The sequence below is a fragment of the Euphorbia lathyris genome, chromosome 9 (genome assembly GCF_963576675.1).
Source record: "Euphorbia lathyris chromosome 9, ddEupLath1.1, whole genome shotgun sequence".
Lineage (NCBI taxonomy): Eukaryota > Viridiplantae > Streptophyta > Magnoliopsida > Malpighiales > Euphorbiaceae > Euphorbia > Euphorbia lathyris.
In genome coordinates, this window is record NC_088918.1 from 18642225 (window position 1) to 18714313 (window position 72089).

A 72089-nucleotide genomic window follows, 5' to 3' on the forward strand; every position below is an offset into this window, starting at 1 on the left:
GACTCTTCTTTTATTCATATCACCATAAATTATGTTTTAGAAAAAAAATTATATCACAGTAATTATAGTCAAACATCTATTTTACTCCCATGATTTCCTTAATTTTTTTTAATGTTAAATGGTTATATAACCTTTAAATTTTTTTATATCAAGAAATGAATTTCAGAGGTAAGGATATAAACGGGGTGGGAAATCCCGTTTCCATCGGGCATCTTCTCGAGGGACGAAGAATCTCCAATTAGAATCTCCTTGAGGTGGGATGGGGATAGCTTTCTCCCCCACAAGCAGGGATAGAGATAGGTATCCCCACTCCGTGGGGTTCTCCGTACCCGTCACGGGGGTTCCCTGATTAATTTCCAATTTAACGTTTATTTTTTATTTTTTTTTAAATATAAAATTCGTGATTTTTTTAGACTTATTAGATTATGTCAATTTTATTCTTTCTTTTCGTCACTTAACTTAGATTTAATCTTATTATTTATTGTTATACTATGTCAAATGCTAAGAAGATTGAGAAAAAAATAGAAAAAAAAAGTTATAATATATTTAAAAAACAGAATGAACTGAAGATCCCCGCAGGAATAAGGACAAAATTTTGCCGGTTTAGATTTTGAGGACGGGGACGGAGAATCTCCAATAGGTCGGGGAGCGGAGAATGAAATATCCGCCCCGCCCCAAAATCTAAACGGGCAAAATTTTGTTCGATAGGTCGGGGAGCGGGGAATGAAATATCCGTCCCATCCCGTACCTAGCCATAATATTAGTAGCGTTATAATTTGTTTATTTCGTAGCATACTTTGCGTCGTCGTGATTTTTGAAATTGATTTCTAATGTTTAAACTTCTAATTTTGATTAGGTTGAAACCCTAGAAGATCAAAATGAGGAGATTATGCATTCCAAAATGCAGATTAGTAAAAATATTAGGTGTTCTTCAAATCATATTAGGAGGTCTTGTAATTCTTATAAGTTTAGCAAGCCTTTACAAGTTCTACAAGGCTGGATTTTTCCTACACCATGAAGAAATCTGTCACCAATTTTATGACCAAAACAATGCCTACCAACTGTTCGACGTAAATTCCCTGACGACCCGGATCGCCCAAGTCCTCGATCAGATGGAGAAATTGCAGGAAAAACTAGAACACAATGTCCAAGAACTCGAGAAACACAGCCCAAATTTAGATAAGAGCAACATTTCAAGATTAGAATACAAAAATTACTTAGAAAATCAAGTAATTCGGCCTCTCGATGCGGCAACGCTTTCGCTCCGCCAGATTCGGTTGCCGAAGATCGCGAATTCGAGCATCCAAGAGGTGCCTTTGATTAACACATTCATCATAGAAGAAGTTCGGAAGTACTTAACCCCGAAAGAGAATAGAGTCGGGAAGACGAACATCTATGGCACCGGAAAGGTACATAGTACGATAGGTCACGCTTGTGTTTTGATGAGGAAAGAGCTTGAACAATACATGGAGTATGACATTGGATCTTATTGTGATGATAATTGGCATTTGGCTCAGAAACTTATGATAGGCGGATGCGATCCGTTGCCTCGAAGACGTTGCTTAACCAGGGCTTCCAAGACGTATCAGAAGCCCTACCCGATTAATGAGTCGTTGTGGAAGTTGCCTGATGATAGGAACGTGAGATGGAGTAATTATCAGTGCAGGAATTTCGAGTGCTTATCGAGTAAAAACCCGAAACGCGGGTACTCAAAATGCACGGGCTGTTTCGAGATGGAGAAGGAAAAACGGAGATGGGTTAATAATAGTAATAGTAGTAGTAATAGTAGTAGTGATAGTTCCGTTCTTCCTGTTGATTTTATGATCAATGATGTTCTAGCAATCAAGCCGGGGGAGATTAGGATCGGCTTAGATTTCGGTGTGGGGACGGGGAGTTTTGCCGCGAGAATGAGGGAAAGGAATGTTACTATTGTTTCAACCGCGCTAAACCTCGGAGCGCCGTTTAATGAGATGATTGCGCTGAGGGGTCTAGTTCCTTTATACATGACATTGAATCAACGGCTACCGTTCTTCGATAACACGTTGGATTTGATTCACACGACGGGGTTTATGGACGGGTGGATTGATCTGCTACTGATGGATTTCATTTTGTTCGACTGGGATCGGGTACTTCGTCCGGGCGGATTGTTATGGATCGATCGATTCTTTTGTAGTAAGAAGGATTTGGATGATTACTTGTATATGTTTCTTCAGTTTAGGTATAAGAAACATAAGTGGGTTTTGTCTCCGAAGTCAAAAGATGAAGTCTTTCTTTCTGCATTGTTGGAGAAACCTCCAAGAGCTATCTGATATACTAAGTTATTTTGGACGGGTCGTGTTAAACAGATTGTCTTTATAAATCGTGTTGTTGTATTAGAATTGACAGTCGTAAGTTAGTTTATTATCTTATGTTGTTAATATGTATTCTTGGAATCAATTTGTTGTTCTAATAACACTGAAATAAAAAGAGAATTTCATTTCAATGTAACAATTTTTGGTGTTTCGTGTGACATTTATAAGCATTGTCAAGATTATATATATATTGCTATCTTGTGACAATTTTAAGTAGTTGAATTAAGTATATAATAGATATATCTTTTTTTTTTTATCATCTGACTATCATGTCATATATAGAAGTCAATCATTTTTAACGAGACTATTATGTCACTATTCCGTGATTTTATCTGTTTAAAATAGCTGAAATGACTTTATTGAGATAAAAAAAGAAAATTTAATTACTTTATTGAAACAAAATAAAGTTTGGTAACCATTTCGAAACTAACTCTAAACTTTAGTGACCATCAATGTAATTAGCCTATTATACTTAGTGTTGAGTACAGTATGTGAAAATTGAGAGCATCCGAGAGACTTTTAATAGACTTATTAAAAATAATATAAATAATTGACTCTTAATAATTTATATAATATTTTGAATATATTAATTTATATTAGAGCAAATTACATGTATAATCAGTTTTGGAATTTTTATTATGTTTTTGTCCTGAGTTATGAGCTAGGTAGGAAAAAGAATAAAATTATTTAAAGTAATTAATAAGACAACTATTTTATATGTTTTTTTTTATCTTGAGTTCGAGTCTTAACATACACAGAAATGTTTAATTATCTAAAAAGTACCTAACAAACCTCGAACCGAAAAACAACTAAATATTCATCAAAAAAAAAAAATACAACAACTAAATAAATAAAATAAAATAAAAGAAGATGTTTTTTTTATCGAAAATAAAAGGAGATACTGATTATTTAAGTTAATTTATCGAAACCTTAATGGGCCAAGTAGTATAATCCAAGGGCTTCATGTTGGACACTGACAAGCCCAAATTAATAAAACCCTTACGTGCTTGTTGTGCTGTATCCATGTTAGCAAATGTTTTGTTATTATTTTTAAGGGTCAAATACATGAATTTAAGTATAAAATTACAATTAAATAATATCACCAAAATTAATTCTTAATATATCATTATTTTCTATATATTATGATTTTACATTATAATTTAAAAATTCTAGACTCCAATTCATAAATCAGAAAACCTAGAAAATATATTCTAGACTTCTAATTTATAAATTCTAATCCTTAAAATATATTAAAAGTGCCGATTTTACTAGTTTGATATAATCTAAAATTATGATTTGATATAGTTATAAATAGTTTTTGAAAGATGAATTTCTGTGTAATTTTCCCTTTTTTTTTAATTCACCTAAATATTAGAAAACAATATTTTTATTTCTAAAATGCTAAACATGCGAATTATTTGGGAAATATCAAAAAATTGAAAGAAAATTTCCTAAAATAGAATCCCGTATTTTTTGCTGTAAAAAAATCAACGAAAACTTGATAATTAATATGCACGGCATTCGTTTCTATATCAGATTTTAAACTACATATAAACTTTAGATTAAAACGCCACATTTGATATCTCCATGAAAATTCAGATCTCACTACTATAAAAATGATACGGAATAACTGATCTTTCAATTTCAATTTCAAATACAGCATTAAACAGAATTTGAAAAAAAAAAAAAATCCAAATCGAAAAACTAAGAAATTGAAAGATCGAAAAAATAGAACATCACTCAGTTGAATCTAACTCTCACTGTGTGAAGTGATTTTCATGTTCTTCATTGTTCAGTACTTCCAATCTCAAATTAAGATCTACTCGATTTGGTTTTTATGTTTTTCACGTTCTTCATATTCTTATATACATCATATTGTATTATCTTATAGTTAATGTTAACTTGGGAGCTTTCGATATTTGAGGATTAAGCTAATTTTATTGACTTGTTATGAATTACTCATATTGTATTGTCTTCTAAACTTATTTAAAATAATTTTATACATTTCAATTTCTCCAAATTTAATATTGTTCTGGCTGATGATGAATTTATAGAGTTAATCATAAAGTAAGTTCAGAAACTATCAACACACTTTTTAAGTTTAGGGACAATCAACTTTTTTGAGGAAGAGGTTCATTTTTCAATAAGAAAATATTAAAATATTAAAATATTAAAATACAATTAAATATTAAAATATTCTATTATTCAATGTGAGAATATTTATAAAATAATTATTTGTTGGACCGTAGTGATAATTTTTAGAATTGCTTAACATTGTAGTATTTTTTTTCATCAAAAGTGATATGAATATGAGAGAAAATAAAATATTGTATTTTAGAATAATATATTAAGTTTTGACAACCTTTAAGATTGCTTACGTTGAAGACACGCTAATGTATTAAGTTATGATATATTTTTTTATTATGACAACTTTTAAGATTGCTTGCCATGCGTCATTCAGGCAGGACCGACTCTGCATTTAGTCAATAGAGGTTGCCACCTAGGCCCCCAAAAAATAAGGACTATATAATAATTTTTTCTTAACATATTATTAATATTTTATAAAGTAATTATAAAAAATTAAAAAGACAATGAATATAAATTTTAATTAGTAATTTTATGTTTAAAAGGGCAAAAACAATTTCTAGATAATAATATTTTTATGTTTATAAATAATTTTCTTTTTTTTTCCAAATTTTAAAGTTATAAGATATTTTTTACGTTATATTTTTCTTTATGAAAAAAAGCTTATATCATTTCATTAGATGAAAAAAGTACAACTATAGAAAGAAACAGTAAAGATTAAAACCACACAAACACAGACTAAAGCCAATACAAAATCCACAAAGAGAATAAAAAAACTACAAAAACAAAAAAAAACAGCCACAAAATATACATTTTTTTTTGTCAAATTTAAACTATATAAATATATGTACAGTTTTAAATTTTATTTATGGATAAGGAGCCAATAATTTATTTCTCGTCTAGAGTCTCAAACGATCATAAGCCGGATAGGAGTGTAAACAAGTCTTGGTAGTTCGCAAACTATTCGAGCTCGGCTTGATGAAAGCTCGATTAAAGTTCGACTCGATAGAGCTCGGCTCGAGCACTAACGAGCTAAGTTCGAGCTTTCTCAGGTTCGGTTTCGAAAGCTCGCGAGCAGACTCGATTATTTTTAATTACTATATGTATTTCATATATATATATATATATATATATATATATATATATATATATATATATATATATATTTAATATATATTTCTTTAGTTTATTATTAGTTTTTATCATATTCACAACTCAAATAAGATTTAACCCATAAAAAATTGACATAAAAAAGCTTAGACATTTAAGTCTTTAGCTAGACAATTGCAATTAGGTTTTGATAAATAACAAAATACATTACAAACTTTAAAAAACATTTCATTGTTTGAAAATTTTCGCCGAGTTTGTGTTTTCCGACCATAAGTACCATCTACTATTCTAGAATCTCGACAATAACATGATTGATTTTCTTTATACATATTTTTAACTCAAATTGAGTATGTTATAAGACTTTTTTATTTTCTACACTACTTATTATATGTATGTATGATGAATTTGGTTAAAGCTCGTTAGAAGCTCGATAAAAGATAGGCTCGGTCAAAGCTCAGTCAAATTCTTTCAAAACTCGCTCGGTCAAAGCTCGGTTTGAGAGAGCTCGGCTCGCGATATTAACGAGCCAATACCGAGCCTACCTAGGGTTTGGCTCGGTTCGGCTCGTTTACACTCCTTGTAGTTTGGTGAACTAACTTTTTTTTTACCTATTTTTTTTTTCTTTTTCTTCTCACCATAAAATTTATGTTGCAATTAGTTTGGTTTTGGTTGAAAGCAATTTTCACGTTGTCAAAGAATGCTTATGATTAATTTAATGCTAGAAAACAGATGCTCTAAATGGAAAGTGTGATTTGTTGGGTTAAATAAGGGTAAATTAAACTCATGGCTACTAACTTTACCCATTTAATGGAAAACCACTTAATTTTAAAATGTAACATAAAAGTCATTCAACTTTACACTTTCTAACATTATTGCACTAAACTCCAATCAACGTCTCAAAATGACTATTAATGACCTTAGAATAAAAAAATTCAATAATTAATGATATTTTAAACAATTTTAATTCTTTCGTTTTGATGTCATTTAGACGTTGTTTTATGGGAGAGAAAATGAATTTTTAAAGAGAGAAAACTTCAGAAACTGTGATTTTGAAAAACAAAAAATGTGATTTCATGGTAAATGTCGTTCAGAACAACTTTAATTCTTGAACATTTTCATTTTAAGACGATTAAAGTTTGGTGGTCATAATATTATAAAGTGTAAAATTAAGTGACTTTTATATTAGGTCTAATACATCACCAGCTCCCTGAACTTGCTTATTTCGTATTAATAGCTCCCTAAACTTGTCCATAAAAGTATATTAGCTCTCTAAACTTCTTATTCCGTAACAACTAAATACAAAAACTTATTAAACTTAAATTCTAAAAATACTTCTTCATCTATTTGAGAGGTAGTTTTTTCTCTTCTCCTACCTTTCAACCTATTATAAAAGTTAGTATTGCAGGTTTGAGAGATTGAATAGATGAGATTCGGGAGTTAGTATTATAGTTTTTGTATTTAGTTGTTACGGAATAAGCAAGTTTAAGAAGCTCGTGAAACACTTGCAAAGTTCAAGGAGTTAATCTATTTTTATGGACATATTTAGGGAGCTGATAATACGAAATAAACAAATTTAGGTAGCCAGTGAGATACTAACAAAGTTCAAAAAGTCAAACTATTTTATGGATAAATTCAGGAAGCTCGTGATGTATTAAGCCTTTATATTACATTTTGAAAAATAAGTAAAGTTGAGTTGCCTTACCCCTTAAATTTAAAAAAAAAACAAGGAATCTTATGGCCAAGTAAAATAGGAATGTCTTTTAATAAAGTCCTAAAAAGACTTCCAACTATGTAGGGTTTTCTTTTTTATTGCCATATATTTTGGGAAACCTAATTATAAAATTCCAAACCCTAAAAGAATAAGATTCTTACTAAAAGAAGCTTTTATATATTAATATATTTTATTTTAAGGGTAGCACAAACCACAAATTATTAATTAAACAAAACCCTAATCAACAATATTATATTTTAAAACAATCTCAATTAGAAAAATAATTAATATTTCTTTGACAAGACTCATATGTTTTAATATCAATTTCTGCAAATTCTTTGTCTAAGGATTTCAAATATATGTTTTTTTATTCTTCAAATTAAAAAAAAAAAAAGAAAAACTTATTACATCTGTATAAAGTCAAACTTATTACAAAAAAAATTCTTTCTTTATATTTTTTAAATTATTGACTGTGTAAAATGTGAAGGTTTTTTTCAACTTAAAAAATATATATCTTTTTTCCTTTTTTTTTTTTTTTAATTGAGATTGGCACATGGGATAGAAAAACTTGACGGACATCCCAACTAGGTTGACACCCCCGCCCTAGCCCTCTAAACGTAGATCCTAATTTATTAAAATGGGAAATAAAAGAGTTACAAAGTAAGCTAAAAAAAAGCAGAACTAGGAGAAGTGGAAGACAGTCCTTCCGATCAAATTACACAGGTAAGCTGCAGTACAGAAGGTGGGAATAGTGTCCCACCACAATGTTTGCTGAGATACCGCCAATATTACTAACCAGGACTGTCTGATAAACCAAGGATCCATATTATCCAAATGCCATTTACAATGGTCGAGGCCTAAAATGGTGTGTCAGAAGTGGGGTTCGAACCCACGCCCTCGCAAGAGGACCAGAACTTGAGTCTGGCGCCTTAGACCACTCGACCATCCTGACTTTTTTATCATATCTTTTTTCCTTAATTAATGTCTTACATAGATAAAGATTTTTCTTTGTTACGTACAAATCCTCTTCCATTTACAGATATATAATTATATACAATTATTTGCAGAGAGACTTTCAAATTGCCATTTTATATTATTGAAATCGAATATTTCATGACCTTTTTTTACTTTTTCCAGAAAATTTAAAATTTGAAACTGCAATAAATTTTGAGTCATAATGGTTAATTTTATATAAAAATTAGAAAATTTCTTTTACAAGTTTTTATATTAAGAAAAAAATAATAGTTAATATTGTATAATTATTTTCAAAAATTAATATTATATAATTGTTCTTAAAAATTAATATTTATATATATATTAATAAAATAATAAATTATTTTAATTGTAATATTATATATTTGTTAGTTTTTTTTTTATTTTTGTTGCATTGGATCACTTAAATGGCAATGCAACAATTATAATTTTGTTGCTTTCTCGGTTTTACCTTATTTTTTGTAACAATTTAAACAAATTGTTGGATTAACTTGCTTAAAAGCAACATGACAAGCAACAATTAATATTTTTGTTGCATAATTTTTTTATAATTTTGCTAATTTGAAGATTATTGCAACAAAAATGCAACATTATTAAAATACAACAAAATAAACTCATTTAATGCATCAATTTTCAAGCAACAAATTCACATTTGGTTGCATTAGGGGGTTTTATGGTATAGTGATTATGGATAATGGTTGAATTTCTCTAAAATTATTAGGGTGGATACGGACGACAATGTGTATGAGTTTCGTGGGCACTTAGTACTATCTGATTCTAATTAGATTATTTGAATCTTGTATAAAAAGGTTTGAGACAGAAATGCGATTTAAAAAAAAAAAAATACTTGTGACGGGTTTGGGATGGAAATGGAAAGACCCCATGGGTACATGCCACCAGCTACCCAACATGTATTTACTAATTTTTTTTTTTACTCTTTTCATGGTTAATGAACTCATATTAACAGTAGTGAAACTCTTAACCTGTTGGTTGAGAGCTTACCTATGATCCTAGAGGTTATGGGTTCGAATCACATGGGGTGGGGTGGGTTGAGGGTTTTCCTTTCTCTTTAATGTAATCTTCATTTGTTTAATATAAGTGCATTACGCACAACTTTTGAAAAAAAATGAAATCATATTAAAAAATAAGGAAATAAATGTAGAATTTCAATATAAAATATTTGATGATTTGTATTTGTTGTTAATTTGTATATTATGTTATTTAGAACTTTAAATATTTTAATTTAAAAAAAATGTGAAAGATTTTGTTAAATTTGTGGAATATTAAGTTTATGTATGTTTTGTTAATTTTTAACTTTTTTCTATTATTTAATATATTTAAATGGGTAAATGTATATATATGTGGGTACCTCGGTATTATATGAGATTGTAATGAGATTAGGATTGTGTATCCATTAGGATAATGAAACAGGATGTATAGTTCAATATATAAAAGGGTACATACGAAAATGACATTATTTCTGAGTACCCTACTTATTGTCATCCCTAAAGATGTATCGTTTTACTTTTATCGTTCAAAATAACCTAATTTTATGCATAATAGAAAAATTAGATTAATTATTATTTAGCTCAATTATTATTTTACTACTCATTACCATCCCTAATTATAATGCATTAATATTTTTGGTAAGATTTTTTTTTTTTTAGAGCAGGTAAGATTGTTAATAATGGTATTTAATACTTCATCTATTTCAAAATAGATCACGTTTCAAAAGGATGCACAAAAATTAAGAAATGTAATTAATTGGTTTAAGACTTTTTCACATTTATATTAATGGTATCTATTATCAAAATTTTAAGGCCAACTAAAATTGATTTGAGTGGTTAAGGGCCTCAAATCGCTTAAGTTAGATCTCGAGACAAGTCGTCGCGTACCCAGAAAGCTTTAATTGCGAGGAGATCCACCTAAAGGGGCTCTGACGAGCCTCGAAGCAAAAAATTGGACAAACTATAAAAAAAACATTCTTTGAGTATAATACATATTAATTAAAGATATACTTGTTAAAAACCATTGATTAAATCATACCACCATATATTATGAAAAAAAATTTATCTAGAAAATGATGCGGGGCATCTTTCCCTAGGATCGAGTCCGGACGAGGGAAGTTGGAGGAAGACCCAAGCATGAGCAACAAGCGAGTAAAGAGGCCAAAACAATACAACACAGCAGCTCAGACACGCTTCGCGTGTATTTGGACACGCTCCGCGTGTACTTGAGATTGATCCGGAGAAAGTCCAGAAGGTCACTTACGCAGGACTTGGATGGGGCACGCTCCGCGTGGAAGAAAACACTCTCCACGTGTAAAAAGGAATGATCCGGAGAAGAGTCAGCAGCCAAAGTACGTCCCGCGTACTTTTGGGCACGTCCCGCGTAGAATGAGTACTGATCCAGAGAAGAGCTCATCAGCCAAAGTACGTCCCGCGTACTTTTGGGCACGTCCCGCGTACTTTCACTTTTCAGGAACTTGCTCCTTACTCCAGCTCCTCCTTAATTACAATCCTGCCACTCCTTATTCACAACCCATGCCACTCCCTAATTACCATCCATGCCACCCCTTTACTATCAACCCATTTTACCCTTATTTTATTATTTTAATTAATTATGTTCTTTACCCTTTTGTGTAATTTGTCTTAGGGTTTTAGATGATATAAATTCATCTCTTTCTATTGTAATAGTAAACTTTTTATCAATCAAAAATTATATCTTCTTCAAGAAGCTTTTGTTAAGGTTTTCACCTTCAACAATGGGGATTTCATATTCCTATGGATTTAGTCCATGAAGTTGGGATTCACTCCTTCTAGTTTAGCTAGAGAATTGGTATTCTTTGTTAGTTTACGATTAAAACTAACACGTCACGATTTCAGATAAAACCGATCTGTATCAGTTGGTATCAGAGCCGATTGTTTTCCTTGAACGGAGACTTCTTTCGACAATGATTCAACCGAGTTATTCACAAGCCTTAAAGGAACGTCTTGAAGCCGAGACAATGGAGATGAGGCTCCAATATGTTGAGATGATAAGAAAGACAAGAGAGAACTTGGAGCAAAAAGAGATGGAAAGGCTCCAAAGGGGAACCCAAAATAGCCGGAGACGACAACGTCGAGCCCAACGGAAAAGAGATGGAGAAACCACTATTTCACCTCCTAAAGATTCATCCCAAATCTGTCCCATTTTACACAAGGAGGAGGTAAATCCAAAGCTTTCAAATCTTGATGTGGAAGTTGTGGGTATGCCTATTATTAGTGATGATTTGGTTGGTTGTGATGTTGAAGTAGATTTAAGTTCTCATTGTGGATTTATTGTTAATGAAATTGTTGATGAGAATTTAAATGCATGTGTGAATGAGGAGGAGTGGGGATTGAGAGGTGGAAGTTTTGAGGAAACCCATGTTGAGAAGGGTACTCCCCAAGTGTTTGATGAAATGCCCCTTAGGCATAGCCACATATGTATGCTTAAGGACATTAAGGATATTTGTCTTGAAGAGGGGGAGAAGGAGTTTGGGCTTATTAATCTCTTTAAGGGGAAAGATGAAATTAGTTTATGTGTGGAGATTGATGGCTATGGTGATGGGAGAGATGTTGGTGGTTCTACCATATTGGGTTGTAGTATGTCTTTTGAGTCGGACGGCTTGGCACGTGAATTAGTCGGTTCGAATTGTGAAGAGGAGTGTGAGGAAACGAGAGGTCGTGGGAAAAGACGGATCGTGGATGAAGATGGAAATGAATTTGAATATAACCATGAAGAAGAGGAGTTAGAAGAGGAGATTGATGAAGAGGAGAACCAATCCGAGAGTGAGCTAGAAAGAAATGGGGAACATGATCATTGTGGAGGCGAATTCGAGGATGCGGTTGAAGAGAGAGAGCACGCTTCCGTAGATGAGATATGTAAGGATGGTGAACTTTGTCATAGTGCATATGAGTTTGATTATGATGAAGATGGTAGAGTTTACCATGGGGAGGATGAACGTCGAGGCATTGAGTGGAACCAATATGGGGCCGCTTATGAGGAAGACGAAGATAGAGTCTACTATGATGAGAGTGAGCGTCGGTGTGTTGAGCGGGATCGACACGGGGCTCCGTATGAAGATGATGAGTGTAGATTCTATTGTGATGACGAGTTGGAGGATGTTGACCGGTCCTATAACGAAGATATTTATGAGCATGATGGAGGTAGGGTCCATTATGATGATGAGTCGAGAACCGTAGAGTGGAGCCAAAGCAAAAAAGCTTATGATGATGAAGATCGGTTCCAAGACGACTATAGGTCGGGAAATGTAGAGTGGGGCCGAAACGAAGATGCTTGTGAGTATGATGAAGGTCGGTCCCGAGATGACTATGAGACGAGAAATGTTGGGTGGAACCGAAATGAAGATGCTTATGACGGTGAAGGAAATCGGTTCCAAGATGAGGATGAGGCGAGAAGTGTTGAGTATGAAGACACCTATGAAGTTGATGATGATGGCAATGGGCACAATGTGTATTTGGTGACTAGGGTGCCAATGCCTAGTGAAGAGGAGCCTAGCCAACGTCATCGATTATTTAGAACTCGATGCTTAGTTCTTGGGAAGAAGTGTGAGATGGTGATCGATGGAGGAAGCCAAGTGAATATCATTAGTCGGTCCGCCATGAGCAAGTTTGGGTTGGTTCCCGAGCCACATCCTAGACCTTACCGCCTTGGTTGGGTCAACGAGGTGGAAAAACTTCAAGTTACTCATTGGTGTAAAGTTCCTTTCACTATTGGAGTTTATGGGGATGAAGCTATGTGTGATGTTGTGGAGATGGGTGCTTGTGATGTGCTACTTGGTAGGCCATGGCAATTTGATTGTGATGCCTCACATGCGGGAAGAAGCAACACCTACACCATACGCAACGATAGAATCCGATATGTCCTTACACCTTTGAAGAGTTCTCCAAGTAAGAAAACGGAGACCACTTTGGAAGATTGTCCAACTCGGGAGTTGAATATGAATGGGTGCATTGGTGGAACGGGTGAGACATTTAGTCATCTTGATTTGGGTTCCATGGTTGAGATAGCTAGCCGCTCTCCTAGTGAAGTCAAACCCAAAGAGGAGAATGAGGTTGAGAAGGGGGGTAGCGAAGTTGGAAGTGAGGACGTTGAGCCGATGTCCGAGGGTGACAAGCACGTGTCTTCCAACGAGCCACCTAAAGGGCTTCTTAAAGGGTTTCCACCTTTGAGAAGGCTACCACGAGACATAGCATGGGATCCGGGAGATAGTGCACCTGGTACTACATATGGTGAATTGAGATTTAGAGGGGAGGATGAAGGTTGCTCCATGATGTCTATTGATAGCACCGGGACACCTAGCACATGCCACATGCAAAAGAATCAAGTCCCTTACGTGGTAAAATCTGAACTTATTCTTTTGTACCTTGTTGAGATATTTGTGTTGGAGTCTTGGATGTGTATGTTGAGGGAGAACCTTCCCTATGATGAGCCCATTGTTGGTCCCTTATAACGTAACAAGTTAGTTCCAAGGGGGGGATAGGAACTATTTTAAAATTTAAGTACGTTAAGGCTGACTTCTTTTTCTTTGAAAAGGATTACACAGCGCGCTGAGTCAATAAGACACTAGCTTAGTCAACTGGTGACTAAGTCAGCTTCTTTCTTTGAGTCAGGAGATAGCACTTGAGTCTATTCCTGAACTCAGATACTCAATGCACACAACTCAACGTGACCTCTTTACTTGGTCAGTTTTGTTTAAGCAAGCAATATATATATGAAGGAGTTTAAGGTTAGAAAGATGTTACTCAGCAGATTTATCCAGGTTCGGCCTCCAAGCCTACGTCCTGTCCCCGGAACACGTTCCGAGATTTCGAATTCTCTACTGAGCTCTTTAACGGTAGAGCATCAAACCTTTTACAACTTAGAAGCTGAGTATAACAAGAGTACCTTCCTCTATACATCTACTCACTCCTAATCTCTCGCTGAGTACTATAACCGAGTACTCAGCCTCTCCTTTCTAATCTCTAGAAATGATAAAGATTTGTCCTAAACAACAATTGCTAAGACACTTTAGATGATTGTATAATCACTCTAGACTTTTACACAAATGATATAGAATTTGGTGTAAGAATTTGCTTTGCTTTTCTTCACAGAACTTGAGTAGAATTTTGGTCAGCGTAATGGCTTGATAATGTTCTGTATAGAATGAAGCAACTGAAGGGCTCTATTTATAGAGACATCTGAGACATCGGTCATTTCGAATTTCGAAATAACCGTTGGAGGGAAACGGCTTCCTGTCATTGTCACTCAATTTTGCTCAGAGCTCTTGGCCAATCAGATTTGAGTATCTTCTGTCCTCGGTCAGTGTTGAGCAGCTTTTAGTCAGCTCGGCAGAATGTCTCTCCATTTACGGTAAGGTCAACTAGACAACGTTCTGTGTCTTCTGAACTTTACCCAAAGTGGAAACACTTTGTCTGGAAGTTGTTCTTGCTCAGCTGCTGTCTTGTACTCTTTGTCGATTCAACTCAGCGGCTTCACTCCGAAGTTGTTCAACGAAGGTCTTCTAGATCCTTCTCTTGCTGAGTTGCATTTTGATCGTAACGACAGTGTTTTGCACACGCGGGCCGAGTTGTCTTGATCTGTTTGACTTGGGCCTTAACTTCCGTATGGGCCTTGGGCTTTTTATTCTTTATGTCTTATAAACAATTTTAACTCAACATTGAACAAACACATTAGTATAACAAATCAAAGCATTTAAACTTAGTGTGTTTAGAATATATTTAATTTTACTTAAACAATTTTGTCAAATCAAAATCATGTGGAAAGGTGTTTCAACAAACTCCCCCATTTTGATGTTGGCAAAACTATTCAGCGAGGAACTCAGTGTTGAGCTCCCCCATGATAGTTGGCCTATTATTGCTTAACAAACTCCCCCGTCAGGGTTGAGCTACTGACTTAGTTTTTAACTCTAAACATTCTAAGGTTTAATCGAGTAGGTCTGAGGTCAGTTTTCAGATATAGGTCAGCTCATGGAACATATTCTATTTTACTCAGTTTTAAGCGGAAGGTTTATCATTCAGTGAGCACTGAGTAAATGTCTTGTTCAATGGGTCGTATTAGACAGTGTTTTATAAGCATACAGGACAATGTCAAACATTTGATCAGTATGGGATACAATCAACAAGTATTATAGACAGTAAACACAGTTGATGTAATAGAAGATACATAATAACATAATACTCAGCATCATATGAAATAACTCAAGGTAGGATAAAGGATGCAAGTATTGTATTAAAGTGAAGTAGTCAGCATACATAGCAAAGGAAGAGCATAAAAAATATATAGACTACAGACTAAGTTAAACAAAACTGAGCTAGCCTATTTCTACTTCTTTTTCTTTTGCTTACACTGACTGCTTCTAGGAGCCTCGTGCTGAGTTCTAGCTTGTTCTTTCTCCCCTGTTTTGTCAGCATCGGGAGGAGCAGGAATTCTAAAAGAGTCGGTTAAGACAGCGGCGGTTAGCACGGCGGACAACTTCTTAAGTTTGTCGGCACTTTCATTAATGCCGTCAAAGACAATAACGCCTTCATTCAAGACCTCTTTTGGTATGCCGATTTCAGCAGCGCTGAGCAGGCTCAGTATGTAGGCTTGAGACTTACCTACCCAAGTAATTGAATCTGTCAGGGCAGCAAAGACTTGATGAAAGGTCTTGAGCAGTGCTGAGTCATAGTATTGGCGCTGGATATTATTATGATGCACATGTGTGAAGGTCCTTTGGGTAGTGACCAGAATCTCATTCTGCTTCATCTGGTCAGTGTCCATCTCCTGTTTATTTAAGTTCAGCAGACGAACTGCTTTGCTTATTTGCTCCACCGAGCATTGAGAGTAGGAGGCCAGCTGATTGTTGGTCTTGATTTGCTCAGTGTGAAGCTGGGCAAAAAGCATCTTAACTTCATCAGAAGTGGCATACTGAGTATTCGCAGCTGACAAGGTCTGGAATTGGCCTTGAAGAGTGTTAAGATGTTGAACAGTTGTCAGTTGAAGCTCAGCCAGCTTGGTTATTGAGTCCTGCTTGGGCTGATGTGATTGAATTGAAATCATATCACTTAGCAGATCCTTCAGTCCTTTAACCTCATTTAAGAGTTGAGTGACCTGGGACAGCTGAGTTGATGCATTGTTACTAGACCCAGCAGTAGGTTCATCAGATTGATGAATGTCCTTAATTAATGACTGCACCGAGTTGATGAGTTTTCTACCAGACTCGGTGGCATGCAGATAGTTGAGGGATTCATCATCATGTTGCCTAGTTTCCTCAGTATGACCAGTTTGTGGAGGAGTCAGAGTTATGATAGGGTCAGTGACTGGAAGTGTGTTTTCAAGCTGTACTTGATTTTTTGGAAGAGAGGATTGATCGGCAGTAGTGATGGTCAGTGAAATAGCCATCCTAATGCTGTCAGTGCTGACTGGGGCAGGAATGTTCTGAGTCAGCACAATGCTTGGAGCAACAGCATTAACGAGAACTTGCTCGATCTGGCTCGTTGAGTTAGCGGAAGCATTAAAGTCAGCTTGTTCCTTTGGTGAAGAAACAGAGGCTTGCTTTTCAAGAGAAGCTTGTTGAGAAGAAGGGGTTTGCTTACTGAAAAACTTCAGCTTCAGAGAAGAAGGATCTTTAGTCGGCTTTTGAACAGGGAGATCGATGACTGTTTTCTGACTTGCCTTTACTAATCTTCTTCTGCGAGGAGGAGTGTCAGCTTGGATAGACTCTCCTGAGTGAGAAGGAGAAGTCTCTTCTTGATCAGCATTAAGCTGATTAGCTTGTTCTTGTTCTTTATCTGCACCCAACTCAGTATTAGTTGGGTCAGCAGCTTCTTCTTCACTAGCTGTCTCCTCAGCGTCATCCTGACCGTTTTCTTCTTCTTCTACTTCCTCATCATCCTGATCTGAGTTATCTAATTCTTCTTCCACCTGAGTGATGAAGTGATCATCCAGTTCCACATCATCTTCTTGATGCTCAGCTTCAGTTCCAGATTTAAAACTGAAATTACCGCCTTCCTTGACACTGTGTATAGTGAGAATCACTAGGAACAATGATGTCAGTGGGGATAGCATCAATTGGGGTCAGCTCTGAAGACTTTTTCTTCTTTTGAGGTTGCTTATCAGCATCTGTTCTTTCCTCTATTTCAGGCTCATCTTGCCTGCTTCTCTTCTCGGCTGACTTAGGTCTCTCCTGACCTTTTTGAGAAGCTGACTTTAGCTTCTTGGCCTGAGGCTCAGCCTTCTTTGAAGGAGTCCCAACAGCTTTCCTCTTTCGGGCAGCTGGAGCCTTTGTCCTTTTGCCCTTCTTTGGGACAGTTGTCTCCTCATCAGCCTCATTAGCATTTTTGCCTTTCTTAATTGGTTGATCATACTTCAAGGCACGCAGCGAAGCAGCTGTGATCTCAGAGCCTTGGGCCTCAGTTTCCTCGAAGAGATCAATTTGATGATCTTTGAGGATTCTGGTTATGAGTGAGCTCATCCTTAAAGTTCCAGAGCTCCTCTGGAAGCCGGCTATTAAGAAAACTGGCATGTTGATGGGCTTGTAGGTCAGCATATGCCATATGAAGCATTGCTCGAAATTTGTCGCTGAGCTAGTACAGTTAATCTTGGGGTAGATGTAATTGGTCAGTAGATAGTGTGCCATCTTTTGGTGCTGGCCCATTGATGAACTTGAGATTTCTCCAGAATGGCCAGCGGGCTTGCAGAAGGTGGCAACGTACCCAGTTCCTTCATGATCACCCTTCCTTCTCAGCTTTGTTCCCTCATTCTTCAATTTCAGCAAATTGGCAAGGTAGGTAGGGTTGATGAAGATTGTTTTCTCCTTTACCACGGTTACTAGGTAGTCCTGGTTATCGTTAGCAACCCGTAGGTTGTGGTAGAATTCCCTTACTAGGTCAGGGTAAGTGGGATCTCTAATGGAGAACAGCTCGGTCCAGCCATTCTTCGATATCCATTCACAGAATGGTTGCTCGGTTGTTACGAAGGCCTCAGAGAACCATCGTGAGAAGTCTATTTTCCACTCTCTAACATCTGCGAAGACTTTGGTGTAGGTTCTGACCTTGGTCGGCTTTCCCTTAGATGAGGTGGCTTGGCCAGCTTTGCCTTTGCTCAGCGTAGTGACCTTTGTAGCTTCAGGCGAAGTAGTTTGCCTGGAAGGTTCGTCGGAACTGGTCTTAGGGTGACCGGCACCGGAGATGTTAACGGAAACCTTAGTCATAGTTTCAGAGAAAGATTGGGAAGTTTTGAGAGTTTTTTTTTAGAGAGAGAATGCTTATGCCAGAAAATTCGGTAAGTGTAAAGAGATAACAATGGGAATTTGCCCATTATTTATAGCGGTGAAAAGTGGATCTTATCGAATCCATGTGTCAGTTTTGCCTTAGGATTGTCAACCGACAATGATCCTGGCTTTTATGACACATTCGGCGCATACGTCATCCTAGATGGCTATTCGCGTGCTCTAGCATTAAATGCAACGGATCTTATACTCATCATTTAGAATACTAAGTGTTTTATATTCTAAGTGGTCAGTTTTATACATACGGATGATTTCTCAATTTCAGATAACTACTCGGTGCCAATGTTTGCTCAGTATGTGATATTTATTCATTTACCATTAAACACTCAGCATACATTTATTCACTTAGCAAACAATGGATCATTCAGCATGTTAATTCACTCAGCATGATTCTATATTAAGAGCTGGAATTTACTGAAGAGGATTAAACATACCAATGGCTTCTCTCAGTATGTTGAACTGTTCACGAGCCAGTGGCTTTGTGAAGATATCCGCAAGCTGCTCATCCGTTGGGACGTAGGTCAGCTTTATCTCACCCTTGAGTACATGGTCTCTAATGAAGTGATGTCTTATGCTGACATGCTTCATCCAGCTGTGTTGAATTGGGTTCTTGGATAGATCAATTGCACTTTTGTTGTCACATTTGACCTCAATTGTCTTTGTTTGAACACCATAGTCTTTAAGCTGTTGCTTAATCCATAAGACTTGAGCAACACAGTGTCCAGCAGCAATGTACTCAGCTTCAGTGGTAGACAAGGCTACTGACGCCTGCTTCTTGCTGAACCAGGATACAAGACAGCTTCCTAAGAAATGACATCCTCCAGAGGTGCTTTTCCGTTCTAGCTTGTCTCGTCCATAGTCAGCGTCAGTGTATCCAACTAGTGTAAAGCCATGAGTGTTGGGATACCATAAACCTGCATTCAATGAGCTTTGCAAATATCTAAGGATTCTTTTTACAGCTATGTAATGTGATTCCTTAGGGTTAGATTGATATCTAGCACAGTAGCATACTGAGAACTGAATGTCCAGTCTACTTGCTGTTAAGTAAAGTAGAGAGCCTATCATACCTCGATACAATTTGCTGTCTACCGACTTACCATTCTCATCAGCGCAGAGGACAGTGTCAGTGCCCATAGAAGTGGATATTGGCTTGCAATTTTCAAGATCATATTTCTTCAATATCTCCTTGGCATATTTAGCTTGAGTGATAAAGATGCCATTTTTCCCTTGTTTGATTTGAAGTCCAAGGAAGAAGTTGAGTTCTCCCATCATCGACATTTCAAACTCAGTCTGCATTTGCTTGCTAAATTCCTTGCACATTGACTCATTAGTAGCACCGAAAATAATATCATCAACATATATTTGAGCCAGCAGGGTATCTTTACCCTTTCTCTTAATGAATAAGGTTGTATCAGCTTTGCCTCTGACATAGTTTCTAGTCAGCAGGAAACTGGTCAGCCTCTCATACCAAGCACGTGGTGCTTGTTTGAGGCCGTACAGAGCCTTTTTGAGTTTATAGACGTGGTTTGGGAACTTAGGATCCTCAAACCCTGGAGGTTGATTAACATAAACTTCCTCGTTTATAACTCCATTAAGGAATGCACTCTTAACATCCATTTGAAACAGTTTAAAGTTCATATAACTTGCATAAGCGCATAAAATTCTAATAGCCTCTAGCCTTGCCACTGGGGCAAAGGTCTCACCGTAGTCAATACCTTCTTTCTGACTGTAGCCCTGAGCTACAAGCCTTGCCTTATTCGTGACTACATTTCCTTGCTCATCCAGCTTGTTGCGGAAGACCCATCTTGTTCCAATGGTCTTTTGACTCCTTGGATGTGGCACTAACTCCCATACATCGTTTCTTCTGAATTGGTCAAGTTCCTCTTGTATTGCGCTCATCCAGAATTCGTCTTCCTCAGCATCAGCGAAGTTCTTAGGTTCCTGAACTGAGACGAAGGCTACGTTGCTGAGGTATCTCCTGAGTTGATTTCTTGTCATCAGGGTATTCTCAGCGGCATCAAGAATGGCACTCTCTGAGTGTCCTCTTGGTATCCTTATCTCCTTTGGTAGATTGACGTCTTGTGCTGTCTGTGTTTCAACAGTCTCTGCATGTATAGATTGGTCAGTGAAAACAATTTGAGGTTCACTTTTACCTTGGGTCAGCCCTTGAGGGAATAACTCAGCGGCTGTATCTTGATCAGCGGGTACTAAGTGTGGATCATCCTCGGTCAGCGGCAGATATCTTCCTGCAGGGTTAGTTTCGTCGGACTCAACATGTACTGACTCTTCTAAAACTTGAGTTCGTTTATTGAAAACTCTGTATGCTTTGCTGTTTGTTGAGTAGCCTAAAAAGATAGCTTCATCAGCTTTTGAGTCAAACTTAGCTAGGCTATCTTTGGTATTTAAAATAAAACATTTACAGCCAAAGGCACGAAAGTATCCAATGTTGGGCTTTCGTCCTTTCCAAAGTTCATAGGGGGTTTTCTTTAGTATAGGTCTAACAAGAGCCCTATTAAGAATATAGCACGCTGTGTTAATAGCTTCTCCCCAAAAGTACTTTGGAAGCCTATGCTCACTCAGCATTGTCCTGGCTATTTCAACCAAGGTTCTGTTCTTCCTTTCAACAACCCCATTTTGTTGAGGCGTCCTAGGAGCAGAGAAATTATGGTCAATGCCGCTGGCTTCACAGAATTCAACAAACTGTTGGTTTTTGAATTCTCCACCATTATCACTTCGAATGTGAGCCAATTTTAGGTCTTTATCATTTTCAAGTTTTCTAACCAAATTTGAAAATGTCTCAAAGGTCTCATCCTTGCTACTCAGCAAGATGACCCAAGTGTACCGAGAGAAGTCATCTACAATGACCAAGCAAAATCTTCTTCCACCCAGACTCAGCGGCTGGACTGGACCGAAGAGATCCAAGTGTAGTAACTCTAACGGACGCTTAGTTGAGATAATATTTTTACTATGAAAAGATTGTTTGGTTTGTTTTCCAGCTTGGCAAGCGTGGCATAGTTGATCTTTTTCAAATTTAAGTTCTGGCAGTCCCTCAACCAATTGCTTTCTTGCTAATTTGGCCAGGAGGTCCATGCTTACATGACCAAGTCTCCTGTGCCATAGCCAGGAATTTTCTTCCTTTGAAACTAAGCATGCAGTTTTTGAAAACTTTTCTCCAAGTTCAGCATGAAGACATTATCAATGCGAGGGGCAGTTAAAATTAACTCATTAGTTTTACCCTCGTATATTTTACATCCAGTGTCATCAAATATAACTTTTCTCCCATTATCACATAGCTGAGCTACGCTGAGTAAGTTATATTTGAGTCCGCTGACTAGGGAGACTGACTCAATAGTAGGATTACCTCCAACGGTTCCTGACCCTACTATCTTACCCTTTTTGTTGTCTCCAAAACTTACGCTTCCTCCTCGTTTACGCTCAAATGTGATGAACTGAGTTTCATCACCAGTCATATGCCTCGAGCATGCGCTGTCAATATACCACATCTTTGACTTCTCAGCACATCTCAGGCTTACCTGCAATGTAACTAGTTACTCTTAGGTACCCAATTATTTTTGGGTCCTTGCTTGTTAGGTTCAACAGGTAAAGCATCATATTTAATTTTATGGCGGCATACTTGGACAGTATGGCCATTCTTTCCACAGAAGTCATAGCTGACCTTCCGTTTAGGATTTCTCACTGACTGGTCAGCACCCCAGTGCTGAGCGTGCCAGCACACCTTTGTGGTGTGTCCTTTCTTCCCACAGAAGTCACACTAGACATTCCGCTGAGGATTCCATCTCTGCTGACCAGTACCTCGGTACTGAGTATTCAGAGGAACATTTCTTTTGTTTGGAACCATTAGTTGGTTCTGGATAGTTGTGACGTCCTTTCTCAGTTTCTTAGAATCTGATTGGACTTCAGAGACAGACTTATGTATGATCTCCATGTTATCATGCAAAGTTGAGTTGTCCTGAAGAAGGAATCTGAGGTCACTCAGCTTGACCTCTTCAACCTCGTCACAACGCCTGCTGAGTGCTCTAACTTTCTTATTACACTTTTTGACAAGTGTGTAGAGGTCACTCAGGGCATTTACCATTTCATTTATGAGCTGGGGAAGTGATATTACCTCATTTGATTGCTCCTCGTCGTCAGATGCAATGGAGGGGTCAGCATGCTCAGAGACGCACGGCTCAGCAAGTTCGTCAGCCATAAAACAGATCTTTGCTGACTCAGTGGCATCAGCTTCTGATGATGAAGACTCATCACTGTCGCTCCATGTTGCCACCATTGCCTTTTTGCCATTCTTCCTTTCCTTCCTCAGCGTGGGGCAGCTTGACTTGATATGGCCAGTTTGATGACATTCAAAGCATGTAATGGGCTTTGAGTTGTCCTTCTTGTATTTGCTGTCACTGGACTCAGCTTTATACTTATCAAACTTTCTGTAAGGCTTCTTAGAGTATTTGTCATTCTTTTTGAACAGTCTTTTCATCTTCCTGGTGAACATAGCCATCTCCTCATCGTCTGTTGAGCTCCCATCAGTGGAGTCAGCTTTCATGACAAGAGATTTTTGCTTCTTGTCTTCAAACTTTTCCTTCACCTCGAAATTCTTCATTGAGATCTCATGGGTCAGCAATGAGCCGATGAGTTCATCATATTTGTAGGTGGTTAAGTCTTGAGCTTCCTCAACAGCAGTCTTCTTTGCTTGCCAGTTTTTAGGAAGACTCCTAAGAATCTTCTTGACGTGTTCTTCCTTAGTGAAGATCTTCCCAAGTCTCTTGAGCTCATTGATGATGTTTGTGAACCTTGCATTCATGTCAGATATTCCTTCATCATCGTTCATTTCGAACAGCTCGTACAGTCTCATCTGCTGGTTCACCTTGGACTCCTTCACTTTGTTGGTTCCTTTGTAGGTGACCTCCAGCTTCTTCCAGATCTCTTGCGCTGACTCACAACCTGATATCTTATTATATTCTGCAGCATCAAGCGCACAGTGAAGCATATTTATAGCCGAAGCGTGATTTTGTAGCTTCTTGAGATCATCCTCTGTCCATTTGGCCTCAGCTTTGACAACTGTTTGGCCAGCCACAACTTCAACAGGAACAAACGGGCCTTGGACTACTGAAAGCCATGCACTCATGTTTGTTGACTGAATAAAGTTTTTCATCCTATTCTTCCAGAAGGTGTAGTTAGACCCGAAGAATAGGGGAGGCCGAGTAATGGACAGCCCCTCAGGTAAGATCTGAGTTGTCTGGTTTCCTGGGAGAAACCGAGTGCTATTTTCAGCCATAGTGGGGATCAGCTCAAGGTAGTTAAACCTTTAACAATGAGCTCTTAAGCTCTGATACCACTTGTTGGTCCCTTATAACGTAACAAGTTAGTTCCAAGGGGGGGGGATAGGAACTATTTTAAAATTTAAGTACGTTAAGGCTGACTTCTTTTTCTTTGAAAAGGATTACACAGCGCGCTGAGTCAACAAGACACTAGCTTAGTCAACTGGTGACTAAGTCAGCTTCTTTCTTTGAGTCAGGAGATAGCACTTGAGTCTATTCCTGAACTCAGATACTCAATGCACACAACTCAGCGTGACCTCTTTACTTGGTCAATTTTGTTTAAGCAAGCAATATATATATAAAGGAGTTTAAGGTTAGAAAGATGTTACTCAGCAGATTTATCCAGGTTCGGCCTCCAAGCCTACGTCCTGTCCCCGGAACACGTTCCGAGATTTCGAATTCTCTACTGGGCTCTTTAACGGTAGAGCATCAAACCTTTTACAACTTAGAAGCTGAGTATAACAAGAGTACCTTCCTCTATACCTCTACTCACTCCTAATCTCTCGCTGAGTACTATAACCGAGTACTCAGCCTCTCCTTTCTAATATCTAGAAATGATAAAGATTTGTCCTAAACAACAATTGCTAAGACACTTTAGATGATTGTATAATCACTCTAGACTTTTACACAAATGATATAGAATTTGGTGTAAGAATTTGCTTTGCTTTTCTTCACAGAACTTGAGTAGAATTTTGGTCAGCGTAATGGCTTGATAATGTTCTGTATAGAATGAAGCAACTGAAGGGCTCTATTTATAGAGACATCTGAGACATCGGTCATTTCGAATTTCGAAATAACCGTTGGAGGGAAACGGCTTCCTGTCGTTGTCACTCAGTTTTGCTCAGAGCTCTTGGCCAATCAGATTTGAGTATCTTCTGTCCTCGGTCAGTGTTGAGCAGCTTTTAGTCAGCTCGGCAGAATGTCTCTCCATTTACGGTAAGGTCAACTAGACAACGTTCTATGTCTTCTGAACTTTACCCAAAGTGGAAACACTTTGTCTGGAAGTTGTTCTTGCTCAGCTGCTGTCTTGTACTCTTTGTCGATTCAACTCAGCGGCTTCACTCCGAAGTTGTTCAACGAATGTCTTCTAGATCCTTCTCTTGCTGAGTTGCGTTTTGATCGTAACGACAGCGTTTTGCACACGCGGGCCGAGTTGTCTTGATCTGTTTGACTTGGGCCTTGACTTCCGTATGGGCCTTGGGCTTTTTATTCTTTATGTCTTATAAACAATTTTAACTCAACATTGAACAAACACATTAGTATAACAAATCAAAGCATTTAAACTTAGTGTGTTTAGAATATATTTAATTTTACTTAAACAATTTTGTCAAATCAAAATCATATGGAAAGGTGTTTCAACACCCATGAGAGGGGATATTGTTGTGAGAAATGTGAGCTTTATGTTGAGGGAGAACTTTCCCTATGATGGAACCATGAAGGGTGATCTTGTTGGGGGCTTTGGTGTTTGTTCATTGAGGGGGAATGACTTCCCGGGGAACATAGAAAAGATGGAAGGAAGTCAAGACTTGGTAAACTCGGAACTCATTATTTTCCGCTTTATTGCTATGTATGTGTGGGGGTATATGTGGTGCTTGTTGAGGAAGCAACAACCCTATATGGAGCCAATGAGAAGCAAGCTTGTGATGAAGAGAGTGGAGTTTATGAAGTCTTTGGTGAATGGGAAGAGCCGCCCGAGAGATGTTAAAGAGATTGATAGAATTCAAGGCTTAGAGAACAATAGCCAAGTTAGTAAAGTGGCAAGTCTTGAAGTTCCGAGAGTGTTAACCCAAGGTGAGGGAAGAGCTACTATGTGTGTGCTTGGGTTCACTATGATATGGGTTGACAAATGTCACCGGGATATTCCGTTTGATGTGGGCCATGGGCAAGGAGATAATGAGTATGGTAGCCGAGTTAGTGGAATGAGTGATAGCCAAGTCCGGGCGTATTCAATTCAAAGTCATGTTTGGGTTGTGAAGAGTACTCAAGGGATCGCTCCAATTTGGGTTGACATATGGCACTGGGACATGTCATTTGAGTTTGGCTATGAGCGAGTGGAGGTTGAGCCTAGCATCCGGGTTGATGGCGTGAGGTATATTGAAGTCCGGGCATATTCGACTCAAGACCATGTTGGGGTTTTGAAGAGTGCTTATGGGATTGATCCTAGTTGGGTTGATATGTGTCGTCGGGACATTCCAGTCGACGTAGGCCATGAGCGGAAGAAGGTTGAGTTGATTCCTCAAGTTCGTGATGGGGAGATCGAGAGGTTCTAAGGGTGGTATGTTCAACGAAATGAGAAGCGCCGGAAGACCATCCAAGCATTTGTTGGGGAGTGGTCTGACACGCTCTGCCAAGACATACCATTCGATGTTGGTAGAGCGTCCGATATTGGTGGAGATTGGGAGATAAGTGCCATGGAAGATGGATGCCGGGGTGAAGTACTAGTTGAGATATCGGGAAAAGCTCGTGAGGAGAAGGCGAGTCCGGCAATATGTGGAGTGGACTTCTTAAGTTCATCTCGAACAACACTTTGGATCGATTTGAGGGCTTGGGTTCATTCACAATGAACACGTCTCATCAATGTATGGCAAGCAACTTGGGGTCAAGTTTTTTTAAGAGAGAGTGTATGATGCGGGGCATCTTTTCCTAGGATCGAGTCCGGACGAGGGAAGTTGGAGGAAGACCCAAGCACGAGCAACAAGCGAGTAAAGAGGCCAAAACAATACAACACAGCAGCTCAGACACGCTTCGTGTGTATTTGGACACGCTCCGCGTGTACTTGAGATTGATCCGGAGAAAGTCCAGAAGGTCACTTACGCAGGACTTGGATGGGGCACGCTCCGCGTGGAAGAAAACACTCTCCACGTGTAAAAAGGAATGATCCGGAGAAGAGTCAGCAGCCAAAGTACGTCCCGCGTACTTTTGGGCACGTCCCGCATAGAATGAGTACTGATCCAGAGAAGAGCTCATCAGCCAAAGTACGTCCCGCGTACTTTTGGTCACGTCCCGCGTACTTTCACTTTTCAGGAACTTGCTCCTTACTCCAGCTCCTCCTTAATTATAATCCTGCCACTCCTTATTCACAACCCATGCCACTCCCTAATTACCATCCATGCCACCCCTTTACTATCAACCCATTTTACCCTTATTTTATTATTTTAATTAATTATGTTATTTACCCTTTTATGTAATTTGTCTTAGGGTTTTAGATGATATAAATTCATCTCTTTCTATTATAATAGTAAACTTTTTATCAATAAAAAATTATATCTTCTTCAAAAAGCTTTTGTTAAGGTTTTCACCTTCAACAATGGGATTTCATATTCCTATGGATTTAGTCCATGAAGTTGGGATTCACTCCTTCTAGTTTAGCTAGAGAATTGGTATTCTTTGTTAGTTTACGATTAAAACTAACACGTCACGATTTCAGATAAAACCGATCTGTATCAAAAAATCATTTATTTTGAAATAGAAAAAAATATATAATTATAACTTGTAATGAATAAAATAAATTAAGATGCCACAGATTTGAAGGATGTCAATCTAGTCTTAATTTGTACCAAAATTTTGGATTATGACCCCCACCATACACTTAAATTTATAATTAAAGTGCAATTATGTGATAATTAATGTATAATTAATTACTTAATTTATTGATTATTATTCTTGTTCAAGTGGCATAAGAAAAAGATTATCTGATTCGCTTAGTGTGTAAGCCATACACCTTTAACAAATTATATTTGATTTGAAAAAATATATTATTAAATTGAAAATAAAACTTATATATATGGAGAGAAAGAGCATAGGATCTTTATAATTTATCCTTAAATTAAATTGGCCTTTATAACAATATACATAAAGAATATCTTATGAAAATGATATTAATGTGATATATAAAAATAAGAGGAAAGTACAAAAAAAAAAAAAATCAAGAACATTTTTTATTTTTGAAGTTACATTTTATATATTGATAAAACACAAACTTCAAAATCAAATTTAAACAGTGTTAAATAAACTTAAATATAAATTTAGTTTATAAACTGTCAATTAGTAAAAAAAAACGTAAAATGTCCACAAATGATTTATTGTTTCGATTTAGGAATTGTTCTTTGGGGTTGTGTTTAATCGATATGTAAAAATAATTTTTGTAAGATAAAAATATCATTGGTTGTTATTTGAACATAATTGGGTAATTGTAATACTTTTTTTTTTTTTGTAAATAAAGCATACCCCAGACTTCTATTTGTAAACTTTTAAATCACATACCCCTGTTTGCAAATTGGACAAACCACAAGCATTCTTTTTTTTTTTTTGTACTTTTTCTAAAAAATAATAACATATTTAAAATTACGTTTTGTAATATAATGTAATTGTATTTATTATAAATTTATAATACTAATATTATTTTTATATAAAAAGCCCTTAAAATGGAGAAATGCCTAATAAATCTCAGACTTTTTACATGAATATCATAATTGATTATAAAATTACTATTAAATCAGATTATTAAATATAATTCTGAATATGTCATTATTTTCTATATATAACAAATAAAGTATATTTTTACACCTTAATTTAAAAAAAAATTAAACTCCAATTTATACATCCTAAACCCTAAACAGTAACATAATTGAAATGATTGATATAATTGTAGATTATTTTTAAAAGTGTATTTTTGTGTAAATTTCTCATAAATCCCTCAATAAAATCCAGAACCTTATCCAAAATAATATAGTTTTGCAGATTAATTAATTATTACTTTGCCAAATTAATTAATTTAATTCTTCACAAGGCAAATGCTTTGCTGCCAAATTAATAGATAGACACAAACCTAACTTAACCTAAGATTTTGAAGTAATCACACATTAATTAGTTAATTAATCAATGAACTAATTTGTTCATAAAGTAGTTAATTTTAGGTTAATCTCAAGAGCTCAAATATAGTCCACTCACTTTGAGTAGTAAAAAGTATGGTGTAAGTTGATCTTATAATTTTTTTTTTTTTTTTGAAAAGAAGTTGATCTTTTAATTTATTACTATAATAAGCAGAAAACCAGATTAGATTAAGATTAAAAATAAATAAATAATAAAATAGTGAAAGTGGGGGGACCAAAATTATATAAAATCCTTAATTTGAGCTCCAAAACTTGGTGATTTGATAGCTAATTAGCTTTTGAATTTGGTTTCCTTCAACCAATTCCTCAATTTTAGCAAGTGAACATGCAAATTATAGCTTCATTTTTGTTTCATTAGATTGCCCTAAATTAATTAATTAATCATGATATATATATATATATATATATATATATATATATATATATATATATATATATATATATATATATATATATATAGTATGTTCACCTTGATAATTAATTTCAAAGAAAAAAAAAGAAATTCTTAATTAGTTTAATAATTGTTTTCTTATGAGTCAATTAAAAAAAATAGGCATGTTCAGATCAATTGTTGGTGATAACTTGCTACCTGATCTTGGTTATATGTCCAAACTATGATGCTGATCCGACATCGTGTTTGAGCCTACAAAACAGTATGCATGTCAAATGAGGCTGGAGTCCGGTAAATCCACTCTGATGCTTATAGTCAGTTTCTGATTTAGGACCGAATGGAAATGTGTGGACTAGTTTAGAGATATTAGTTAACGTACCGAACCTTGTACCTATACATATGTATTTATAGTGTTTGATTGAGTTTAAGGTTGTCATCTTCTTTGGGAATCCTTACGGAGCTAGGATTCCTGATCCCTTAAGGAGTCCGAGCCTTGGAATGAATCCTTAGTCTCGTAGGATTCTAGAAGATCCTTTGAGGAGCTGAGGTTAGAAGCTTGTGGGTCATGATGGAACCGTCGTTCGTGGTGTTTGGGCCGCATCGATCGTTTCAGACCTGTTGAAGTGAGATTGGGGCCATCTTGGACGTGTTTGGACTCTTAACACGCTTTGAACTTGGACCGTAATAAGGATAATGATGACATCACGCACGTGATATTATTTAGGCTGATATCAGTTAGTGTTTATTATTAATTTGTTGTTTCTTTTGACAATGTTAGAAAAAAACACTAAACACTAGTCAAATAGATTGAGCATTCGAAAATTATTACTCCGAGTTTATATTTTTATATTTTCTTATTTGTTAATAAATAAATTATTATCCTTTCAACAAAAAAAATAACAAATTATTATATCTATTAATTAAAACTAGTATTATACTATCTAAAAATAATCATATAAATTTAATATAGAAAAACGGATATATTTAGAAAATATATCTTTTAAAAATGTATAAAAAACAACATTCTTTCATCACTACAAAATATATAATATAATTGAATTTAAACAAATTAATCTCCCAAATTGTATTAATATATCCAAAAAAAATTATTATCTACCAAAAGTTGGGGCTTTAATAGGAGGAATTTATGGGAAAACAAAAATAACTTTGACATATTTTGAGGAACTGACAAAATTTGAATTTCAGTCTTAATTCCAATCCTAAAACTTTCCAAATGAATAATTCCTGAAAAATACTGTTCATATTGTCATCATCATATTTTTAACCTATATATATAAACCTGAATTGAAGCTGATAAATCCATATTTATGTCGATAAGTCTATAAAAAATGTTGATGTTTTGGCAACAATTTTAATTATTTATTATTTTTGTAATATTTTTGTTATGAAAACTTGAAATCAATTATACCACACAAGCATACACTAGTAATATTTATATAATACTATAAAGGCAAAAAAAAAACACATTTTAAATCTGATTATTTGGTGAATTAAGTTTTTAATCTTTCATTTCAACATATTAAGGGTTTTTTTGGTCACATTAATGATTAAAGAAACAAATTTTGAACTTAAAATTCTGTTAATAGAGTTCTATTCATTTCATTGTATTTAAATTTTTAACAATTCAATAATAATTATTTTTATATGAAAAAATGTAAAAATCTTATTTCGAACTGTAAAAAAAATACAATTTTAGACTAAAAAATGTAATGAAAGGAAGATACGAGCCTGTTGCCATAAAATAAAGAATACTAATTTAACAAGTAAAGACTTGGGGGGTATTTGTTTGCTCATTTTCGTGTTTCTATTTGCTTTTTTCCTTCAAAATGAGAGTTTTAACTGTTTGGTTAGTGAACTCTTATTTACTTTTTACACCTGAAAAGTCTTCAAAAACATTTTTTTTTCAACAGTAAACATCAGGTAAAACAAAGAGATCTTAATATGATAAAAGAGAAAAACAATCAAAGATCCAATGTATTGAAAAAAACAGGGAGGTCAATCCATCAAAATCGAAATAATTAAGGGATCTTAGGATGCTTTTTACCTATTACGAATATATTTACACCAGTAATTATGTCACATCAATATCATGTAATCAACAAAGCACATGACCAGATTCACCTTTTAAGCGCGTCTACATATACACATACAGACATAACATAATATAACATAACATATAATGAAAACTACTATATAGATATATCTAGAACTTCATTTGATTGAGGAGATAAAGAAATGGTAGATCAAGAAAATGAAGAAGGTGAGAGAATGTTGCCAGTAGCAATAGTAGGGAGAATAATGAAGAAAGTGTTACCAGGAAATGCAAAGATATCAAAAGAAGCAAAAGAAACAATGCAAGAAAGTGCAACTGAATTTATAAGTTTTGTAACAGCTGAGGCATCTGACAAGTGTCACCATGAGAATAGAAAGACAGTCAATGGTGATGACATCTGTTGGGCTCTTACTTCTTTAGGGTTTGATAATTATGCTGAGGTTATTGTCAGGTTTTTGCATAAATATAGAGAAGCTGAAAGAGATAGAGCTAATCACCAAATCAAAATCACTTCTTCTTCTTCTCCTTCTGCTTCTGCATCTCCTTCTGCTGTTTCTAAGCAAAATAAAGATGCAAACTTTGATCAAATTTCAAATACCCAAAATCAGAAAAGTGTTCCTACTGAATTAGAGTTTAGGGTTCTTGAAAAGGGTACCAGCAGTTCTTTCATAAATGACAGTTGATTATATGTATTACAGTGACGGATCCAGGATTCACTGACAGTGGGTGTTCGAGTGCCCTTCGACCTCTTAGATCCGTCCTTGTGTGTTCACCTTCTTTTTTGATAACTTGGGGAGGTGAAAAGTTGTTAGGTCAATCTTGAAGTTCATGAGGAGGAGCAGATTGATAAGATTTTTGGGGGTTTTTTGGAGGTTTGGAATCAATTAGGTTGCTTCTCAGTGTCAGTATCAGGTAGTTCATCAATTTAATGTTTTCTTGTTCTCCTACTCTTTTTTTTGTTTGTTTTTTCTGTTTATGTTACCTTTTGTGAGCACAAGATTTGTAATGTTAAGTTTAGGCTGTGCTTTAGAGATACTTTGTGATATCAGTAAGTAGTTATGAGAATCTATGTTGCACAGTTCGTGTCCATTTTCGTTTCAATTTTGTTGTCGTTTCCATTTGCTTTTCGCAGTGTCCGTTTCCGTTTCTGTCCAACATAGATAGATGAGAATGAGTTAGCTCTTTTCTTTAATTTATTCAATCTGCACTTCATTAATTTACTTTTCTTCATTTCCGTTTCCATTTCTTTTCCGTTTCCTAACTAATTTTTCTTAGAAATAACATTTTCTGGTATCCGTTTCTGTTTTCGTTTGGCTTCCTTTCTCGTTTCCGTGCATCATAGAGATTTCTATAAATATTCATGAAGTGAATGATGCTATAATAATTGTTTGATTATCTCTAACAATTATAACAACTATTTCTTAACATTTCTTCCTTCTTTTAGTACTTGTCTCTTTCTTTGTTAATCTCATTCATGAATCTAGATATAGACACTTTGCCTGTGAGCTTTTCACCTGATCCGCTTTGGCTCAAGTCCCATTTCTTAAGTCTCGCTGTTTTAATACGCATCTACATGTATTCGAAATAAACTTTACTAATGTACAGCTTAAGCACTCGTTCTCTCCATTTCTCTCGGTTTAGAACATAAAATTCAATTCACTCATACCCTCAGCGTCATCCTTTAAGGTTGTTTCTTGCTCAGACTTTCTACCCCTATGTTATCCTTCGCTCATATAATTACTGTAAATAATCATAATGCCATTTAAAGATATACATCGTAAGTAAATTTAACCTATTTGAAGGAATTCCATCAGATCAATGGTTGTTTTAAGTTGAGATTTGTTCTTTGACTGCTTCTTTTCCACATATCTATCTAGTATACTACATAAAACTTAGCCTTCAATTTGATGTGAATAAAAACTCTTTCCCTAAATTATTTTAGCTACTTTCACTGACGGAAATATCCATCGGTGATATCTCAAACTCCGTCAGACATGTCACTGGTGCGAGGATCCAATTCCACCCGTAATTTTATTGATATCAGCACACTGTTCCCTTTATCCTTAACCATAATCTATATACAAGAAAAATCCCACCATACCATTCAAAACATGTATTACAGTGGATTAAGATCACCATTAATGTACAGGTTTAGGGTTTTATTTGCATAAACCTAGATTAGATTAGGGGACCACAAAGTTAAATTGGGGCTTTACATAACATGATTTACCGTGACAATCCAATCAAAATCCAGGCATGCAATTTTTTAATTAACCATATATATATATATACATTATAATCTCCCAATAAAGTAATTAGTAAAACCCTAATTATAAATATAAAGATTAGGGTTTCCAGATACAGCATCTATGAGGTAGCTAGGGTAGCTAGTTATGTCTCTTTTGGGACCACTTCTCAACTACTCTATTCTGAGTTTCTTACATGAGAAAAAGATGGAATCTTGATGTAAGAAAGCATTGTCTTAAGTTTTACAAAGTATGGGATATATACTACCACAGACAAAAGCTGAAACACTCAAAAGATCATACCAGAATAATAATAATATCTTATCAGGAGGCATAAAGTTATGTTTTTTCTTGATATATATGTATATGAATGCTGTAACTTTCAAAATCTTTGCGTATTGGAGAATGATTTCGATGAATGCTGCCTCCTTTTCGATGGAAGATAATCTGTTGTCCCCAAATTTTCTGTTCCCTTCTGTCCTTGGCATAATATGTATTTTAAAACATTTTTTAAGAAGTGCAGATGTCCCCTAACTTTTTAATCCTAACGTTTCTAATTAAAATCAATTTTCGCCATGAAAAAATTGGTTTGACGTTTATCGATAAACTGAAACAGAAGGTTCTTGTCATAATGCCTTGAATTTGTATTACACACTACGACACTAAGCAACAGGGTTTCGCTGGGGAGATCGTGGGGTCCAAATCGGTTTAGGATAGATTGAGTACTGTAAATACTCTCTTGTGTAAACCCTCATCTGTAATCTGATTTTCCGTCTCCTTAATAAAAGCTATTCTCCTTTTGCCCGTGGACTAGCCAACATAACGTTGGTGAACTACGTAAATCTGTGTTTTCGTTTCTCGTTTATTTATCTTTCGCTAAATCCCCACAACAGTTCCATATAACAGTTAATATAATCAAAGCAACCTTTTCAAATTTTTTTGGTAACATAGGCTAAAATTGACATTGCTTATAACGTTAGAGTTAAATTGAGACATTTTATACAGTAGAGTCAAATTTGCACGTTAGGATCACATTTGGTCCTTATCCCTTTAAAATAATATATTATGTGAGGAACACGGATTTGGGGACAAGGATTATCTTCCGTTTCCAACCATGGAATCACGCTATTGAGCTTCATAATCTGCAGCATTTTTTGAGCCGGTAGATCCTTCTAGTACTTTAGACCGACAGTTCAAACTAATCCAGATTCGAGCCGGGTAAATTCCTTTAGAGAGACGAAAACTCTCCCACCAAGTATTTAATTACAATTACATCTCATCTTTCAAATTTTGAACTCTGGTGGAATGATTTAGTTGATTCGATATCTTAACAACCGGACCGCGCTTGGTGGTATCATTATCAGCCACTATGAGGATCTGGTTGAGCTTAAAAAAATTAAGGCAGTGTTGGACCACATTTGAGGCAGTGATCGATGTTTCATGAAGAAGACAAAAAGGGTCATAGGTTGTCTGTTCAAAAGCAGCAGCTTAGCTTAAATGAAGCATTAGACAATTTCGAGAGCTGATTATAATCTTCTCAAAGTCCTTTTCAATGGTACCAAGAACTTGGTTGATCATCCAAATCCAAAAGTTTCAATTTGTGGAATGTGAAGGGTGATTGATTGACATTCATGGACATAACAAAATTCTTGAAGTAATGAATAGTAAAGTTCAAGCAACTTAATTAGTGTCAAAATATTTAGAAGTGTTAAAATGAGTCATATTATGCGTGACTTATATATTTCATATCATTATATACGGTTTTGATCACATGCACCTCAATGACCACGTAGAATTTGGTCATTTATCGTTAGATCTAGACGTATTAGAATGTTAAGGTGGAGATTCAAAACATTCTAAGTCATTGAAGTGCATGTGAATATTGCTGTCATTATATACGATATAAATGACATAAAAATAATAATTATGTCAAATGAGTTAGCTCTAATTTATATATTTCATATCTTTATATATGACATAAATGATATAAAAATAATAATTATGTCAAAGAAGTTAGCTATGTAAATTATCCCCATAATCCTAGGATTTAGTAGCTCTGTATGAAGCTCAAGAGACAAAAGTAGATATACAAGCTTATACATATATCAAAGTGTGATGAGGCAAAACTTTAAATGCCCTTAGACAGGTTTCATGAGTCTCAATTTAACTTGTTTCGAAAGTTGCACTAAGTGGTTTATGGACCGATTTGATTTACCTGATGTTTACCGTTACGGTTTGTTGTTTGCCGTTGGAAAAATAGAGTTCTCTACTGTTGGAAAAAGCTACTTGTCATGGGCAAATAGTAGTTTCTTAACAAAATACCAAAAATTCTCATTTTTAATATGAAAAGACAAACAATAAACACCCTCTACATGTTGTTAGGAATTGAGATTGTATTGAACAAAAAACAAAAAAAGGAAAATTAAAGTTTTGAAACGTAATATTTATGTGGTTCAGCCAATTTTATCTTACATTCACGGGAAAAAACTTTATTATTGAAGCAACTAAAAATAATTACAAAAGAATTTATACAACTTCAAATCCATGATTTTTTTTTTTTTTAAGAAATTGTATTTCAAAGTGGTTCTCAAAACTTTTTACATTGTTTCTCTCTTTTACACTCAAGGGGCGTTTGGTTCGGGATCTTTAAGAATGGGAATGAGAATGGAAGGATTTCATTCCCTTTGTTCTTGTTTGTTTAACAAAAAAATTCATTCCCTTTACCCATTTAGATTATAGAATTACCCCACTTTAAGTTAATCCATTACCCCAAATCTTGTAGGGAATTGGATTCCATTTCCCAATTTTTTTGTTCTTTTTATTTTATCGAACCACAAATCTCTGAAATTTATGAAATTCCAGAATTTCTGAATTTCTGAAATTTTTGAAATTCCAGAATTTTCAAAAAGTCCAAAATTTCTGGAATTTCTAAAATTTCAGAATTTCTAGAATTTCAGAATTTTAAAAATTTCAGAATTTCTGGAATTTCAGAATTTTAAAAATTTCAGAATTTTCGAAATTCCAGAATTTCTGGATTCTGGAATTCTAGAATTTCTGAAATTCTAGAATTTTCAAAATTCCAGAATTTTTGAACTTCCAAAATTTCTAGAATTTCAGAATATCTGGAATTTCAGCATTTCTAAAATTCCAGAATTTTTGAAATTCCAGAAATTCTAGATTCTGAAATTTCAGAATTTCCAAAATTCTAGAATTTCCGGATTCTGGAATTTCAAGATTTTTGAAATTCCAGAATTTCAAAATTTTTAAATTCAAGTTCCAAAATTTCCAGAATTTAATAATTTTTGAAGTTCAAGAATTTTTTGAAATTCTAGAAATCTGAAAGTTCAAAAATTCCAGAGGTTTGAAATTGCATTCCCTTTCCTAAACATAATCAAACACATAAGGGAATCAATGTTTATTCATTTCCTTTCCTTTGGTTTCCCTTTCTTCACCAAAGGCCCCCTCAGTATATAAGAATTTATTTTATTAAGAGATTTTTCTCTTTGCCCTCTCTACATCTTCTCTTTCTCCCTCTAATTTTACATCTAATTTTAAGGCTTATTTATAGCCTTTTAATTATAATTTAATTTCAACATATTAATGATAAATGCAAAAGCCTCCATTTCAATAGTGAACATCCTTCACCAACATTTTTGACATTGTGCTGTATTTTCCCTAAAGATGGACCGGGCTGGGACGAGCTCAAGCTTTTAAGATAAATATCCATCCCAACTTATTTATGTGTGAGCCTGTGGAGACCCAAACTCAGATTGGACAAAACAGTAAATTTAAAAGCTAATATCTACCGGAAACAAAACAGCTGTACCAAACAGGCACTAAGCCGTGCAAACCATGTCGATAACAAAATCATGTAGTTGGATTAATAAAAGCTTCTACAAAACCCCAACCATCGTCAATATCAGGTCCTACCCAATAACCATATATAATTTTGTGGGTTGAAGAATTTGCACTGGTATTACAACAAAAAACAAGCTCACCAAAATGGTCTAGAGGGGCTAAATGTCCATGGCAATTCCTTGTCCAAAGTATCTCTCTAGTTGAGTAGCAGTGCACAAGAAGGTTACTTGCTGCAAAGTAAAACTCCAATGTCATTCTAAAAAACCATACATAAAACAGAGCTGAAGTATATCAATCTGTATGTTCTAAGCTTCACTCTTACCACCACATCAGAAATTCATCCACTTTGTTAAGGCTGAATACATTAGAGTCCCCTGAATTTAGTCCAGAAAGCCGAATGATGCCTTAAACTTTAAGAATGTCTCACTAACCCCTGAACTTGCTACGAAAAGATTTAGGCAATTTGAAACGTGCATCACTATAAGCAAGTTCAAAGGGTCAATAGGTCACTTTAAAAGTTCAGGGAGTAATTGGTAACTATAAGTAAGTTCAAGGAGTCAATAGATTAGTTTAACTAAGTTCAGAAGGCAAATCATATATCTCCAAAATTCAGGGAGTCAATCGGTTTTTTGGACCAGGTTCAGGGTCCTAATATATAGTATCATCAAAATCAGCAATTAACCTCAGGATCAAATGGAATGATATCCTAGACATTTTATGTTAATACTTTTGATTATATATGGATGTCACCAACAAAAGATTATTTGAGAGAAAATCATCATATGAATGCTGGGCAAGCTAACAAAAATGGCTTCATTCATCATGCTCATGCTCCTGTACTTGGCCAAATAATCTGATTGGCCCCCCTAAACTCTGGAGATGTCTCATTACCTTGTGAACTTCCTTAAAGTGACCTATTGGCCTTTTAAACTTGTTTAAAGTGATCTATTGACCCTATGAACTTGCTTGGACTGACCTATTAGCCCTTTAAACTTGCTTAAATTGATATAAGCTCCAACTTGTCCAAATCTCCATTTTGTTCTGCCGCATAGGACTTAAGAGGTTAATCATATAATTTAAGCAAGTTCAGGGGATAATGGGACATCTCCGAAGTTCAGAGGGATATTCGGATTATTCGGCCAGTGCAGGGGGGTGATGTATTAAACCTAACAGAAATTAATGGACAATGAAACAGAAGAGACAAAGTAAGACCAAAGATAGATAGACTGAAGACTTGCAGAAGGCATCTTTGAAGGACATATTACATAAGCCAAGATAAAGAAGAATGATAGTTCCAATTTGCACTCAAATATGCATTGCATCCTGATCAATTAAAATTTAAATTGGCGTGGTACAAATAAATAATCACATAACTTTTATTCATAAACAAAGGCGACAGGCCTAGCAACTCACCAATCTGAGGCGCGCCAAGGCACGGTGATCAGAGGTGCGCCATGGTGCGTTTCCGTGGAATATGTATATTTTTAGGGTTCTTAAAAGGGTTAATGTATGTTTAATATTGACTCTTGGATTAGATACATCTAGAGGTCCAATATTAAAGAAGGGGGGGGGGGGGGGATACACAGAAGATACACATTTGAATAGGAAGAGGAAGAAACAAAGCATACTTCATACGTGATACATAAGCAGCCAAGGGAGAGAATTGTTGAACTATAAAGAACAAAAATATAAAAGATTTGAAGAACAGCCATATTTTGTTTACTTTGTAGTTCTATTGCTCTTTCCATAATACAATAATACTGGCTGCCATACTCTGTTTGTTTGAAATAAGATCATGATCATACTTTGTTACAGTGCTTCTAATTGTTTATAATTTATAGCTGGTTGAACATTTGAACTATAGATTTAGAACATGGAGATTATTGCATGTTGGAATTTATCTATGATTAAGAATATTGTCATGGTTTAGCATTTATTGCATTTCGATTTTAGATTATCATTTCCTATAATTAAATATCATCATTTATAGTTTTATAAATTTTATTTTGTTAATGCGCCTTATGTCGCTCAAGTTCCAGGACCCCTTTGCGTCTTAGTACATCATACACCTTTAATAACTATGTTTTTCCGATATGCAAAAGTTTAGCTGATGATCAATTTTTAACTCTTTTTTTTTCTGCAAATGGTCCAAAATGATAACTGTTTCTTCTATCAGCTTGTTCAACAAGTACGCAGGGAAATGTTCAACAGAAACCGAAAATGAAACGGAAACGGAAATCGGGAAATGTTATTTCTAAGAAAAATTAACTAGGAAACAGTAATGGAAACGGAAAAGAAACGGAAACGGACACGAAAAGCAGAACAACAGTTTCCGCACAACATAGATCATATATAAATATATATATATATATATATATATATACACACTAACCAATGTTCCTCTAGGTCTCAACAATTTAGTAAAATATTACTTCAAAGTAATTTATTATGCTAGGAACTTAATCCTTTTGGTGTGGACAATCATTTCCAACTGCTTTTGATTTTTCTTATTTCTATACAAATTTGGTCAAGAATCAATGAACATATCGTATTCATATTCCTATCTTCTTCAACTCATTTGATCTGATATTCTACCATATGGGCTCTCAACTATATAACTATATGGCTTTACTAAGAACTCTGTTAAACCACCCAAAATTCAAAACTCAAAACACGAGTTTGTTATTTCAATGATGAATCCATTAAACCTGATATCATAGTTGAACATTATGCAGTCAGTCTATATGAAGCTCAGATGTTTTAAGTTCAAAACCTCCATCAAACTCAATATGTTAAGAAATAATCTTAAAGATTAACTGAAAACATTAATAATAATTTGATCAATATCAACTCGAGATTATCAATGCAATGAGACTACTCAATATTTCTAGCAGGTAGCCCAAAACACACCCAAAAAAAAAAAAAAAGCAAGACGGAGAAGAAGAAGAAGTTACGGATTAATACCACTTTTAACACTTGCTAGGCTTGGAAGTATGGCCAATGGTGCTTTCCTTGGTCGTAAATCCTGGGAGAAAATCCCCAACAAACATTAACTTTCCATCAGAGAAGAAGCTTTCTACATAAAGTGTCATTGTGCCAAAAACTAACTGATCATCATACAACAAGGAAATAACAAAACAATTCTCGTGTGTCCAATTTAAGAAGATACTAAATTTTGAAAGCTATTTGCACCAAAAACAAGGGTAAATTACACCTATGCTCTTACTAACATGATGTCCATCAACTTCAAAACCGGACATAGGAGTTACTCAACTTTGCCCCTTAACTTTTGATCACTACAATAGGCTAATGGAAATGATATGTTAAGCAACTTTGATTCTTGAACCTTTTGGTTTTAGGTTAGCTAGGTGCTCTTTGGTGATGAAGGCGGACGGATGAGTAACACGTAAGAACCTGCCCTTGGGAGGGGAACAACAGCTGGAAACGGCTGCTAATACCCCGTGGGCTGAGGAGCAAAAGGAAAAATCCGCCGATGAGAGGCTTGCGTCTGATTAGCCAGTTGCTGAGGCAATAGCTTACCAAGGCGAAAGTGGTTCTTTAAATAGAAAAAGCTTTGAAAATGATGATTTGAAAAATCGAAAGCGTGGTTCTGCCCTTGGGAGGGGAACAACAGCTGGAAACGGCTGCTAATACCCCGTGGGCTGAGGAGCAAAAGGAAAAATCCGCCGATGAGAGGCTTGCGTCTGATTAGCCAGTTGCTGAGGCAATAGCTTACCAAGGCGAAAGTGGTTCTTTAAATAGAAAAAGCTTTGAAAATGATGATTTGAAAAATCGAAAGCGTGGTTCTACGTGAAATGTGGTTTTAAACAACTTCAATTCTTAAACTTTTCTATTTTGAGATTTTGAGATTTTATTTTATATTAGTAAAGACCAAAACTGAGTGACTTTTATATTCGATTTTGAAGTTCAGTGACAATTATATTAATAATAACTACCAATTACCCCAAATAACAACTACCAATTTCTTCCCTCATTTAAATCATTCCAGCGGGATCATACAGAGTCCAAGTAAAAGCTCGAAAATTTTCACAATCCACATTGAAGAAACAAGCAACTTCCACTACAGAATTTCTGTAGCCACGAGACTAACTAGTCAGTCAGAACAATTTCATATAAAACAATTTCCAGACACCTCGATCAAATTTAGGTTGCCTTTGGCATAATTTTAACCATAAGAAGGAAAATAAGTCAAAAAGACCTCAAATTATTTGCTGGAGAACTCAAATAAGCTACTTCAGATGAAACCAAACAGAAATGAAAGGGAAATATCAGATTAAGGCTTAAATATATCAATCAGAAGAACAAAAGGCGTAATTTCGTCTCTTGCTTCCTTAAAATGGTTGAAAAAAGCGCAATCAAGCAATACTTGGTGTTTATGAGTACGTAATTCAAAGGAGAAATTACCTTGGATGAGAATTTTGCGGCACAGAGAGGCATAGATACGCTAATGGAGACCGCTAAAGCCATTAGTGCGGAAGAAGGTAGTAGAAGACTTTCCCTCTTCTCTTCCTCTGGGTTTTGCGCAGGGGTTTAGTTATTTACAATGGAAAAGGAAAGTACTACGACGTCGTTTTTATTTCTGTTACAAGTACGACGTCGTACTCTATGCTATTAAAAAAGATGGCAAAGAGCATTATTAGGCCCCGACCTTTCATTTTTTAGTTCGTTAAGCCTTTAATCTTTTATTTAGATACATTAAGCCCATGATCATTTATTTTTGGTCTCATTAAGCCCTTCATGACCAAATTAGTAAGTTGTAAACATCTAATTCTGTTAAAAATACGTTATTAACTTAATCTGTATTTGAAATTATTAAAAAAAATAATTTTTACAGTTTGAATTAAGGTTTTTACAGTTCTCCTATAGCCACATTACACATCCAAAACTGTTTTCAAACAGTGAAAAAATATAAATTTTGAATGCATGTGCAATGAATAACAGTTTGTTAACCGAATTAGATATTCACAACTTACTAATTTGGTCATGAATGACTTAATGAGACCGAAAATAAATAAGTAAAAGCTTAATATATCTAAATAAAAGATTAAGGGTTTAATGAACCAAAAAATAAAAAACCAAGGATCTAATAATACTTTTTACCTAAAAAGATTATAGATATGCAGTGACATATAATATATTAAAATAGGTATAACACTATTTGAACTTCATTTCATTTTCATATTATAACCATTGAATTTCAAAATTTCAAAATTATTTAATTTTACAATTTTTAATATTATAATCAATAAATTTTAATTAACGTCTTAAAATGATGGTTGATTATCTAAAAATAAAAAAATTCTAAAACTTTTTTGTATTATAAGAAACTCAAATTCTTTCCTTTTTCATTTTGAGATCATTTGTTGTTTGGTTAGGACTTAGGAGTGAACGTCAATATATAGAACAAAAGATCCGAAAAATAATTTTGGAAGATAAAAAATGTAATTTCACGATAAATGTGATTCCAAACAACTTTAATTCATCGACGTTTCCATTTTGAGATCGCCAGCGGTAATTTTGAGATGTAAAATAAAATTTAACGGCCAGAATATAAAAAAAAGTTCAAAGTTAAATGAATTTCATGTTAGATGAGCAAAAACATCAATGATTATAAATGTAATTTACCTTATTAAATATGATTATTAGATAACCCTAAAACTAAAAAATTATTTTTGCATTTTACCTGCTCAAAAAGAGTTTAATTTATTTTGTCTAAATCCAATTCAGTTCGCATTATATTTACACCAGGCTCGGGTTTAGTTGGGCTAATGTATGAAAACTGATTTTTGAGCCCAGCTCAGGCTGCCCGAGTAATATATATTGATATTAAAAATAGGATAAATAATTTATTAGTCCCAATTTTTTTACATAACACATTATTTAGTTCTTTTATTTTGAAAAATACATTTTAAGATTCCTATTTTTTGTCAGTATTAACTCTTTGATCTTTTTGTTTATTTTTCTAGATTTTTAACTGAACGTATCTTAACTTTCAGGACAGTCATAGTACAATACAAAATGGTTATGTTACTATTTTATTTTCTGTCTGTTTGTTTAGCCAAATATAACGGTTAAAAATCTAAAAAAAATAGTAGACAGAATAACCAAAAGGTTAATAATGACAAAGGATAGAGAATTTATAATGTGTTTTTCAAAATAGAGAGACTAGACAGTGTGTTGAGTAAAAAGTATGAGACTAATATTTTTTTTTTTTTTTGAGAAATGCTTATAATTTCGTTAGATCAAACATGAAGAAGTACAACAAGCAAAATGTAAGGGATAAAACCTCACATGATTACACGCTAAAACAAATACAATATCCACGAAGGGATGAAAATGACTACAAAAAGCAAAAAGAGTCCATAAAAGGCACAAAAAACACAAAAACAACAATATATTTCTCGTTAATCCAAATCTGTAGAAAGACATCTGCAATCCAAACTTCATCCTTTGGACCATTCCGAACATTCGGATCTAAATCCTTTTTTTTGTTGCAACCACGTAGATTTATTGATTTACGGATAAGATAAACCATTTCCGCTCTTGCTAAATCCGAAAAAAGCATAAACGACAGAATAATAGAAAGCAGATACAATCAGACAGATAAAGAGTTCCGATCAAATATATGAACAAAGACTAAAAAGGCAATAAAAAATACAGAAACCTAACCCGGTATGAGGAGGAAGAAAGAAGATCATTCGTCCTCCTCAAAGTAGATAAACAAAATAGAAAGATTGACCAAACAAGGGAAGAGAAAGGAAGAAGAAAAGAATTAGGAGTTTTTTTTTTTTGGTTTTCTTAGTTAATTAGCAATAAAATTCAAAAAAAAATAATAATTGCATGTAATCAAAAAAATATTTAACAAAGTAATAAAAATCGAATAGATGTAATTAAAACATATATAGAATGTACATAATTTAAGATCGGACCGGACCGAATTGAGTTCAGGCTTTTAAGCAAATTCCAAGCCTATCCTATTTTATGTGTGGACTTGAACGAGTTTGAACTGAGTCGGATCAATTTTCAAATATACATTTCCAAGTCCAACCACGATAGTTAGATTTGGACGGACTCACGATCAGCAGACTTGTAAACAGATCTAATCCGGGTTGGGATTGAGTGGAGTTTACACTTTGAAATACTCAATTCAACCTTTATTTTCTCTCATTCCAAGGCCACTTCAACCACCTAAGTCCCGCATAGGCATTCGAAATCGAGAAATCGCCTCGATTTTCTTAGATTAGTCTCTTTGGACCTTTTTTTTTTCCCTCCTAGGCAACTTTTAGCCTTCTGAGCTCTGTCTATGCCACCTGGACACCGTCTAAACGACAATGACAAATGTTTTTTATTGTTAATTTTTTTTATTATAATTCAATTTTGAACATTGTCGCATGGTTATTCAGAAATTATGTTTATTATTTTTAGATATTTTGGTTTAATTGTGTTCCCTACTTGTTTTCATGATATAATTTAAGACTTTAAGAACATTGTTTCATAGCTTTTAGTGAATTATATTATTTGTGAACGTTATATTCTATTTGTTATATTTTATTTGTTTGAGTTGTTGCAAACGTTAATGTTTGCATCTTTTTACAAATATATTGTTAATCTATACTAAATGATTTTATATTATTAATTTTAGATAATATAATACATATTTAATTAAATTTATATAATAATTTGTTTATTAACAAATAAAAAAATTTGATTAATCTCCAACTAATCCTAGACTAATCCGTGAGAGTCATATCCACTTGACTAGCGCCTAGCATTTTTTATAACTTTTCCGACTATGTCATCATCGTCGACCAGTACCCTGCGCTCTGTTTTGTGCTCACTAATGTCTTTTCAGTCTTCAACTTGCTCTTTCTTTTCCTTTAACAGTGATTCCTTCTAAGTTTGTCCTTATCACTCTCCACATAGTCTATGGGGTGTTTATTATCATCATACCTAACAAAGCTCTAGCCCATAGCCATTAATTCTTCAAAATTGTGAGGACATTCAATGTAGCACTTCCGTCATAGAGGTTCACAGTTAGTGCCTTTTGCTAAGGTGTCAGTGGTGACTTCCAAGTTCAGAGACTTCACGGAAGAGACCATCTTGTGGAATCTAGTCAAGTAGTCACGCATAGGCTCAGTACTCATTTGACGTATATGGGATAGATCAGTGCTAATTCTTCTAGCTTTTACTGCTCAGAAAAACAAGCTACAAAGAAGTCTTTCAAATGCCTCAACGTGTTGATCAACCCTGCCGATAATTCCCTATACCACACTTGTGATGTTCATATCAAAGTGTGTGGAACACCTTACACATGATAACATCGTCCTATGTGTACAGATTCATCATACTCATGAAGGCAGCACAATGTTCGTTAGGATCCTCTAGCCTAGTGTAATGCGATAGTAGAGGTGTCTTCCAATGTGGCAGGAACAAAATATCTATTATTCTTTCGACCAAAGGAGTGTATGAATGTATTTGATATCTTACCATACCTTCGAGAATTCTTTTATCGAGGAACCTTTGAAACAGAACCTCTCATGGTTCATCCGCCATTGGTTTGGCAATCTCGCACGCTATGTTGTGGTTCCCGAAAGCTTTGTCGTTGGGATTTTCCCTCGGGTTGGGTCCAATAGTCCCTGATTCACTCATCATCAATGTTGTTAGGCTCGCTATCTCGCCTAACCGATATGGAGGATCATTCCCCGGTAAAGTATTTCCATATCTGGTGCTTACTGTGTTGCACCAAATGTAAATCTAACCCAAAAGCTCAATTGCTAACTTGGTCTTAAATGGTTGGCCGACCTGCACTGAGAGTGGAACCACTAGATGCACTCTGATGCCAAAACCAGTATAATTATAAAGAAAAAGTAAAGTATATCCTCAAAAGGGAAAAAGTTACATTTTCTATAAAGACTCTCAACCGATAAGATTACATTGTTACCCTTGAATGATGTACTGGTATAAAGATCGGTGAAGCACCTAGACCTGTTTGCTGAATCGGCCTTTAAAAATCGTAAGCTCACTAGCGCTGGTTCTTCAATGTTATTGGATCCAAAACATAATACATGTTATAATTCTGACTTTTAATTTATATATTTTATTTCATAAACTATAATATAATATATTTAAAAATTGTAATTCTGACTTAAGTGAACCAGACGAAGCTATTCAATCCATTGAACGAATTATATTCTCTAAGCAATGGCCTTAAGTTTGAATCTTGTGTATGACAAAAATAATTGTTAAAAAGGCTTTGTAATGGTTCCTTTTGAGTCTTTTCCAACTCAGAATACAACTGTGAAGGATAAGTTAGTAAAACAACTGTGAAGGAGAACAACTTCTAATGCATTTTTTTGGTACAATATCTTCACGAGTCAAATTGGATTGTCATTATACTATATTCGACATCATTATATACACTATAAATGCAACAATAATAATAATAATAATAATAATAATAATAATCGTGAAAAGCATATCGGTATTAAACGAATTGTCTCTGTACGTCATATTATCTTGTCAAAAATTAACCATCTTAATTATCTCATATTGACTACAGAGCCCTTGGTATCAAAATTACTGCATAGCATATTGCTACCTCCTTGGGCAAAAGTATCAATCTACATAATTTTCCTTCTAATTTTGAAAGTTAGATCTAACGGGGAGGTCCAAGGCAACCTATTATATATAGATTTATAATACACTAAAGTTTCTTTCTGATTGAAGATTCATCAGAACCAACTTTAACCACTGCAAGACTCGAAGGTCCATTTATCTGAAATCACACAACAACCCAAGTTAACACAAACACTAAGGACCTGCTGTACTTCTAAACTAATTAGACTTGTTCATCGGGTGTGCGTCGGCCCAGGCTTAGACAGTTAACTACCCTATCAAACCCTAGCCTTGCTCGCACTATATTCAAAATAATTTCAACAAAACATTCAACAAAATAATAACAAATCGTCAAATCAAACTTATGTAAGAAAAAAAGCTTAAACCCCCTGACATATCTAAAATGTTGGTATTTGCCTTCTGACTTGTTATTTAGTAACATTTGTCCCCTAATCTATTTAAAATGTTGGTCTTTACCACTTACCTATAATGTGGATGGTAAATTAAAAGTTTTTGTCAAAATTTTAAGAGTTCTGTTAAATTTTCATAGACCGCATTTATGTTGGATAAATTCAGATTTAAAAAAAAAAAAACTGTTAACTTACTGATCACATTGGTTGAGATTTCACCAATTTTGATAGGTCAGGGGCAAATGTTACAAAATAATAGGTTAGGGGTAAAGACCATTATTTTGGATAGATCAAAGGCAAATGTCACAAGTCAATATTTTGGAAAGGTCAGGGGCTAATAAGGCTTTAAGCCATATATATATATATATATAGAATATAAAGGTAGGCCGAACTGCTCGGACATTTGAAACAAAGCCCATCCCATTTTAAGCACGAGCTTGAACGGGCCAGCAGGCCCATGAAAAGGTCTAAAAGTAATATAAAAAAAATAGCTTAGAGAGTTAATGAAGTGTGTTAGATTAGATCATCATACCACAGTGCTAACAAGTCAAATAACATCTGAGGTGTCAAAACCAACTTTAACTTTCATGTGGATCAAGTGAAAGCTTCAACGTACAACTAGGCAATGGCAATTGAACTCTTGTGGGACTTGTGTTTTGATTTCTTCTCCCGTTTTTTGCTGTTGCCAAGAAAACAACATCAATGAAAAACTAACAGAGAAAGGCTCTAAATAATATAGATGCTGATACAAGTATATGAGAGGTACTCGTCATGTGAGCTATGACCCCAACAAGACTTTAGCTTCCGATTAATGTGCTTCATATCCTTTTCTGTAGGGAACTTGTACTTCTTTACCTTTATTCCAACAAACCAAAAAGAAAAAGCAGATAAATTAGAAAATGCAACAGAAAAATGGATGGACCCTTTCTTTAAAATTTAATAAGATTAAGTCCTATATTGCATTGAAATGCCTCTTCTGTAGTGGTTCCGTGTTGCGTGCCCAATTCCATATGAAGGCTATGTTTCAAAAATAACGTTTTCCAGTGTCTGTTTTTATTTTCGTGCAATATAGGGATTAACCAATCTTAGTTTACAGGCATTTTCAAAGTAATCTTCGCATGCCTCTATCTCATAATGAATCCATCAGAAGGGTGATTCATCAAATTCAAAACTGAGCTTTCGTATAAAGAACTATACCCAAGAATCTATGGCATTAAGAGATTCAGCCAGATCTGAAAATGTGTGCATAGAGTTCTGACGAGAGAGAATGCTTTCAATGTATCTGCAAAATGTATGCAAATGCTCAATGACTTCCAATTCTTTTCAAAATTTTGCAACAGTAACAAGAGTTGAACTGCCAACCGATCATACAAAACAGTGGAGAAGAAAGATATTTCAGAAAAACCTAGATTAAAATTCTAACCTTTCAAAATCAAGAACTTGGTGTATCTCATTTGCACTTCGCAGAGCAGCCAATGCTAACTGAACCAAAATGAAGAATTAAGTCAAATGAGTTGAAGCTATAACATTAATGAAAAACCAGCCTAGACCAAGCTACATTTAATCAACTATTCACTTTTATGTCACGGAGTGCTACTATCTCTCCTTGTGCAAAGTTTAGGCAATTCCCTGGTATTGATGTGAATTTGTAAGAGTAATGTCAAAAAACATTTATAGAATAAATAAAACAGAAGGAAAATTTGAAAACTTTCTAAAAAAATGAAGTTTCACTCATTCAGGAACTGTAAAGCATAAAAATTATTTACTAATTGCATTATCTTCCATTATAATTAAAATAATGTTCTATGTAAGGAAATTTCTTATACCCACAATGGCTATACTCCATTCAGGTTGGGCTGGATGGTGATACTATTATGTGGGTCACTTGCATCATTTCTCATTTCCTTTGTTTTTAATAATAATTTCAGTTACTGGTGATGGGAAAAGAATAACATGTTAACAATACCTGCCCAGGAGGGAAAAGCAATGGTGCATCAGTAAACATAATTTTGTCAATCTCTGATGTTGCAGTTGCTTGCAAATCCTAAAAAATATAGATTGATCGTATTACATTCAAATTTTGATTGAAAGGAAAAGGTACAAAATAAGATAACAATTGACACCCTAATAAACAAGTGAAACAACACATACAACCATTTGCTCGATTTCAATTGCATGAATGTTCTTATTAAAATACTATTTCTTGCAACCTAGAATGATCTGAAAGAGTAGTCACAAGCATAAAACCCATGGGAAAATCAGTTCTTACCTTCAGCATTTGAGCTGGGTCATCTGTTGCATGGCAGAATTCCTAGAGGCCAAAACTAGTCAAGATTTTGAAATTTAAATTTAAAAAATACTAATAATAAAATTAATTGAAAACCAAAACAAAACACACGGAGATGGAGAAACTAGAACAACAAATGATTAGCTTAACTCACCTCCATGTCATTTATAAAACCTTCTAGTGAACGATATGGTGCATAAACAATAAGATCAAATCCCAAACTCTGCATTATAAAAATTATCTTTAGCACAAGCACAAAGAATGTCAAGATAGGAAAGCAGAAATGTTCAAGAACTGATGGAAGATATGTTAGCAACATAACGGACCTGAAGGACAAGCATTTCGTAATTGAGAATCATCTGATGATCCTGTGAAATCCCCTTACCAAGCTCCTCTGCAGATACATGATTTTCTTCTATCTTACAAGCTGTATATATACAAGTTAACCTGTGTGAAGAAGAGTGACCCAAATTATTAAAGCATTACAAAATAGAAACGTTTGCAAGGATCAACACATTGAAAGATGATGAACAATGCAGTGTCTTATAGATCTATACCAAATTTGTAGGCGTTGAACAACTGTATGTGCATAGATATAAAAAGAGATCTCAAGAAATCATACATTATGTGTTTTGGATCGTGTTCCATAACAGACCATTGAAGATAAAACCTTTTGAAGTATATGAGTGCTGTGGCCTGCAGCACATAAAATACCAGCAATGTGTTGGTACAAACAAATAACACTTTTATTACGTTTATGTAATTGTTCTGGAAATTACAACAGTCGCCCATTACTTTGGAAAAGAATAACTTGCCTGAATTTTATGAGGAAAGTAAAAGGCACTACATACTTCTCGGAGTTTATATTCATAGTATACCAGCATGAACTGTTCTTCTTCGACACTAAGTGATTTAGGGCGTGAATGCTTATCAGCTGGCATTACAAAATTAAAAAATGAGAAAATTCTGACAAATGAACATATATTAAGTAAACAAGATAATAACATCATAAAATCATATTAAATGAGACATTTAGAAAGAGAAATGATCAAGTACAGAAGGATGCACCTACCATTATCTGCTGTGCGAACTTGAGGTTCAGGATATGACAATGAGCCATCAAGATCTACTTCCATTCTTGTTGTTCCACACTTTAAAATAGAATTCATAAAGCTAAAAATGATTTTCCTTATAATCAGAAAGAGAAGGAGAAACAAGCAAAGAACATACCTTCTCCAGCATTTGTTTGGCTCGTTGGTTAGTAGTTTTGTGCTTCTCAGCCTGTATGAGTCAAGTGTGGTCACTATCATGAGAAACTTAAGAATCACAATTAAACTTGAGGCTCTGATGAGCCATTATAGAACTGTGCAAGCTCAATTTGATTGCATAGAAAAGGAGGCATGCAAGTCGCAAGTCAAAATTTTACATTCTTCACAATAAAGACCGATAATAATAGTTGAGAAATAGAATAGATAAATCCATTTTCTCAAGCTTTCACCAGACAAGAATCATATTCCAGAAATAATAGTATGAACATTATTTCACAAGTTTGAAATCATCTTCAACCTCAGCATACAAAGAAGCCATTAAGGAAAATACCAAATTACTTGGTTTAGTTAACAAAATTAGCTCCAATCCAATTAAGCTGAACAACAACACTGCTTTCCTTAAAAAGCAACACAAAATCAAGACAACTTCCACCTATTTTTCCCGATTTCTGGATAATCAAACCAGAACTATACTTGAATTGCAATTTTCAACAAATGCAGCTGACTGATGCCCTTTCTTTTTGGGCAACAACCTGGCTAAGATTTTGACCATTGGAGCGAATTATCATATAAATGATGATAAGAATGACATAAAAGCAAGAATCTGTCTTTCATTTAATTTTATTTCATTTTTATGAAACAAACAAATATAGGAACAAAAATTATGAGTACAAACTAAAAACAAATTTATAATGATTCTGAAGAAAGCAGCATGGGAGATTGGTTACCAGCTGCTGCGGGGTGAAGATCCATTTAGCTCTTTGAGTTGATGTTTGAAAATCAGCCATCCTTGAACCTTACAAGAACCTGAAATCCGTGAACAATTCCCCCAATTAAAGAAGCATCCAACAGATAAACGTTATTTTAATCTCCAAAAACTATGTAACTATAATAATTATTATTAATTATTATTAATTATCTTAAGTGTAATAATTGCAACTCTGAGAAGTTAATTTTTCCTCGCATATAACCTGTTCTTTACTTCTCTCTTTAATTATTCTTCCTCTTTCAGTAAGCTTATCATCGCATCATAAACATACAATCAACGTCGACTAGAAGTAAACACTTACTCATAAATCAAAAACTAAAGTAACAACTAATAAATTCTAACACCAGAAAGAAAAAAGAGAGGAATTTAAAGATTGAATTATAAGTTTTTAAGCATAAATTCATACTCCACTGAAACAGCCAACATATCCAAAAAGTTACTGCAGGAAAGCTGCATTATTTCTATACTTCAATTGAAGCACATATTAGACTAACAGAGATAACGTACCTGATTGGCGAACCAATTAAGACCGCACAGAACTCTATCGCCAAAGATGCTGATGAAATGGCAATGACACCTGAAGACTTGATGCAGATGACGGATTTTGACGGCAACGGCCAAGGGCCAAGGGCGAGATCACGGAGATGGCGAGGGAAACGTCGACAGAGACGGGCGGCGCAAGTGGAAGGCGCAGGCGGAGGTGATGGCGTCGGATCCTATTGAGAATGAATCCACTGAATTTTCCCAAATTGGTTTTTTAGGGTTCTGTTCTGTCTTAGTTATTTCTTTTGTTTATTATTGTTTTTCTGCTTAGTTTTTTGTTTTTCATTGTTTTATTTATTGATTAAGAATTAAAAACTTTTTATTTAATAAAAAAAAAAAGAACAACAATTAAAAACCCGGGGCTACATCAATTTCCGGCCAGACGGTCCGGTTCAACCTCATGTATGCCTCGCTTATTGAGAATTCAACAAACTGATGATGTTCAGACTGAAAGCCTAACCGGTTCCCAGTTTGACCAATCGAATTGATTAGTACGATCCGAAACTGATAACATTGGTTAATGGAAGTGAGAGTTAAAAAAGTATTTGTTTGAAAGTTATAAAATGTAAAGAGTTAAAAGTTTTTGGAGAAATGAATTTTATAACCTCCAATTTGAATGTTAGAGTTTGGAGGTTAAAATTTAACTTCCATTAACTTTTATTTACTTTAAAAAAAACTTTCAAACATATTTATTCTTATTTACCTCTTCATAAACCAGTGTTTAATCCCAAATTGAGATACTTATTTACCTCTTTATAAACAAGTGTTTAACCCCAAATTGAGATACTCAATTTTTATTATTTTAATTACATAAAAGTTTTTAAATTTTATATTCTCTTTTTTTTTTTTTTGAAAAGAATGAATTGAATTAATGAATAATAGGGATTACATCCTCATGAATAAAGGTCCAGATAGCAGCCAGACAGTCCTTTATAAAAACGAGAGGTTCCTGTAAATCTGAAGCCCATTGGGCCATATTATGAGCTACCTGATTTCCCTCTCTACCTACGAATTGAACAGCAGAATAATTAAAAATAGATAGTCACGTGGCTGTTGAAACACCTTTCCACAAGATTTTGATTTGACAAAATCATCCATGATTAAGAGGCAATTAAATTTAGATGCTTTGATTTAATTGTACTAATATGTTTGTTAAATCTTGAGTGCAAAAATATATAAAGTAAAGACAGGACAAAAATCAGCACAAACGAAGCTGAGTAGAAAGGAACTCAGCATGACAGAATAGAAGCTGAGTGGAGCTAAAATGAAGGAACAAAACGAAGCTGACTAAAGCTGAAGACTTCTTCAAGAGCGTTAAATAAAATGGAGCTGACCTTGTAGGAACTCAGCATAAACCGTGAAACATTCGAAAAGAACAAACAAAGCTGAGTAACAGTCAGGACATCATGAAGGATTCGTTCACAAAAAGACAAAGTCTGCAAATCTTCTGCACCAATAATTGGAACCTCGAAGACACCTAAAAGACTGATTCCGAGAGTCATGGGACGTTGGATTATTGGAAACAGACAACTGGCACAAACAAACAAACCTGACGCTAGAAGACAAACCTGACGCCTGAAGAAAACAGAGAAAGGGAATGGAGGTGCAGTCTGAATCTTTCCAGAGATTGTTCCCCAAAAGAGCCGTTTTGGTAGCAACGGTCAAGACATTTCAAAACAATCAAGTCCACAGATTTTCTTCTATAAAAGGACAATCGAAGAACTTAAAACATTACTGAAGCATCAAAAGAAAAATACAAGAGAGAAAGTTTCAAAAGCACTCAAGTACAAAAAGGAATCTTACACCGACGTTTCTATTCTATGTGTAAAAGCTAGATTGAGTTGTAATCATCTAAAGTGTTCTTTAGTTCAAAAAGGAACAAGTCTGTGATCAATAGGAATATTGAGAGTGTAAAGCTGAGTGCTTGGTTGTAAGCATTTCAGTAGTAGAGAAATCTAGGTGCTGGGTTGTAGCACTTAGTAGGAGTTGAGTAGACGAATAGAGGAAGGTACTCTTGCATATTCAACTGCCTTGTAATTGGTTTGTGCTCTACCATTAAAGAGCTCAGTATTGGATTCAAAAAGCCCGGAGGACTCTGGGGACTGGACGTAGGCAGAGAGGCCGAACCAGGATAAGTGATACTGAGTAATCTCTAAACTCTCTCTTATAACTGCATTTGTTGTTTGCTTTATTTACTCGGCATATAAATTGCCTAAGCTGATCCTGAGTAAGTAAGTGGTGCTGAGTTAGAAGCTGACCTCCAAGAGTGTCAATTCCTAACTCTCAAGGAAACAACCTTGGTCAACATCTGACTAAAGCTGTCATGTGATATATCTCACCAAGCTGACCAAAGGCTGAGTTAATAAACTCTCAAAATAACTTCTGGTCAGGTCAATTAAAACACGAAAAAGTTATATTAGTTCCTAACCCCCCCTTGGAACTAATTACCAGGGACCAACAAGTGGTATCAGAGCAAAAGCTCACTACTCAAAGATTTAACAATCTTGAGTTGATCCCTAAAAATGGGTGAGAATAGCACTCGTTTCCTTCCTGGAAACCAAACAACACAGATACTCCCTGAGGGATTATCAATCACTAGACCACCCCTATTCTTTGAATCAAATTATACATTCTGGAAGAATAGGATGAAGAACTTTATTCAAGCCACAAATATGAGTGCATGGCTTGCAATTATTCAAGGTCCACATGTGCCATACAAAACTATTAACAATGAGAAAATTGTTAAGAGTGAGGCTGAGTGGACAGAGGATGACCTCAGAAAATTACAAAATAATGCTTCGGCTATAAACATGCTTCACTGTGCGTTAGATGCTGCAGAATACAATAAGATTTCAGGTTGTGAGTCAGCACAGGAGATTTGGAAGAAGCTTGAAGTAACCTATGAAGGCACAAGCAAAGTTAAGGAGTCTAAAGTCAATCAACATATGAGACTCTACGAACTGTTTGAGATGAAGGAGAATGAAGACATCTCAGAAATGAACGCAAGGTTCACAAACATTATAAATGAGCTAAAAAGGCTTGGAAAGAACTTCACTGAAGAAGAACAGGTAAAGAAAATTCTGAGAAGTCTGCCCAAGAGCTGGCAAGCAAAGAAAACAGCCGTAGAAGAAGCTCAAGACTTGACTACCTACAAATATGATGAGCTGATCGGATCCCTGCTGACCCATGAAATCTCTATGAAAAACTTTGAAGCCAAAGAGAAAGAAAAATCAGAAGATAAGAAACAAAAATCCCTTGTCATGAAAGCTGACTCAACTGAAGCGGAGTCAACTGATGATGAGGAATTGGCCATGTTCACCAGAAAAATGAAAAAGTTGTTCAGGAGAAATGATAAAAATGGCAAAAGATCATTTAGAATAAATGATAAGTACAAAGCTGAGTCAAGTGACAAGTACAAGAAGGACAGCTCGAAATCTGTCACATGTTTTGAGTGTCATCAAACCGGACACATCAAGTCAAGCTGTCCCAACCTCAAGAAAGAGAAGAAGGGAAGCAAAAAGGCTATGGTAGCCACATGGAGTGACAGTGATGAGTCAACATCATCTGAAGCTGAGCTAAATGAAACAGCCAACATATGTTTTATGGCAGATGATGGAGCTGACCAATCCCAATCTGAGCATGCTGACCTTTCTGATGAAACTGACCAAGAGAATCACAACAATGAGGTAACATCTTTACTTTTGCTTAGAAATGAAATGGTAAATGCCCTGAGTGACTTATATACACTAACTAAGAAGTGTAACAAAAAGATTAAGGCACTCAGCAGGCGCTGTGATGAGATTGAAGAGGTCAAGTTGAGTGACCTCCGATATCTTCTCCAAGACAACTCGGACTTGCATACCAACATGCAAATCTTACATAAGTTTGTCACGGAGGTTCAATCTGAGTCAAAGAAACTTAGAAAGGATATCACAACATTACAGAGTCAATGGAAGGGCTCAAACAGAAATAAAGCCCATGCTGAGTACGCAAATAATAGTCAGTATAAGCAAGTCACTCAATGTGAATGTTGTGGAAAAAGGGGACACACAAAGGATGTGTGTTGGCATAACAAGCGGACTGTCCAATGTGACTTCTGCGGAAGAATAGGGCATACCACAAAAGTATGTTGGCATGCCCAACACAATAATGCTGACTATACTCAGTTCAACCTGCAAAGGGTATCTTTTTGTGACTTCTGCGGTAAACCATGCCACACCATAAAAGTATGTCGTCACAAGTTAAAATATGACTTTGCACCTGTCTATAGTAACAAGAAAGGACCCAAAAGGAATTGGGTACCTAAAAATGAATAGTTTAAACTGCAGGTCAGCTTGACATGCGTGGAGAAGTCAAAACTATGGTATATAGACAGTGCATGCTCAAGGCATATGACAGGTGATGAAACTCAGTTCATCACACTAGAGCTTAAACGAGGTGGAAGTGTAAGCTTTGGAGACAATAAGAAGGGTAAGATAGTCGGCTCAGGTACTATCGGAGGTAACCCAACCATTGAGTCTGTCTCCTTAGTTAAAGGTCTCAAATACAATCTGCTGAGTGTAGCTCAGCTTTGCAAGAGCGTCAGAAGGGTTGTATTTGATGATACTAAGTGTCAAATACTCGAGGGAAATACAAATGAATTAATTTTAACTGCCCCTCGTGTAGAAAATGTATATATGTTAAACTTGGAAAAACAGTTTTCTAAAAATATATGCTTAGTGTCTAAAGAGGACAACTCCTGGCTATGGCATAGAAGACTTGGGCATGTCAGCATGGACCTTCTTGCCAAATTAGCTAGAAAGCAATTAGTTGAGGGATTACCTAAATTAAAGTTTGAAAAAGATCAACTATGTAAAGCCTGTCAGCAGGGTAAACAAACTATAAAGTCATTTCATAGCAAAAATATCGTCTCAACCAAAAGGCCATTGGAGTTACTACACCTGGATCTTTTCGGACCTATCCAGCCACTCAGCTTGGGAGGTAAGAAATTTTCTTTGGTTATTGTAGATGATTTCTCTCGGTACACTTGGATCATCTTGCTGAGTAGCAAGGATGAAACATTTGAGATGTTCACCACATTGATCAAAAAGCTTGAAAATGACAAAGACCTAAAAGTAGCTCACATTAGAAGCGACAATGGTGGAGAATTCAAAAACCAACAGTTTGATGAATTCTGTGAAACCTGTGGTATTGACCACAACTTCTCTGCTCCTAGAACACCTCAACAAAATTGGGTTGTTGAAAGGAAAAATAGAACCATTGTTGAAATAGCTAGGACGATGCTGAGTGAAAATAGGCTTCCAAAGTACTTCTGGGGTGAAGCTGTTCACACGACATGTTATATACTGAATAGGGCTCTAGTCAGACCTATACTCAAGAAAACCCCATATGAACTTTGGAAAGGTCGAAAGCCCAACATTGGATACTTTCGTGCCTTTGGGTGTAAATTTTTTATACTCAATACAAAAGACAATCTTACTAAATTTGATGCTAAAGCTGATGAGGCGATCTTTTTAGGGTACTCAACAAATAGTAAAGCATATAGAGTATTTAATAAAAGAACACAGATTGTAGAAGAGTCTGTACATGTTGAGTTTGATGAAACTAACCCTACAGGTAAGTCAGCTCAGCCTGAAGAAGATGAACCAAGCTCAGCTTCCGCTGATCAACCAGAAGCCACAGTGTCAGACATACAGGAGCTGACCCAAGGTAAGCAAGAAATTGAAATATTATTTGCTGACCAATCTATTCCTGTAGAGATTGTAGAAACACCTTTTCCAAACAACTCAACATTGCCAAAAGAAATAAAGATCCCAAGAGGTCATACAAAACAAGCCATTCTTGATGCCGCCAACAACAAACTAATGACCAGGGATCAACTTAGAAGATACCTCAGCAATGTTGCATTTGTATCAATACATGAGCCAAAGAACTTTGCTGATGCTGAGCAAGATGAGTATTGGATCAATGCTATGCAAGAAGAGTTTGACCAATTCACCAGAAATGAGGTATGGGATTTAGTACCTAAACCTAGGAATCAAAAGCCCATAGGAACTAAGTGGGTCTTTAGAAATAAGCTAGATGAACATGGAAATGTGATTAGAAACAAAGCCCGACTTGTAGCCCAAGGCTATAGTCAGCAAGAGGGTATAGACTATGGAGAAACATTTGCTCCTGTTGCTAGATTAGAAGCTATACGTATATTGTGTGCCTATGCCAGTTACATGAATTTTAAACTGTACCAAATGGATGTAAAAAGTGTGTTTCTTAATGGCTTTATAAACGAAGAGGTATACGTTAATCAACCTCCCGGGTTTGAAGATCCAAAATTTCCAAATCACGTTTATAAACTCAAAAAGGCCCTGTACGGTCTAAAGCAAGCTCCAAGAGCTTGGTATGAGAGGTTGACCAACTTTCTGCTGACCAGGAACTATGTCAGGGGAAAAGCTGACACAACCTTGTTCATTAAGAAAAAGGGTAAACATACCCTACTTGCACAGATATATGTTGATGATATAATCTTTGGTGCTACTGACGAATCTTTGTGCAAAGAATTCAGCCAACAGATGCAAACTGAGTTCGAAATGTCCATGATGGGTGAACTCAACTTCTTCCTTGGACTCCAAATCAAGCAAGGTAAGAATGGCATATTTATAAGTCAGCCCAAGTACACCAAGGAGATGTTAAAGAAATTCAGCATGGAAGATTGCAAACCAATATCAACCCCCATGGGTACTGATACTGTCCTATGCAAGGATGAAAAGAGTAAGTCAGTTGATAGTAAACTCTATCGAGGTATGATAGGTTCATTGCTCTATCTCACTGCTAGTAGACCAGACATTCAATACTCAGTATGCTATTGTGCTAGATATCAAGCTGACCCCAGGGAATCACATTTAACTGCTGTAAAAAGGATTTTTAGATACTTGCAAAGCTCAGTTGATGCAGGTCTATGGTATCCAACCTCAAATGACTTCACGCTCATTGGATATACTGATGCTGACTACGGACGAGATAAGCTAGAACGAAAAAGTACTTCAGGAGGATGTCATTTCCTCGGAAGCTATCTAGTGTCTTGGTTTAGCAAGAAGCAATCATCTGTTGCTCTGTCTACAACTGAAGCTGAGTACGTGGCTGCTGGAAGCTGTGTTGCACAAGTCCTATGGATAAAGCAACAGCTTGAGGATTACAGACTCAAAACAAAGACAAGAGAGATCAAATGCGACAACAAAAGTGCCATCGATCTATCTAAAAATCCAGTCCAACATAGCAGGATGAAGCATGTTAGCATAAGGCATCACTTCATCATAGACCATGTACTAAAAGATGAGATCAAGCTGACCTACGTGCCAACAAACGATCAGCTTGTAGATATCTTCACAAAGCCCTTGGCACGAGAACAATTCAACATACTAAAGGAAGCAATTGGTATGTCAAATCCACTCTAACTAAATCCGTATTGAATGATTGCCATGTGAGTGACACTTTGAATGATTGTGCAAATGCCATGTTGAGTAAAATATCTGTTCCCTACTAAGCTTAAAAAGTTGAGTAATGATACTGAGTAGGCATAAAAGTTGAGTAAACATCCCATGCTGAGTAGATAAACAAAATCACTCTATGCTGAGTAAATACACATGCTGAGTATGTAACTTATGCTGAGTCAATAAAAGATAGAAAAATTGTGTTCACAAACGCTAGGCACTCAATATCATGGACGCTTTGAATTTCAGCGAAACCTAGCAAAAAACCCACTCGTGTAAAGTGAACCTACACGTGTAACCACTGACACATTGGGAAGACGCGCATTATGGTAAAAACCCATGCGCCGAAGATGTCATAATTGACAGAATGTCTGTCGATTGAACGTCCCTATGAGAAAAACGGCTAGATAATGATTTAGGGTCTTCATAAATTTATATAAAAATAGAAAAACCCTCACTCGTCATTCCTTACGTTTGTAATCCCTGAAATTCAATCTTCTTCCTCTCTAAGAACTTCAAAATTGTCAAAAATGCCTCCCAGCAAAAAGAAAACCCCAAAAGCTCAAAACACAGACAAACCCACTGACCACGCGGGTCCTTCAATGGAAAGGGAGAGGACAATGATCAAGGTACACTCCAAGGTTAACAATCTGGAGGTGTTAAAATGCCGATGGTTCTCTTCAAGCTTCGTATCGTCTGAAACGCCATTCTGCGAATGGATCGAGAAAAACAACTGGAAAGGTCTCTTTTCTCTTCCAGGAACAACCTACCCCAGGTTAGTTCGAGAATTCTACTCGAATTTACGGGTTGATGCAGACGACTCTGATTATTTGGAGACCACTGTGAAAGGTCAGAAAATCGTCATAACCCCTGCCTATCTAGCCACATTGTTAGAGATACCAGACAAAGGAATCCAATTTAGAACAACAAAGGAGAAGATACCAAAAGCCACATCTGAGAAGCTAAAGGGGTTCTGTAAACCCAAAGATCATAAAGGGGAAATACCCAGTACCTGTATGGGTAAAGAACAAAAGATGGTCCACTTCATGCTGACTAACTTCATCTTTCCCAAACTCAGCTCTGCCTCCTCCGCATCAAACTTCGAACAGTGCTTTATCTGGCACATGTTGACCTCCACTCCATTCAATCTTCCCGTGTTTCTAGTTGGAGCATTTCAACGAAGCGGTAAGAAACTACGCTTGGGTTCACTTATTACGAAAATTATACAGGACAAGCAAATAGAGACCGTGGATGAGACGAGTTCGTTGGGAAGTGAAATCACTGCTGTCCTACTAAATGGACTATTGTATAATCAACCCTTGAAGGGGTATGAAGGAGCTGGAGATGCTGAGGAAGATGAAGTAGCTGAGCAATCAGAAATAGAACCTGAAGCTGAGTCTGCAAAAGATGTTGAGGCTCATACTGAGTCACCTGAGACAGTTCAGCCTGAAAAAGGGAAGAAGAGGAAGGCTGTAGAAACTTGCTCCAAGGACATTCATTCTGTTCCAAAGAAAGTAAGGCTTTCATCAAGACAGAAAGCTAAATCTGACAAGGGTAAGGAGCATGTTGAGAAAAGAAAGAGGCAAGAAGAGCCTGAGGATGAGCTCGAAGAAACTCCTGAAACCCCTTTAAAGAAGAAGAAAAAGGGTAACTCTTTAAAGATAGTAGAAGCTGTCCCACTAGCCTCCACTCAACCTGAAGGTCATGGGATTGACCAAGAAAAGGAAGATGAGCAACATGTTGAGCACCAACAAGTTAATACTGAAGAAGAAGAATACCCCAATGATGATGCTGAGCAGCAAAGGAAAGAAGGTAATGTTGAACAACCTGTAGAAGAGGGGACAGTTGCTACTGAGTCCAGTGAAGGTCTTCGAACTGACCATGCACCGCCAAAAACTGAGACCCGGCGAAGATTAAAGAAGAAAGCGCAGAAGCAACTTGATCTTATGAATGACTTTCCCATTGACGAGCCTGAAACTGACCTCTCTACAATTCAGTTCCAGTATTTTTCAAATGCAACTGAATCTCCACCAGAAGATCTAGCGGAAAAGCAAGCCTCTGTTACTCAGGATGAGGAACATGCCAAAAACCCTGTAGATCCAAGTCAAACTGCTCAAATTAAGCCAACTCATACCTCAATTCCACCTTCAACACAAAATGTTGATGACTCAGCTCAACAAATCCATCAAAGTCCAGGTACTCAATCTGGCAAGGAACCAACACCTCCACCATCAGAAAATCATGCACCAGCCTCTGAGTCCAATGCTGCTAAGTTTGCATACTTGAATGCAACTGAGTCTGGCCGTCGAGTCATTGCTTCTGCTCAATCATTGCTTCAAGATTTTCATCCTACTCAAGCTGAAGGTTGCCAATCCACTCAAGCTGAGTCCTCTCACTTGACAGGTATCACTCAGCTTCTGCATGAACTACGTAGCCTAAAAGATCTAGTCAGTATTATCACTGCAGTCCAAACTAAGCAACCAACCCAAGAGCAAATGGCCAAACTGACTGAATTAGTGCTTACAATGGCCACTCATATGAACTCTCTTGAAGGGAAACTTCAACAACTGTCTGAAGCCAATCCAGGGTACGTCACTTCCACTGAGCTTCAAAACTGTTTTGTTAAGCTAGCTGCGGAACTGACCCCCTCTAAAGCAACTGCCCATACTGAGTCTGCAACCTCTACTGAGTTGCAAGATTGCTTCACCAAGCTATATGCTGAGCTAACTAAATCCAATCCACCCAGCAATACTGAGTTTGTCACCTCTACCGAACTCCAACAATGCTTCACTAAGCTTCAAGCTGAGCTGACGAGTACACGTGACTTAGTATCCTCTTCCTCTCAGTGCACCATTGACCAATTAAGTGAGGCAGTCAGACTCCTGAACATTGATAGAGCCCAGATGGATGTTGATCCCGTATCTAACACAGAACTCATGAGCTTTTCACAAGCTATCATGAAGGCTATGCGGATCAACAATGCCCAACGCATGTTTTATGACTCTGCTCTGCTCAAACTATTCCATCAATCTTATGGTCAGGTCACCAGTTCAATTTCTTGCCTGAGCAAAGCCCATGAATGTCTCCTCAGCATGATCATCAGCTCTCTTCGGGTCCCCAGGCACGTCCAGGACGATAGCATTCCTGTCATTGACAGTTTGGGTGAAAGCACAAAAAGGCTTCAGCGCTACTCTAACTACCTCTCCTCTACCGCCAGGAATAAGACCTTCCTTTACCAACCCGATGATGGCAAAACAGGGGAGACAAGTAAAAGAGGAACTCAGCCTCAGCCTTTAGGAACTGCGTCTGCGTCTGGAAGCAAAGGAAAAGGCATTGCTTTTGTTGATCCCTCAGCTCAAAGCAAGAAGAAGTAAATCTAGCCAGTCTGTGTCTAGAGATTTGTCACCATATCCTGTTACCTGTTTTTTTTTGTGTTCTCTACTGTTTAAGTTAATATGCCTTGTTTTGTTGTTGTTTAAATCCAATATCACAATATCAGTTTTTTCTTCCTAATCTGACTAATCAAGTTTGAACAAACAAATCAAAAAGGTTAACCACATTAACACTCAAACTAAACTAAGAGACAATATCTTTCCAAAACTAAGTCAGTATACACAAATGTAACAAGTCTAATGAAATTAGATCTTGGAAGGCTTAGAATAAAATTAAGACAAAATGAATGCAACCCTTACGGGGGAGTCATTTCAAAAATATCAATCATGGGGCAACTTATAACACTACAAGAAAATAACAGTTTACATACGACATAATGTCGTCGGTAATAATAAGATTTTCGTCGGTAATATAGGTTGCCGACGACATGCATACGAAACTCATGTCGTAGACAGATTGCTTGTTGGGAAAATGGTTACCGATGACAAAATCATTGTTGTTTGCATTAGCAACGACATAGTCGTTTGTAAGTTGTATGACCAACCACAAGAATTAATCATTGTCGTTATTGGACATGACTTATGTCGTCGTTAAGTCGTCGCTAATATATATGTCGTCGGTATTACTGTCGGTAAATAATATTTGGCGCCAATTTAAAAACATATGTATCGTTTGTAAGTCGTTGGTATTTCAGACATTGTTATGTCATTGCTAACACGTGTTGTCAGGAAGTCATTTGTAATACCGTTGTTGAAGCGTCGTTGGTAACATGTATGTTGTATATATATAGTTGATGAATTAAATCTACAAATATATATATACATATATATATATATATATATATATATGATAAATTATGAAATTTGTATATTATATTAATTTTTAAATAATTCTGGAACTGATAAATAATATCCCATGCAACAAAATAATAAAAATAATAATCAAGTCATTAAACTAATGAAATAATATATTCAAAATAATAATACAATATATCCAAAATTACTACAATGTTCTAGTTTTCGGAGATTTAAGGACTAGAGTTAAGTGATATGAACTATTCCAAAATAGCCATCCAAAATTATTCCACATTGTCGTCTTGCTCCTCCAAACGTTGTTGACCTAAAACAACAACACATTCCTATATACATGGAAATTTCATTAGTTAAACATATGTACAAGGAACCAAGACACTCTTTAAGATCATAAAGGTCTTCATTATTTCAATAATTGCTTCATCCAAGGTTCTGTTGATTTCATTTTTGGATCAGGAAGATCCCTTTACGAGGTTCTAATTTTTTTATTAATTATCAACTGTGCTGGTTACAATATTTGCCTAATTAATAGAGATTATGCACAGAATTGCCACTTAAATTTAATAACAAAGAAACTAGCATAGCATCTCTCACAACTAAAAAAATGGAGCAATACATCAATGGAAAGTGGGTCTTCGTTAAAAAACAGTGAGTGGATTGGTGAGCATATGGTGATTATTCAAGGGTTGTTTTCTCTTACACTTATTCTTCCACAAGGTTGGAATGATTGGGGTGTCCAAAAAGGAGACATGTAAGTATATAAACTTAACCCTTTTCACTGATCTGAATAGACATACCTAAGTATAGGTTCTAACTTATTTTCTTTTTCTCTCTAGTAATTTCTAAACCACACTGTCTAATATATTTCTAAATTTTTTATATTAATAGTAAGGCCATGGAAAACAAAAAACACAAACTACAGATAAAAGAGAAAATCATTAGAACCTATACTAGAGAAAAAAAAACACAAACTACAGAGAAAAAAAACCAGAGAAAACAAAAAAAAAACACAAACTAGAACATGTACTCATTACTTAGATTACTTATGTATTAATATTTTTTAGTTAACAAAAATTCATAATGGAAGTGGCAGCCACAAAAAAAAAAGTATAATTCATTAATTCCAATTCCATTCTAATAGAACTGAACCAAATCGAACCGAAATTCGGTTTTGTTCAAACCTAGAAAATTGGTATGTATTTATACATAACAATTGTCTTTTTTCAATATGTATATATCTTTAACCTAGAAAATTATAAAAAAAATTAGTGGTACCTTGCAATTGATTTGTCCAACAGATGAACCACAAATTCTGCACCAAGAAGCGAAAAAATGAGTTAATAACTTTTAGAAGATATTATTTTGAATATGAAATGGGAAAAAGAAACGCGTATTATAGATTTGATAACCATCAAAGTTGTAATGTTGAACATGTAGATATAAGAATAGGAGAAACAGAATACTCATCAAATAAGATTTTAGAAAAACCCGTAAATCTCTGCTATTAATTGGAACCTTTTGAACAAAAGTACTGATCGATCTTAAATTTTGCAAACAACAACAAAAACAAAGTCTATACTAAATTTTCCTTTGCCCGTTCCTCTCTTTCTTCAATACTCTAGAAAATGAATTCGACTGTGCTAATACCCACTGACATGTCATCGACATATTACCTAACAAAATCTAATAAGTCAATATATTATCTCAAAATAAAATCTATAATTTATAGGTGTCATGTTAAGAAAGGTACTAGATTAATATATCAAATCATATCAATTAAATTAAGGCTTATGAACCCTTTAACATGTCTCAATTTTTAATTAAGAATGGAACCTTTTGAACAAAAGTATTGGCTAAGCATCTTTAGGTTTTATAATTAGTAATGTTATTGAGTAACAAAAGCAATGGTCAGATCTATCATCACTTACGCAGAATAATGTGTTAATGCAAAAACATTGGGCCAGTTTCAATTTTACCTATCATATAAAATAGTCCAGTTTTGCTTCTAGTTGAATCTTTAATTCAATTTTACCATTGAACTATTTCTCACGATATAGGTAAATGGGAACTTTCCCCAAAAGATTAGGGGCAAAATTGACCATTATCCTATCGAAAATCAAGTAAAAGTTCACAAGTATGTTTATTGATGGAATATAGATTTACAGAAGAAGAAAAGCCATAGTATAATGCTATAGTTCCCAAGTTATCCTATGTTCAATACCAACTACCTAGTTAGAACATAATGTACAACTAGCATGTTATAGCATTAGATTTCCAACAAATTTTGCATGACAGAGTCGCAACTTTATAACTAATTTCTCAAGCAATGATGAACTCCAAATTTCACATACAATTCCAGGAAGTTGCTTATCAAAATTTCTACCATCCAAAGTCAAACATCTGCAATTTAATAATAGTGTAAATCTATATTAAAACCGAAAAACACAATTCCTAAGTATTGGATTCTAATAATTATAAGCTATCAAACATTTGCTCTATTTTTTCAATCATTCAGAGAGAAAAAAAACAGTAATCTTGAAAAGTTTTTGTTGTTTAGAATCCATCTTTAAAATCTAGCTTCTTCACATGTTGAAACTGCTCAAGGATCTGCTTGGCCACATTTTTTCATCATAAAAATTAAAAATCAATAGTTGAAAAACAGAAGACGGCAGATTCATCACATTAAGAGATCCAATATCCAAAGCGTAGAATTTCAATTCCTCAAAGTTTGAGCATGAAATTTCGATTGCACAACTTCTATCATTTTCTTCTAAAACTAATTTCTTCAAAGAATTTGAAACAATAACAAGCTCATCATACAAAAAGTTGCTTAACTCCAAGGAACGGAGTAATGAACAACGGAATAAAACATTTTCAGTCATTTGATGAGTCAAGTTAGTGTAGACGAAAGTAGATGCCCTGACCAATAATTCCTCGATTTTGAACATGAAATTTCAATATGATTAGTACTGTCGTCATAATTAACATCTATAAAGTTCAATGTTTTCAAAGATTGGGAAACAATAGCATCTGCATTAACAGCTGTACAATTGGTTAACTCCAAAGATTCTAGCAAATGACTGCCAGGTACAACATTGTAAACTGCTGCAAATGGAAAAGTACAAGATTTCAACTTCAATGACTTGAGTCATGACCAATTTACCCTCCACTTACGATTAAGATAACAATTGGTTAACTCTAATTTAACCAAAAAAAGCATTATTATAAAGGAATCATTTTACACATATTATTATTATTATTATTATTATGTGGTTTTAGTTAACAATTTAGACGAAGTAATAATGTGTTAAGAAGTGTTCAGTTATAAAACATTCAACTGGGAAAAGGAAGAATACTCAAAGTTAAACAACCTGGTAAGCAGTGCAACAAAAGATCTGCTCTGTCATGGAAACTTGGTGGGCAGGTCTTCATAAGCATTTGCAGAATTGGGATAGCCTCAGATGCAACCATTGCTTAAAGATTTTGCAATGACTATTGACATAGCTGACCAAGACTGTCTTAACAAGCATAGGGTGTCCAATACAGATTCTTAAGCCGCTTCACTACCTGACTTGAGTGCATTGATTAAGTAGGGGATACAAAGTGTAGCTACTTCAGAAACATGGAGTTTAGGGAAATTGGTGAAAATGACGTTCAAGGTTCTTAAGACCTGAATGTTGATGGTTGCTTTGGACCACAATTCCCTTTCAAGTGCAGCTGAAACAACAGTTATAACAGGTTTCCACATTTAGATGAGCGCTAAGGGAAAAAGAGACACACAATGAATATAATGCACAAAATTATAGTAAGAACAGAGTACTAAAAATCAGGTGGGCAATTCTTGAGACCACGTTTTATACCATACCATCATGTACAGGCAGTTCTCATAATTCATCCTTCTATCAAAAAAGCAAGGTTACGACTTCACCAATATATGTTATTTCTCATCCGCAATCTAGTGAAAGTGTCACCGCATTTTACACAAGTCTATTATCTACAGAAGCACAACAAAAGAAAGCACTCGTAAAAATTATCAAGAATAAGTGGACCTAAATAAGCTGGTAAATTCCTTATATGAGTTGGTAGCTTCCAGAATGGAGAACCGGAATCGTTAAATTCCTTATATGAGTTCTACCTATCCACATTGAAGGTAATGGAAACATGTAGATAGAAAATGGAATGGGATTTTCCAAAAACGATATTTACATTAACATTAAAAAGAAATAAAAACGGAAGATGACTGTCCATATTTGATAAAATAAAATGATATCAACATTATAATAGAAGCACGCAGTAACAATGAAATCTTACTTTTACTAACTGATACAGAGAAATTTTATACACTTTTGATGAATTTTGTTTATCTTCCCCATTGTTGAACTTCAACCCTAACCCTAAACACATAGCAGAGAAAGATGGGGGAATGTGAGAAATTGAAGTAAGATCCAAGATGGAAAAAACAAGGTGAGAAACTGACCTATCTAGAGGAGAAACTGAATTAAGCTCCAAGGTCCGGAAATGGGACTTGCTGTTTGTTGGGAGGGAGGCGTAGCGTATTGAGAGGAGATGTTCCCATCTCTTGTGATTAGGGTAAATGGCGGTAGGTGTGTAAAAAAATTGTAGAGGGAAAATTTTGGGATACAAACATAAGAAAAAAAGGGGGAAATTTTGGGTTTTTTGGTGGTAATTTAGTAATAAAAAGTTAAAAATAATTCTTTTTTTTAATATAACTTTTGAAATAAATATCTTGTGTGTATGTCGTCGGTATGTTCTATGTACTATCAACGACATGCCATTACCATGTAATTTCATTACCATTGCCAACGACATCAGTCATAGGTAATTTATGTCGTTTGTAAGTCGTTTGTATTTTCTGGGTATTTTGTTTTGTTATGTTGATTCAATAATTTAGTATGTAAGTAGTAGGCATGTCATCGTTATTATCAACGACATATGTGTCGTTGGTAAAATGTCGTTGGTACGCTGTTATTTTCTTGTAGTGTAACTGAGTTCCGTAATTATGTATTTTGCCAACATCAAAATGAGGGAGTTTGTTGAAACACCTTTCCACAAGATTTTGATTTGACAAAATCATCCATGATTAAGAGGCAATTAAATTTAGATGCTTTGATTTAATTGTACTAATATGTTTGTTAAATCTTGAGTGCAAAAATATATAAAGTAAAGACAGGACAAAAATCAGCACAAACAAAGCTGAGTAGAAAGGAACTCAGCATGACAGAATAGAAGCTGAGTGGAGCTAAAATGAAGGAACAAAACGAAGCTGACTAAAGCTGAAGACTTCTTCAGGAGCGTTAAATAAAATGGAGCTGACCTTGTAGGAACTCAGCATAAACCGTGAAACATTCGAAAAGAACAAACAAAGCTGAGTAACAATCGGGACAGCATAAAGGATTCGTTCACAAAAAGACAAAGTCTGCAAATCTTCTGCACCAATAATTGGAACCTCGAAGACACCTAAAAGACTGATTCCGAGAGTCATGGGACGTTGTATTATTGGAAACAGACAACTGGCACAAACAAACAAACCAGACGCTAGAAGACAAACCTGACGCCTGAAGAAAACAGAGAAAGGGAATGGAGGTGCAGTCTGAATCTTTCCAGAGATTGTTCCCCAAAAGAGCCGTTTTGGTAGCAACGGTCAAGACATTTCAAAACAATCAAGTCCACAGATTTTCTTCTATAAAAGGACAATCGAAGAACTTAAAACATTACTGAAGGTATGCTTACCTTACCAAACGATTGAAATTGGGGATTTGGAAGTATCTTACTTAAACTGAAAGATCAGAGAGAAGTTAAATTTTTCCTTGCATAGAACATGTTCTTTATTTCTCTCTTTAATTATTCTTCATTTACATCGGCAAAGGGAGCCGTGAACAGTGTAGACTGAATTTCAAAATGAAACCTTGTTCGAATGATAAAAAACCACCAAAACTTTAACCCCTAATTGGGATACTGAATTTTTATTATTTTAGTTATATAAAAGTTTTTATTTTACTGGTGAAAAGTATCCTGAGGCTTTTGTTCTTTCAATTTGTTTTGGTGTATTAAATCGTTGATTTTTTTATTCGCATACATTATAGATCTCATTGTCACGATTATTATTTTCATGTGTTAGCCTAAAATAACTAAAAATAAATGATAAAAAACTTAATGTGTTCAAATGAAAGATCCAAAATTTAATATACATTAAACAAACAAAGTGAATATTCACATGGATCTTATAATGTTTTTTGCCAATTTTATATCATATTGTCGTTAAAATTTATATTATATCAAACTAAACTGTAAGAATGTGTTAAAAGCCTCAAGTCGTTAAAGTTGAAAACAACTGAGTTGAATGTCGTTTTCCTAGAAGGTCGGGAAATACGAGTTCTTTCCATGCATCCTGTCAGATGACCTAGCATTACTGGGTTGAAGGTGTGTTTGTCCCACCAAACGACTGAAGCCGATGGTGTTAGGTATCTTAGGGTTTGCAGCACATACTAGTATGGATTTGGAAGTACCTTACTTGAGCTGGGAGATGAGGTTACGACATCATAGAAGGCGAAATCGAGGATCCAGGAATTGAATCGAAATTGGAATTCGGCATCATGTTAAAAAAGCGATGTCATTTGGCTATTCGCCATAAACATAATGACACGTAAGAGTAGTCGAACGGGCAAAAAAGAGAGGCATGACCAGGTGAAGAAAGTGGAGAATATAAAAATACTCAAAAATTAAAACATCCAAATGAATCAAAGAGGTTTTATAATTTCGTCCATGTGGAAAGCCCGGAATTTATCTGTTTGGGAGCATAAGAGTACAAACCAACTCGCATTCTTCAGGAAGCAAGGTAGGAGCTTGATGCTTGGAGCCGGGCACAGGAAATTCGGATGAAGGCTCTGCGACTTCCCTCACCAGCAATTACATCTTGGCAACGACCACCAGCCGATGCCTGGTACTGCAATGTTGACACTAGTGTCTTTCTTAAGGTTGGCTACTGCTCAATTGGTTTCCTTGTGTGGAATCACAAAGGCCACTATGAATACGCCACACATAGGGCTGTTGCAGTTAATTTCGAGCCAATCTTAGCTTAAGCAATGGCAGTGCGTGAAGCACTCTCTTAGCTACAACACTCATACAACCATCGAAACAGTGTTCCTATCTTTCTGATGTTATTCAAGAGTGTCTTTTAATTATGCAAGATTTAAATTCTATAGTTATTTCTTTTGTTAAACGTTCAGCGAACCAGAGCTAAGGCAGTCAATTCTTTATCTGTACATGGTGAGCGGGACAGTCCTCCCACTTTTCTTCTTGATGTTGTTCATTCTAACTTAATTTGATATAAAAGTTCTTCATTCAAAAAAAAAAATCACTCCACCTTTAAAGTATAAAAATAATTAAGATCATAATTTAATTTTTTTTTTAAAAAAACAATGGATTCTTCCTTTCTAAAGATAGGACTGGGCGCGGATCCCGGAGATACTAGACCGGACCGAATATCCGAGGAAAAAACTCCAGAATTGGACCGGACCGTTGACTTTTTTTGAAGAACCGAACTGGATTGGACCGTTGACTTTTCGTCAAAGAACTGGACCGAACTGGACCGAAATTTATCCAGGACCGGACCGATAACCGGATTGGATTGGATTGGACCGAACTGAAATAACCGAAAGTTTAGCAATAATAAATTTATATTTCATACATTAACTTTATATAAAGAGAAATATTATATAATATATAGTTATATATTTTTGTAAGGTTTGATAAACTAATTACAATAATATAAATTTATAATTTATTAATAAGGTATAACATTATTATTGTTAATCGCCTTAACCATCTAAACCAATTCTACTTCTTATTAACCATTTAATTAAGTAACAAATATTAGAAGTTTTAAATATTAAAATTTGTAAACATTTTATAAAATAGAATCTCGTGCTTCTTTACCCCATTCTCTCTGCTTCGATTTTTTTCTATGGTTCTATCTCCTCCATTGCACTCCATCGCTGCTACCACCTCACACGCCGTCACCTCCACCTTGCACACCGCCACCTCCACCTTTTACCGATCTAAAGTCTGGTAAGTTTTCTAAACTCTGAACTTTTATATTTCAATTTCTAAA

The 72089-nt window shown here is 35.4% G+C and overlaps 4 protein-coding genes, 1 long non-coding RNA gene and 1 other non-coding gene across 9 annotated transcripts; 2 read left to right on the plus strand and 4 right to left on the minus strand.

The window, feature by feature from the left end:
• Window positions 1–878: 878 nt before the first annotated feature.
• On the plus strand, window positions 879–2309 carry LOC136205646 (probable methyltransferase At1g29790). Its single transcript, XM_065996329.1, has one exon. It carries the CDS (start codon window positions 879–881, stop codon window positions 2307–2309), a length of 1431 nt encoding a protein of 476 aa, XP_065852401.1.
• Window positions 2310–8125: 5816 nt separating this feature from the next.
• Window positions 8126–8209, minus strand: TRNAL-CAA (transfer RNA leucine (anticodon CAA)). The gene has a single exon. It is a non-coding gene; the product is annotated as a tRNA-Leu (tRNA).
• Window positions 8210–31434: 23225 nt separating this feature from the next.
• LOC136206869 (nuclear transcription factor Y subunit B-4) lies at window positions 31435–32159 on the plus strand. Its single transcript, XM_065998069.1, has one exon. It carries the CDS (start codon window positions 31435–31437, stop codon window positions 31933–31935), a length of 501 nt encoding a protein of 166 aa, XP_065854141.1. The 3' UTR covers window positions 31936–32159.
• A 5160-nt stretch (window positions 32160–37319) lies between these two features.
• On the minus strand, window positions 37320–41906 carry LOC136205949 (uncharacterized). The gene is made up of 3 exons (XM_065996822.1): window positions 41782–41906; window positions 40321–40381; window positions 37320–37586 (listed from the first exon to the last, which is right to left on the minus strand). Exons 1-3 carry the CDS (start codon window positions 41842–41844, stop codon window positions 37366–37368), a joined length of 345 nt encoding a protein of 114 aa, XP_065852894.1. The 5' UTR covers window positions 41845–41906; the 3' UTR covers window positions 37320–37365.
• Window positions 41907–46838: 4932 nt separating this feature from the next.
• Window positions 46839–52528, minus strand: LOC136205948 (cyclin-H1-1). 3 transcript variants are annotated; one of them, XM_065996818.1, is made up of 15 exons: window positions 52234–52528; window positions 51686–51764; window positions 50920–50970; window positions 50762–50840; window positions 50505–50623; window positions 50247–50385; window positions 50016–50116; window positions 49844–49912; window positions 49672–49713; window positions 49369–49446; window positions 48826–48884; window positions 48600–48684; window positions 48169–48257; window positions 47935–48081; window positions 46839–47152 (listed from the first exon to the last, which is right to left on the minus strand). In XM_065996818.1, the coding sequence occupies exons 2-14, from the start codon at window positions 51743–51745 to the stop codon at window positions 48021–48023; spliced, it is 1032 nt and encodes a 343-aa protein (XP_065852890.1). In that variant the 5' UTR covers window positions 51746–51764; window positions 52234–52528; the 3' UTR covers window positions 46839–47152; window positions 47935–48020. The 3 variants fall into 3 exon arrangements, with proteins under 3 accessions (XP_065852890.1, XP_065852892.1, XP_065852891.1); XM_065996820.1 differs by having other exon boundaries at window positions 50016–50136; window positions 50312–50385; window positions 52234–52526; XM_065996819.1 differs by lacking the exon at window positions 46839–47152 and having other exon boundaries at window positions 47903–48081.
• Window positions 52529–64053: 11525 nt separating this feature from the next.
• On the minus strand, window positions 64054–68565 carry LOC136205422 (uncharacterized). 2 transcript variants are annotated; one of them, XR_010675944.1, is made up of 6 exons: window positions 68436–68565; window positions 68270–68352; window positions 67824–67952; window positions 67330–67675; window positions 65234–65270; window positions 64054–64284 (listed from the first exon to the last, which is right to left on the minus strand). It is a non-coding gene; the product is annotated as an uncharacterized lncRNA (long non-coding RNA). The 2 variants fall into 2 exon arrangements; XR_010675943.1 differs by lacking the exon at window positions 67824–67952 and having other exon boundaries at window positions 64058–64284.
• Between the last annotated feature and the right edge of the window lie 3524 nt (window positions 68566–72089).

Coding starts and splice junctions, on each gene's coding strand:
- LOC136205646 (XM_065996329.1), top strand. CDS start 879: ATGAGGAGATTATGCATTCCAAAATGCAGATTAGTAAAAATATTAGGT.
- LOC136205948 (XM_065996818.1), bottom strand. CDS start 51,745: ATGGCTGATTTTCAAACATCAACTCAAAGAGCTAAATGGATCTTCACC. Junction 49,714..49,843: donor GTTTTATAAATGACATGGAG/GTGAGTTAAGCT, acceptor TTTGGCCTCTAG/GAATTCTGCCATGCAACAGA. Junction 48,082..48,168: donor GGTCATAGCTCACATGACGA/GTACCTCTCATA, acceptor TCTTGGCAACAG/CAAAAAACGGGAGAAGAAAT.
- LOC136205949 (XM_065996822.1), bottom strand. CDS start 41,844: ATGGCTTTAGCGGTCTCCATTAGCGTATCTATGCCTCTCTGTGCCGCA. Junction 40,382..41,781: donor CCGCAAAATTCTCATCCAAG/GTAATTTCTCCT, acceptor ATTTTCTCCCAG/GATTTACGACCAAGGAAAGC. Junction 37,587..40,320: donor CCTAGCAAGTGTTAAAAGTG/GTATTAATCCGT, acceptor TTTACTTTGCAG/CAAGTAACCTTCTTGTGCAC.
- LOC136206869 (XM_065998069.1), top strand. CDS start 31,435: ATGGTAGATCAAGAAAATGAAGAAGGTGAGAGAATGTTGCCAGTAGCA.